We start from the raw sequence: 72089 nt of genomic DNA on the forward strand, positions 1-72089 counted from the left end.
ATCTCAACGGGCTCATGCTCGCTAGTTATTTATATAAGCAAAATGAGCATCTGGGATCATCCTGACATTCAGCTGCTTCACCGGTCTTTCATTACTCCACCCCCATCAATCCCAGGATGCATTTGGGGACCTGGCTGTGTTTTTCTGTGACCCCTACGGAGGAACGGTGATCGCTGTGCTCTGGAAACCCAAAGCGTTCCACCCTGTGCCGTTCAAGGTACTGACAGCGGACGACGCAGCACGTGATTCTTGTTCTCTAAATGGCTCGTTTCATTTCTGTGTTTTCCGTCTGGTCAAATGTGTCCTTCTGTCCCAGACCTCCCAGATGGTGGCTCGGCGTGTGGAGGTGACCGGAGAGGAGGCTCACACCGTCCCCAATGTTGAAGCAATCTTGGAAGACTTTAGGATAATGGGCCAGGGTCTGGTCAAATCAGTGGATCTTAGAACGGAGAGATGGGTCGTGTAGACTGAACACACACACACACACACACACAGTTATATTTTACTACCCAATCACAACTCATTGACAGTTTTGTAATGCAAAAGTAATGTTGTAATAGGCCATATACAGTTGTGATAAACACAAGTGGTACAGATCGACTGGATGTGTGTTGTAAGGAACTGTGAGCTGTGTGCTTTTATGTTGTCTTATAAAAAGTTATTTTCGATCACCTGTTTGTCTATTACTATTCTGTCTAGGAGTTGCACACGCTGTGTGCATGTTGCAGTATCATCATTCTGTTTCGGTTTTACCAGTGTGAAAGGGTTGTGGTATTATCCTGTCCCCATAGTGTAAAAGCAATCTGGTTGTAATGAGTCAACCTGACCAACAGATGACTCTGAAAGTGGTAGTATTGAGATGCAGACCTAATGCAACTAGCTGTTTCTCAATTTCTAGTTCTCACCTTCTCAAACCTCATTGGATTAAGAAACCAAAGATTACAGCCCCGTGTCTTTCTCCTCCAATGATATTTCGGACGACGGAGCGAGGAGAATGCATGAGAGGAAATGGCAGTGAGTAGGGTCTGGTTTCAATGACGGACTATTCAAATAAAGGAGCTAGGTCTCCGGTGGGTTTCCTTCAGACTGGCAACACGGCCAAAAAACTATTAGGAAGATGTGAAAACGGCACAAATCAAAGCCACAGTTTAAAGATGATACCTTTCGCAGTTATTGTGTTGCATTTTCACTACTTGGGACTGCACTCGGACTCGGAAGTATCAATTTAACGACAAAACAAGAGGCTGCAGCGCATGTCAGGATCAAGTGTGCGTATTTATGTGCTCTCCCCAAACCTTTATTACAAATAGCAAACACTACTATAATTGCCCTTTCCCTGAAATTAACAAACCCTGTGGCGATGATGGAACGATAAGTTGTACAACGAACCTGTCTCTACCTGGTCTACAGTAGCCTGGGCTGTGGTGAACATGAGCACATAGCGAACAGGCCGTCTGTTTCGGCAGTGTCAGACCCATGCAAGTTACAAAGCATGCACCACATCCTGTAGTGTTAGTTTCGTTTTCGCATAATTTCAGATAATTTGCAGGGCAGAGAAGTGGACAGTGCGACTATGTGACAATGATAATCGCAAGTAAATAAAAACTTAAGGGAGCCTCAACAGCAGGCAACTGAGAAAGGTTAAGGCTTGAAGAGACTAAACCAAGAAAATAATATAGGGAGTTAAATACATGCACAGAATGTGATCCGCACATGTACAGAAGCTTCTGGTTCTTCAGCGAGAGATGCATATTTTCAAAAGGTCAAATATGATGGATCTCCAGCCAAGTACTTAAAATAACCTCTGTTATCTGTGTCTTGCTTGCTATTTTGTATTTAATTCAAGTTGATGTGAGGAGCGCAGTCATGCAGTTTCTGACAAAATGTTCCCTTGGATGCTTGTTGAGCAGCATTAATCTAGAGTCACTTTGAAATTGACCTTGAAGTTATGCTTCCAGACAAGGTATAGCGTGTAGACTGTTAGGTAGGTGCTGCACATGGAATTTATTTAGTCTGTAACATCTGAAGTCTTGGCGGAATGACAGCCTTTCCTAGTATTACTTTCCCACTAGTGTTGTCTCACTCGCATGGGTTTCAGATACAATGCATGCTGTCCATTAACTTACAGTAGAAACATGAGCATGACGATATATACTCTGATTACAGGTGAGATTTGATTACAGGTGAGATTTGGTTAGAAGACATATAAAATGCCAAAGTATTAACCAAAGCTCCCAGAGCTTGAATATTCTTTTTGTTCAGGTTTGGTACATTATGGGCCAGTTTCGCAGACAGATTAATCCTAGTCTAGGTCTAAATCAACAAGCTCAATGGATTTTGTACTGATTTTTTTTTGTCCTAGACCAGGCTTAATGTATGTGTCTCTGAAATCGCCCCTACATGTTCAGGATCTGGTTGAAAATCACCAACCCACTGGCAGGTAATTTACTTGAGTGGTCCATAACTTGTTGACTGTTAGTATGATTAATTAAGCTGGATGTACTGTGCCCTCAGGATGTATTCAGACCCTTTCACTCTCTCATACTGTATTATAGACTTAATTTATGACTGATAAAATGTATGATCTGCCATCAGTCACACAATACCCCGAAACTTGTGATTTCTTTAAAGGAAAAGGTCTTGTTTGTTCAGACCCTTTATTCAGAACTGTCAAAGCGCCTTTGGCAGTGATCAGAGTCCCCTTGGGTATGCCTCTACCAGATTTGAGTCCCCTTGGGTGTGCCTATACCAGATTTGAGTCCCCTTGGGTGTGCCTCTACCAGATTTGAGTCCCCTTGGGTATGCCTCTACCAGATTTGAGTCCTCTTGGGTATGCCTCTACCAGATTTGAGTCCCCTTGGGTATGCCTCTACCAGATTTGAGTCTCCTTGGGTGTGCCTTTACAGCTTTGAGTCTTTTACTCACTTTTTGCTATGTCATTATGAGGTGTTGTGTGTTGATTGAGAAATACACATTTCATTCATTATAGAATAAGGATATAAAACAAATAGTCGACAACGTGGTTTGGGTCTGAATATTTCCTGATACCGCCTGGCTCTCTATACCACTGTAATATAATCTAGGACTGGCAAAGTTTCATTTTATGCTTTGTAGACAGACTTGTTTCCTTAAAGGGAACTAATCATTTACTTCTTCACCAACTCAGTGTGTTTTGAAAGAGTGATTTTCATCTAATCAAACCCAAGGTATTTGTAGGAGGGAACATGATGTATAACACATTCATCAAGGGTAGTTATGTCATGATAAATGTAATAATACAAATCTAAATGTTCCCTCCTACAAATGTAAGTATATATATATGTATAACAGTATATCTTTTATTTTACTTGCACTTCTTTTGGAAATCAGTCTAACTATGCTATTAGGGTTTTCATCCAGTGTTTTGGTACTATCATTTACAACCAGCAATGTAGCAGCAATAGTAATACATTCATGGGAATGCATGAGGGGGGATCTGAAGCTACTGACGCACGCACCCGTTCATTTTCCGGTCTGATTTATGTGAACAAATCACTGGTTACTGACACTTAGAGCTTATGACAGTGAACATTATGAATCTGTGGACTCTAACGTACACTAAAGCCAATCCACTGAATGGAATGTAACATCCCAAGCCTTCTGTTAACAAGGAAGTACTGACTGTTCCAGCCACACTGAACCTCTAGGTGCCCACTTCTGAAGGACATGGATGTAAATCTCATTGTTGAATGGTTGCTTGTTGGTCAAGCTGTGAAGACCAAAGAGCATTCTGCTGAATTTAAAGGTAGTTAGAATAGATAATACAAATGCATGGATTAAGGAAAGGGTAAAAAAATAAGATAAGTCCTTAGGAAGAAAAGTACCCGCAAATCACACTACCACCAGTGTCCTTGACCTTTGATATGGGTTCAGTAATGTGGACCGGAGTGTTAGGATTTCCCCAGAAATAAGACCCATGCTGTTTAAAAATAGAAACCCAAGTTTGTAAAACTGCACCTGGAAGCACCTGCCCAGACCTGTCAAGACTCCCAGAAGAATGTTCTGTAAACAAAAGTTGTGCTTTTTGGATGAGATAGGTCCATCCTATTTTCTGGTCAAAAAATTAAACTTCTTTCTGAGATTCTGTTTTTGCACTGGAAGGTTTATTTCGCGTCAGTGAGTGTATGACCTACAACCAGGGGTTAAATTGGGCTTTGGGAGCTGATGGCGCCCAGCATTTGTCCTGCTGCTTGTGCAAATGTATCAGTAACAAAGATTGTTCTTAAATGCTGCCAGCAGCCTGGGCCCTAGAGTCTAAGCCAAAGAGGAGACAGTATGAATAAACATTAGTGGAATCGTTTTGACCCCTGATGAAGATAGAGAAATTATGTTTGGCAGGCAGGGGCTAACTGGCCCCACTGCTCTAAATAGGGATTTCCCCTTTGGAGGGGCAAGTAGTGACCAGCACTGATGATTGTGATAAACCTGTCCTACAGCACCACTATTTACACAGTTCTATAGAATTTAAACTGCCCATCTGATCAGAATTCAGTGTACTAACTAGTTACTTCACGGGAAACTGGTTGTTGTCATATGAGTCAAACCAGACAAACGTGTCAAAGGTGTAACTCAAAAATGGAAATGAAACAGGCAATTACCTTTACATTTAATACACCTTGTGTCCTCTCCCCTTAAAACCCATTGGATCTGAAAGCCAGAGGTCCCCGAAGATCTTCCAAAGAGTTTAGAGGGATTAAATTGAGCAGAGGTAATGGAGTCAGTTTTAAAAACAGGTTTGCCTGAAAAACATTTAGAAGACTGAATATATGGGCAGTGTAGTCTGCCATGTTGTAAGTAACTCTAGCGGCCTACACGTCTACATTGTCATAAGGCGCATAGATGAATAGATCAGGGGCAATTTTTTATTTACTTATTTACTGGGTCTATACCCCAGTACGCCCAGGCCTAATGACACCACTGACTAAAGTGCATTCGACGGACATTGGCTCCACATTCACTATGTCGTTTTTCGCTATCTACTGTTTGTATATTTCTGAAGTACTGCGAAGATTTCGCATGCCATGTCACAAGAATTTCATTGGTCAGATGTTATTTGGTGCAGCTGACAAACGAAAGACTTTGAGGTATTCAGCCCTCTTCTCACAGTCCCCAAGCCTTTCCATGTATTTCATCTATTCCGGGGCTAATAGGGTTGGACCCAATTGGCTAGATTAATGAATCTTCTGCTCCCTGGTATTCAACCATCTACCAGGGAGTAGGGATGGGAAACCGAGGCTTTCTGGAACATTGATGCTTGTATCGAAAAAAACGCTTTATTGCTCGAAGCTTTCCAACACAGTGCACAGCATGGACATCTGCTGGACAAAATGTAATATGACATATTTTTGTGAGGTTCCTCAGTTGTTACCAGTGCATTCAAATTAATGGTAAGGATGATTTAATAACAAAGACCATTGAAAAGGCTAAGCTCAATAAAAGAGGAATTTGTTTACAAATTCTGGTTTGAAAAGAACTTGGTCAGATGAAGCTTCGGAAGTCATTAATCACATGATCATGTCCCTTTGAAGCTGTAAAGTTGTGTCAACGTCTTCATTCAATCCCACACCTCCTTCCCTCGTCTCGTTTCCTGTCTCCCGGTATTCTTTCCCTCTGTAGTGTGTTTTTGTGCTGTAGGGGTGGGACGATATGAGAATTTCATGCCACAATTATCCCGGCCAAAATTATCCCGATTTACGATTTTATCCCAATTAATAACAATCCCAATTACAAATCTGGTTTTTAGCTCAAAACGGCTAATGACATAATCTTTCATTACATAAATAATGTTCTTGTGCATTTAAAAAGTCATTACAATAAAATATCAAAGAAGGTTTTTAATTATTAACTAATACTATAATAACATGTAAATATCTAAATGTACAGTGGAGAGAACAAGTATTTGATACAATGCCAATCTTGCAGGTTTTCCTACTTACAAAGCATGTAGAGGTCTGTAATTTATATCATAGATACACTTCAACTGTGAGAGAATCTAAAACAAAAATCCAGAAATTAAATAATTAATTAGCATTTTATTGCATGACATAAGTATTTGATCACCTACCAACCAGTAAGAATTCCGGCTCTCACAGACCTGTTAGTTTTTCTTTAAGAAGCCCTCCTGTTCTCCACTCATTACCTATATTAACTGCACCTGTTTGAACTTGTTGACTGTATAAAAGACACCTGTCCACACACTCAATCAAACAAACAGACTCCAACCTCTCCACAATGGCCAAGACCAGAGAGCTGTGCAAGGACATCAGGGATAAAATTGTAGACCTGCACAAGGCTGGGATGGGCTACAGGACAATAGGCAAGCAGCTTGGTGAGTAGGCAACAACTGTTGGCGCAATTATTAGAAAATGGAAGAAGTTCAAGATGACGGTCAATCTCCCTCGGTCTGGGGCTCCATGCAACATCTCACCTCGTGGGGCATCAATGATCATGAGGAAGGTGAGGGATCAGCCCAGAACTACACGGCAGGACCTGGTCAATGAAGTGAAGACAGCTGGGACCACAGTCTCAAAGAAAACTATTAGTAACACACTACGCCGCCATGGATTAAAATCCTGCAGTGCACACAAGGTCCCCCTGCTCAAGCCAGTGCATGTCGAGCCCATCTGAAGTTTGCCAATGACCATCTGGATGATCCAGAGGAGGAATGGGTGGTCTGATGAGACAAAATTAAAGCTTTTTGGTCTAAACTCCACTCGCCGTGTTTGGGGGAAGAAAAAGGATGAGTACAACCCCAAGAACACCATCCCAACCGTGAAGCATGGAGGTGGAAACATCATTCTTTGGGGATGCTTTTCTGCAAAGGGTACAGGACGACTGCACCGTATTGAGGGGAGGATGGATGGGGCCATGTATCGCGAGATCTTGGCCAACAACCTCCTTCCCTCAGTAAGAGCATTGAAGATGGGTTGTGGCAGGGTATTCCAGCATGACAACGACCCGAAACACACCGCCAGGGCAACTAAGGAGTGGCTTCGTAAGAAGCATCTCAAGGTCCTGGAGTGGCCTAGCCAGTCTCCAGACCTGAACCCAATAGAAAATCTATGGAGGCAGATGAAAGTCAGTATTGCCCAGTGACAGCCCTGAAACCTGAAGGATCTGAAGAAGGTCTGTATGGAGGAGTGGGACAAAATCCCTGCTGCAGTGTGTGCAAACCTGGTCAAGAACTACAGGAAACATATGATCTCTAAAATTGCAAGCAAAGGTTTCTGAACCAAATATTAAGTTCTGCTTTTCTGATGTATCAAATACTTTTATGTCATGCAATAAAATGCTAAATAATTTTAATTTTAATAAATAATTTTCTGTATTTTTGTTTTAGATTCCGTCACTGACAGTTGAAGAGTACCTATGATAAAAATTACAGACTTTTACATGCTTTGTAAGTGGGAAAACCTGCAAAATCGGCAATGTATCAAATTCTTGTTCTCCCCACTGTAATACAGGTAATGAGTGGAGAACAGGAGGGCTTCTTAAAGAAAAACTAACAGGTCTGTGAGATTCGGAATTCTTACTGGTTGGTAGGTGATCAAATACTTATGTCATGCAATAAAATACAAATTGATTATTTAAAAATCATACAATGTGATTTTCTGGATTTTTGTTTTAGATTCTGTCTCTCACAGTTGAAGAGTACCTATGATCAAAATTACAGACTTCTTCATGCTTTGTAAGTAGGAAAACCTGCAAGATCGGCAGTGTATCAAATACTTGTTCTCCCCACTGTAAATGGTGACCAGCTTCATTGACACGGCAGAGGGTGTTTGCCATTAGTACTGCATTTGCCTTCACATCTATACATTGCATATCTGTATATGTCGCATCTGTAACATACATTATACTTGATGCAAATACATTTTCTACCCTCTTCTATTTGCATATCTGGTTAAAAGCTATCTGCATTTCGTTGTACTGTACTTGTAGTTGTTCAATGACTATAAAGTTGAATCTAATCTAATCTAAAAAAAAACAAGTTAGATATGCGCTCCACCAGTTAAATAAAACAAGTAGTCAGGAACCCTTCGGTGACTGGCAAGAGATTTTTCAAGGCACTTATCTGGGAATCAGGGGTGAACATATATGTCATTTCTTACCGGTACTGACCTGTGGGTGCATACACTTTCATGTGCATTTTATGTGACTTATTAGCTAACCATCGGCATAGCTGTGGTAGTTAATGTTGTTGTTCTGTAGAATTTGGCCCAGAGGGAGCATATAGAGATTGAACAGAAGCGGTCCGAGTACTGATCCCTGTGGAACTCCTCATGTCATAGCCACCCTATCAGATTCATGATAACCAATGGTGACAAAGTAACTCCGGCCATCTAGATAAGATCTGAACCAATCAAGGACTGTCCCGGAGAGTCCTACCCAATTTTCCAGTGGGAGAGTCTGTGTGTGTGTGTGTGTGTGTATTTATATATATATATAGAAATGTTGGCCCATATTGATAAGATAGCATCTTGCAGTTGATGGAGATTTGTGGGAAGCACATCCAGGGCATGAAGCTCCCGTTCCACCATATCCCAAAGATGCTCTAATGGGTTGAGATCTGGTGACTGCGGGGGCCATTTCAGTACAGTGAACTCATTGTCATGTTCAAGAAACCAATTTGAAATGATTCGAGCTTTGTGACATGGTGCATTATCCTGCTGGAAGTAGCCATCAGAGGATGGGTACATGGTGGTCATAAAGGGATGGACATGGTCAGAAACAATGCTCAGGTAGGCCGTGGCATTTAAACCATGCCCAATTGGCACTAAGGGGCCTAAAGTGTGCCAAGAAAACATCCCCCACACCATTACACCACCACCAGCACCAGCCTGCACAGTGTTAACAAGGCATGATGGATCCATGTTCTCATTCTGTTTACGCCAAATTCTGACTCTACCATCTGAATGTCTCAACAGAAATCGAGACTCATCAGACCAGGCAACATTCTTCCAGTCTTCAACTGTCCAATTTTGGTGAGCTCGTGCAAATTGTAGCCTCTTTTTCCTATTTGTAGTGGAGATGAGTGGTACCCGGTGGGGTCTTCTGCTGTTGTAGCCCATCCGCCTCAAGGTTGTGCGTGTTGTGGCTTCACAAATGCTTTGCTGCATACCTCGGTTGTAACGAGGGGTTATTTCAGTCAAAGTTGCTCTTCTATCAGCTTGAATCAGTCGGCCCATTCTCCTCTGACCTCTAGCATCAACAGTGTAGACAAGCCTGATGCATTGTGGAAATAAGTTCTGTGGACCGATGAGGTTAAAATAGAACTTTTTGGCCGGAATGAGCAAAGGTACGTTTGGAGAAGAAAGGGCCCAGAATTTAATGAAAAGAACCTCTGTCCAACCGTTAAGCATGGTGGTAGATCAATCATGCTTTGGGGTTGTATTGCAGCCAGTGGCACAGGGAACATTTCACGAGTAAAAGGAAAAATGTATTCAATAAAATTTCAGCAAATTTTGGACGATACCTTGATGCCATCTGTGAAAAAGCTGAAGTTAAAGAGAGGATGGCTTCTACAAATGGATAATGATCCTAAACACATCTCAAAATCCACAGTGGATTACATCAAGAGGCGTAAACTGAAGGTTTTGCCATGGCCTTCACAATCTCCTGACCTCAACATAATTGAAAATCTATGGATAGACCGTAAAAGAGCAATGCGTGACAGACAGCCCAGGAATCTCAAAGAACTGGAAGACTTTTGTAAGGAAGAATGGGCGAAGATACCTCAAACAAGAATTGAAAGACTATTGGCTGGCTGTGATACTTGCCAAAGGGGGCAGTACAAGATATTAACTCTGCAGGGTGCCCAAACTTTTGCAGACGCCATTTTTTTTGTTTTCTGTAATTTTGAAAGTGTAAATGATGGAAATAAAATCAAACTTTTTTTTGACATATTATAAGAATGTCTAATCTGTTTTTTGATGCCTTTTGGAGATTTTTCCCTCTTTTCTTGGCCTTTTTCCATTCAAATTAATACAAATTTTTATCTGGGGTGCCTAAACTTTCGAGCCCCACTGTACTTCATAGTGGGATTATGTTATTTTCTGCATGACCATGACCCATCTTTGGTGTTTGTTGCCCCAAAAATCCAACAATAGAACCTGGTTCCAATTAAACAATGACATTTAACAAACTCCAGCCACCTCAACCATCCTTCTCACTGTGCTTAGGGTCAAAGCGCATGTGTCCTCTTCCAGGCAACTTCATCACAGCTCCAGTGGTTTTACATTTCTTAATTATTCTTAATCGGCTACCCGCTATATCTTTTATAGCCATTCTCAGGTTTTTGAAGGTCTAAAATCTTAAAATCTTTAAATGTTGTGTGTTCTCTGGCCTTTTCTATATTGATGGATGAGACTTTCACCTGTGAGTCACTTACTTTTATACCCTAGTAAAACAGGATGTGATGGTTGACTACTCAAATGGGACTTAATATCTTAATATATATATATATGTGTAAAAAAAAAATTGTTTGTACAATTCATCTTTAGATTTTTCTTTGCACTTCTTACTCAATTAAAGATTCATGTAATTTTTTTCTCAAGATCAAACTAATAAAAAAACCAAAAAAATTGTTCATGGCCTGTTTTGTTAATATTGACCTAAGATGCCAATCACTGAGAAGGGCACTGTATGTAGAAATATACAAACCCGATTCCAAAAAAGTTGGGACACTGTACAAATTGTTAGAAAAAAGGAATGGAATAATTTACAAATCTCATAAACTTATATTTGATTCACAATTGAATATAGATAACATATTGAATGTTGAAAGTGAGACAATTTGTAATGTCATGCCAAATATTTCATTTCATGAGAGCTACACATTCCAAAAAAGTTGGGACAGGAAGCAATAAGAGGCCGGAAAAGTTAAATGTACAAATAAGGAACAGCTGGAGGACAAATTTGCAACTTATTATGTCAATTGGCAACATGATTGGTTATAAAAAGAGCCTCTCAGAGTGGCAGTGTCTCTCAGAAGTCAAGATGGGCAGAGGATCACCAATTCCCCCAATGCAGCGGCGAAAATAGTGGAGCAATATCAGAAAGGAGTTTCTCAGAGAAAAATTGCAGAGTTTGAAGTTATCATCATCTACAGTGCATAATATCATCCAAAGATTCAGAGAATCTGGAACAATCTCTGTGCGTAAGGGTCAAGGCCGGGAAAACCATACTGGATGACCGTGATCTTCAGGCCCTCAGACAGCACTGCATCACGTACAGAAATTATACTGTAATGGAAATCACAACATGGGCTCAGGAATACTTCCAGAAAACATTGTCGGTGAACACAATCCACCGTGCCATTCGCTGTTGCTGGCTAAAACTCTATAGGTCAAAAAAGAAGCCATATCTAAACAGGATCCAGAAGCGCAGGCGTTTTCTCTGGGCCAAGGATCATTTAAAATGGACTGTGGCAAAGTGGAAAAGTGTTCTGTGGTCAGACGATTCAAAATTTCAAGTTCATTACGGCATGTAATCCGGACTAAAGAGGACAAGGACAACCCAAGTTGTTATCAGCGCTCAGTTCAGAAGCCTGCATCTCTGATGGTATGGGGGTGCATGAGTGTGTGTGGCATGGGCAGCCTACACATCTGGAAAGGCACCATCAATGCTGACAGTTATATCCAAGTTCTAGAACAACATATGCTCCCATCCAGGCGTCGTCTCTTTCAGGGAAGACCTTGCATTTTCCAACATGACAATGCTAGACCACATACTGCATCAATTACAATGTCATGGCTGCATAGAAGAAGGATCCGGGTACTGAAATGGCCAGCCTGCAGTCCAGATCTTTCACCCATAGAAAACATTTGGCGCATCATAAAGAGGAAGGTGCGACAAAGAAGAACTAAGACAGTTGAACAACTAGAAGCCTGTATTAGACAAGAATGGGACAACATTCCTATTCATAAACTTGAGCAACTTGTCTCCTCAGTCCCCAGACGTTTTCAGTCTTTTATAAAAAGAAGAGGGGATGCCACACAGTGGTAAACATGGCCTTGTCCCAACTTTTTTGAGATGTGTTGATGCCATGAAATTTGAAATCAATTTATTTTTCCCTTAAAGTGATACATTTTCTCAGTTTAAACATTTGATATGTCATCTATGTTGTATGCTGAATAAAATATTGAAATAAGAAATGTCCACATCATTGCATTCTGTTTTTATTCACAATTGTACAGTGTCCCAACTTTTTTGGAATCGGGTTTATACACACATGCACGCATGCATGGTGGTAAAGAATGAAACGTTTCTTAAGAATGACAAGCTTTACACACAAGGTGGTAAAGCTTGTCATTCTTAAGAAACCAAGTTGTAAAGATTGTACATGTGAGCCTTGTTTCTTATCAACTGAAATATAAAGGCATTGTTGAAAACCTAAAACTTGCCAGTTACATACAAGCCAACTGAGCCTTATATTAAAATGACAGTGGTGTTGCTTTATGTCCTTTCAAGGTAGCTCTGTTTTGTTCTTATTCAAGAAGTACAGCATTTTTAATTAGAATAACCTGAAATAAAACCAAAATAAAATTGTCTATCTGACAGAAGATTATCTGCTTCACACGCCATCTATGATGTTAGGTTTACCTGCTATGGTGTTTCTCACGCTAATGAAATTTCAGCCAATAAGCAGCTTCCTCTTTCTAAAAAATAACCTGATTGGCACCAATGAGCCAGATGGATTTTATAGTAGTGAAGAAGAGCTTAGAGAGCTTTACCTTAGGGTGGCTGTAGGACGCTATTGACGATAATGTTGTCACATTTCTACAGAGCCTGACCCATTCCACTGGCCCGCTGGGCGCTTCCCAGGCCGAGGCAGGGATCTCTTTCGCCACCCCGCTGTGGAAGTGCTGCTAGGAAAAGCCTGCCGAATTGCCCTGAAAAGCTGTCAAGCAGGATAACATACCGTTTCAGTAGTGGTTGGCTAGCTCCCAGGCTGCTGCAATCAGATATACCTTACAGAACTTCCTCCAGCTGTAACGGAAGATGACCACAAGCTCTGCATTACTGCAATGTGCATTATTTATTAGTAATATTTTCTTGTGCAAATAAACCCATGTAAAGACAAACAAAAACAAGGTTACAAGCCTACCATACAGTCACTGCACTACTACAATCTCACCTTGCATTCTTACATACTCAGCCATTGTGTTGCTTTTATCACTTAGTATACTTCAGCTGTTTTACATTCAGGCCATGGAGAAAACAAACTAGCCCCTTCTGCTTTGGTTATCCTGTCCTGTAGGTCAATTTGGGGTATATATTGCATATACACTATCCCTATGTGTTGTCAACCACTGATAGCAGTATTACACCAAGTCTTTCACTATCATTTAGTAGAAGTCTGAATGTGTAAATGTGCTTAACAAATATAAATGACTACATAATATTATTTGGTTTTGAATATTTATTTTGGTCAGGACAACAAGCAACGAGTGGGTTCACTCGCCCACACCCATCCCATCCACCAGCAGGGCGCATGGCCCCCGTCCCTGGGGACATTTTCATTGATGTTGGAAAGAACTGGCTCTGCCGAATGTCCAGCCGGGCATGGAAGTGGGCGTACCCACATCCCCTGGGATCGGTCCAATGAATGAAAAGTTATCATGAGGGCACACCCACACACCCGATTGGACAACGACAAAGAAAATTCAATACAATGGTAATCTTACTTTCTACAAAAAGTTATCACCCATTCATAAACATTAATAAAACATGCTTTCTTAAAAGAAGAGTAGCCTACAAGCCTACATTGGCAGCCGATTCCCTATTAATGGAAAACACCTTTGATCCAATCAGCTGTAAGTTTGGTATTTGAAGGTGTGTTTTCAGGAAAGACGAAAACGCTAATAAACGTCAAGAGGAGTGTATATTTAAACATTTTATGTGTTTCAGTCTCTGAAAAAGAGAGGACAAGTGGCAGACTCATAGAGATGAAACAGAGCTTTGGCGGGCCAATAGGAAGCAATTGGGCAGCAATATCAGGAACAGGAAACCCTGCCCTCCTTGGCAACCGGCTACAACACAAACCCCACCCCTACCCTACTGTGCCCTGTCCTGGAAACTGTGGGAGCCTGATCCCATTCAGTGCCCTACCCTGAGTCTGAGAGGAAGCTGAAACACAGGGCACACCAATCAACTGCCAGCGTACTGGTGTAGGCCAGGGTTGGGCGACACTGAGGCGGGGTCCGTGATAAATCGAAACTCGTCATAAGGGGAGCTCCAGAGGCTTTGTTGAGCCTCCACAACCACGTCCATACCCACACAGGCAGTCAGAGCTTAGACTTAATTTCCGACAATTCTACTAATTTCATGTCCAACCATGAGGCGTAGAGGAAATGGGGCAGTGTTATAGGAAGTTTGCTGCGAGTCTCCACATTTTTCCATAGGGTGGAGAGGAATGTTTGCAATATCTGTTGTGAATAAACAAAATCAATTGGGGCCCCCAATCCTTAATCATGTTTACTGCTAAACAAGATAGCTGGCCTCTTGTCTAACATACCAATCATAGCTTGAATCTTAAATATTTACTAACATGTGCTTACTGACTGGATGTCTGTGACTGATATAAAATGAGAAAGAAAATGCGGTTGCAATAGCGCATGCAAAATTTGGGCTGATTTAGGAAACTGAACCGTTACCACTATGTTAACATCTGGCTAATTTAGCAACTTAATGGATTTCTCTTTGACGAGGCCCATAAATCCTATCCTTTGTTTAAAAAGCCCTCTGTCAAAGTGCTTATCAACAGAAATACAATCTCAACACAACACAGTGAACAGGAAGAAAGCCAACAATGCACAATTTCCTCAAGAAACAGACAGGCAGTGAAGATGAGCCTACATTTCTATTAAACTTTATTAATATAACTTTTTCAGAATATAACATATATATATATACAGTGGGGAGAACAAGTATTTGATACACTGCGGATTTTGCAGGTTTTCTCTCTTACAAAGCATGTAGAAGTCTGTCATTGTTATCATAGGTACTCTTCAACTGTGAGTGACGGAATCTAAAACAAAAGTCCAGAAAATCACTTTGTATGATTTTTAAGTAATTAAACTGCATTTTATTGCATGACATAAATATTTGAAGTATCAGAAAAGCAGAACTTAATATTTGGTACAGAAACCTTTGTTTGCAATTACAGAGATCATACATTTCCTGTAGTTCTTGACCAGGTTTGCACACACTGCAGCAGAGATTTTGTCCCACTCCTCCATACAGACCTTCTCCAGATCCTTCAGGATCAGGAGAGTATATATAGCCCTGGAAAAAATTAAGAGGCCACTGATTTCCTCAACATATTTTTCTTTCCTTTCATTTCTACAACATATTTTTGCTGGATTGCGTAAGCGGAGCCGGCCAAGAAGAGTAAATGTCTCATACTGACTGACTGACTGACTGACTGCACCTTGTTAAATAACCATTGCTAAATGGTGTTTAGAGACACGGACTACGGAACAACAGGTCCCCCATTTTTTAATGATTGATAATAAGGACTTCTAAAAGGTTTTAGAGAGATGGCTAGACTCTCAATATGACATCATATGAGTCGTTTCTGTTTTTGTGTTTTGTCAGTTGAGACCAATCAGATACAAAATTACTTGAAAAACAGGAACAAATGCTTGCAGGTGAGACAGGTATATATGGGATTCTGTCTTGCGCAATTCAAATGCTTGTCAAAGAAGATACTGGCATGCCCCAAATGAGTAAGTGTATGTGACGTGCACCTGCTTCAGTTGTTCTCTGACCAACCAAAGTTACTAACATCAGGTGTTATGGTGCTCTTCCCAAATGCACCTGCCCAGCTAATCATTTCTTTGCAGCCTGTTTCTTTGCAGGCTTTTGGTTTGTGTGACATAATCTTGACTTCTGTCTTGGGTTTATTTTGCTCCTTTCAAAGTGTCTGACGAAACTCCAAATGACATCAGCTCTACAGTTCCGGGTGTTGTTCACGCACTGCTTGAACAACATATCTTGGATGATATTGATTCTGGCCAATTCAGAATATCCAAAAGGGCAGCCTTTCTAATTCTACCGGTTAAAAGCCTTCTTATGAAACGTGAGTTTTACAGTTGTGCCAAAATATCCAAAACATCCATATAGATAGGAATAGTTTAGAAAAAGGTTAGGATTATTTTCCCAATGCAAAAACAATGTTATACAGGAAAGTATAATACTATACATACAGTATGTTTGTCTGTATGTATATATGCGTATTATGTAATGTTGACATTTGCTTTGTTGTACAGCCTGAGTGTCGTTAAAGGATTTAAAGGATTTGTTGAAGCTTGAAAAGGAGTGTCTTGGTTCTATCCTCAAATCAGCCTCGGGCATGCAGTTCTTGTATAACTGAGATAATGATCTAAAACGCATATGACCAATTAAAATGAAACTGTTATTGATAATATACGGTGGCCTCCAGTACAAAGGTCTATAACAGGGTAGTAAAAAGGTTACAAGTTATTCTTGTTTAAACCGTGTCTTCAAAAGGTTCTAATATCAATGGGGTGGACATTGTGGCAAAAATAAAAGGTGTAAAAAATATTTTGAAATCATTTATTTAGAAAGGACTGGGTGGGGGACGTTTGATAAATGTCTGGGTTTGTTGAATCGCTGACTTAAGGATGGACTAGCGCCCCAGACATCCAACCTTTCTTCTGCTGTCATCAGCCCTGATTGTGTACAAACTGAATTGCTGGGACTTGATTTTTGTCAGTTTGTTGACGCACTGAGATGGTGTGGCATTTCCAAAGAGCTGCCGGATGTATTCCCGGTAACCTTTTGTTCTGCAGAATGGCCTCTCGTGGTTTAGATGCTTCCTGTCCTCCTGCACTGTTTTTCCTGTATGTTTGGGTATTATGACCTTGCTTTCCATCCCATTTAGTCGGTATATTCTTTGACAGAATGTTTCTGAATTGAATTCTGTGTTGCAATCTGAGTGAACACTGTCCAATATCTTCTATATCTCTCTCTGCTTGCTGCTTTCTGTTTTGCTCTCTTTTTCTGTATGTAATTCTGTCCTATCTTTTTTGCTTTCAGATTGCTTGATTTGTGTTAAGATTAGGCTGCTTAGATTCAGCGGACATATAAGTTTAAGATCATAATTATTACAGATATTGACAGTAGAATGGGAAACCATGTTTTTCGCCGGACCGCGTAAGTAAAACCGGCCAAGAAGAGCGAATGTCACTGACTGACTAACTGACTGGCAGCCCCTTGTTAAATAGTGTAGTGTTTAGAGACATGGACCTGCAATCAACAGGTCCTGTGTTCAACTCGCGTCACAGTCAAAGCAAATTTTGCATTAGGATTTGTTGCCAGATAAACAAAAACTTTGCTGGCTACAACCGTCAGTAGCTGCGTTATAGTAAGCCTAAACTAAAACTGTTAATGCTTATATTGCGACTATTTCTGGTGGATTTTCGAAATACGCATCCGTGCATGCTTTTTGGGTGAGGGTAGACAAACATTTTGCTGGCTACATCCTTCAGTAGCTACGTTATAGTAAGCCTAACATAAAACTGTTTATATTGCGACTATTTCTGGTGGATTTTCGAAGTACGCATCCGTGCATGCTTTTTGGGTGAGGGTAGACAAACATTTTGCTGGCTACATCCTTCAGTAGCTACGTTATAGTAAGCCTAACATAAAACTGTTTATATTGCAACTATTTCTGGTGGATTTTCGAAGTACGCATCCGTGCATGATATTTGGGGTAATAATTAGCTAGATCAAAACCCCTTGTGCAGTAAAAGAGTAGGGTTTTCCACGATTCTTTTATCTTTTCACTTGACGAAAAAGTCAGTTATCGTCACCTATATTGATAGTTATTGTATCAATGTCATTCATGAATGAAAGAAAAACTAACAGTGTTGTCTCTTGAAATGAAATAGCTTTAGCATTGTAAAGTTCATCTTCAGTCTCGCTAGCAATTGCTCAATTCTTATGACTTTTCCAAGTAGTAAGTTAGTAGATACTAGTAAGCCTATTGCTGGCTAATAAGCTGTTAAAATGACCACTGGCAAAAGCCAAAAATGTCATAGATGGTTTTTTTGGTTGAGGTAAACTTAATAAGAAATGTAAGTCAGTTTAACACAATGCCTAATGCAAAATTTTCAAACTTGGCATGATGTTAATGACAAAATGATCTAATGTCGAGATGCTGTACCAACACCTTCCCACATGTAGCTTGGTGATGTAGTGGTTAAAGACACAGTTTCCCGTGAGAGACCTGTGTTCGAATCCAGCGAGGGTAACAACATTTATCAGTTTTAATTGTGGCCCGGCTGAACTAGGCTTGCCTGTTTCTTTTCCTGGTTTTTACAAATAAGTTATTTCCCCTGTGCATCCATTCTCACCCTTTCTTTCTCCCAATTCATGCAATACGTTTTTTGCAGTATATCATTTCGTTTTATATGTAATGTGAGTTTCGGTATAGTCTGTTTTGTTATTAGCTGGGCAGGGCCCCTGTTGTGAGTAGGATAGGCAGCAGGGGGAAGCCTCTCAAGAAATGACATGTCCTCCTAAAGCTGGTTGTAGAACCAGTTTTGTTCATGTAACTGAGACTACATTTCCACAGGCAGTCTTAAGGCTTTTACCAAAATTGGAATCAGCTCAGAAAATGATCTGATGTGATTGGTCAAAACACAAGTTGGTGAATAAAAAGGGTCAGAATTTTTATGATGGTCCAACATCCAGTTGAGACACTGCAACCAGCATTTAGAAAAAACTCTTTAGGGAAGAGGTCTCTCGTCCACCCTGAGAGATGTTGACATGTGATCGTCCAGTAGGGAGTTTGAACTAATGATAAAATTTAAGCTACAGAATTGCATGTGGAACAACAGCAATTTTTGTTAAAGAACAGGCAAGTGCAAGAAGAAAATATAGCAGGACATGAGCACGGGGTTCGATTTAGAGGCACACTCAACAGGGTTTCAGTGTTAATCAGAGCACCTGGCTTTTACTGAAAAGGAGGTAGGCATTGGCCCATGCCCTAGAATGGTTTGTGCACTGCCTTCTTGGTAGTGACACGGTCACTGATTTATTATCAATTCAAGGCACACTCAAACAGCATGGCCGCCAATAACATTCTGACGGATACTCCATCCCATCTGGTTTGTGTTAACTGGGACTATCATTTGGTTTTCAACAGGATAAGGACACAAAACACAACTCTAGCCTGTGTACGGGCTATTTGACCAAGAAGGAGTGTGATGGTGCTGCATCAGATGACCTGGTCTCCGCCATTTGAGATGGTTTGGGATTAGTTGGACCGCAGAGTGACGGAAAAGCAGCCAACAAGTGCTCAATAAGTGGGGAATCCCTCAAGACTGTTGGAAAAGCATTCCAGGTGACTACTTTAAGAAGCTGGTTGAGAGAATGCCAAGAGTGTGTAAAGCTGTCATCAAGGCAAAGGGGGGCCACTTTGAATAATCTAAAAATATCTATATCATATGACCATGGTGTACGTTGCTTATCATTGCTCTGGTGTCTCAAAACACTGTTGCCAGCAATATTTCTCAGCAATATCTTTTCTTTCTAATACATCATCAGTTTAAGTTCTGCAAAAGCTGTAACCTGAACAGTAAATACACCCCATTTAGCTACTGTTTAATTTAGTACTTCAAAATAAAACACTTACCATATTTGTTGTATCTTATTGTGAGAGATGAGCAGCCTATGTTAAATCTGACAGGCAGGCTGATTTGTTGTTGTTAGCTCATGTGGACTTAATAACATTACTGAACATGTTGAAATGCTTTTTGTTATTTGTACCTATATGTAGTTAGTTTTCCTACAATAGTCAAACCTCCACCAAGAAGGTTTGAACACTGAAGAACAAAGAAGCATTAACAGTACTTGAGTCTATGTGTGTTTGTTTGCAAGTTCTGAACTTCACCTTCTTAATAAGAGGAAGAAGACCAGTTAAAGTTGTAATCAATTTGAATAGCAGAATGTTACAGTGACCTTTTTGTAACGTTGAAGAATGATGAGGCAGGACACCAGCGCAGGATGAACGAAGGACATTTAATATTGAAACTAAAACAAGACAAAACAATGTTACACATGGTAAAAACAATACATAAACCAACAAGAAATATTGGGGAAGCTGGAACTTAAATAGGGTCCATGACGAGGGAGAACAGGTGTGGGCAATAATCAACCAAAAAAAGGCTTCTGTGATGAAGTGAGGGAGTTGGATTCATTGGCACGTGACACCTTTTTGCTGCTTATGGTAATTGCAATTCAAAGCATTCTGATATAGAATGTTTTGTGTAATTTCAGATTCATCCCTTAAAGAAACATACAGTATTGTCTGAATCAGAATGCAGTGTATTTTAAATGGATTCATTCTACAGAAATTCTTGCAATTAATACTGATACCTTATTTTCATTGTTTGAGCTAAAATGATTACAAACTCAGTATTATGTACAGTAGACATACAGTGATGACAAACTCTACAGAAGGGGCCAAGGCCATAACTAGCCCTTGAGAAATACAGAGGCCATGAGTCAAGAACTGTGTATTATAATCTGTTTGAAAGTATGTACGTTTAATACATGACCTCATGACGAAACATTATATGTAATGCTTCACGTCCAAAATGATTTAAATGTTCAATTTAAACCAGGAAAATAACCCACCTCTTTGCTCATTTGAAGTTATACAAATAACTCCCAAGATAAACATGGTAAAGTTCATCACAATAGAAAATAATGTTGTTTCAGACAGAAAACCTCATATAAGTTTAACCACTGAATCGAATCAAACAGGCGAAGGCGGGGGTTGGTGGGTGGAAGTTTGCTCGTATGCTAGTACAAGGATCAACATCCGCACCAGTAAACCTGTGTCATAGAGTTGAGTCAGATTCAGGTAAACCTGTGTCATAAATTTCTATCAGATTCAGTTTACTTTCATTCCCAGACACACACACATTTCCGGAAAGTCTGTTGGGCGCTTGAATTTTAACCATTGGTTAAAATTTTAATTTTAATTAAGTTCGTATTGAGAGTTACATGAACAACAACACAACAACAACACACCCCAAATATCATGCACGGATGCGTACTTCGAACACTACTGGACATACACTCTAACCAACCTAACCAGTACTGGAACCACTATTACAGTATGTTGTGGCGTGCATCATGAGTAATTCTGGGACAAAGAGGGCATGCCCACATGGAAATAACCTATATAAACATATATGTTTAAATATAGGTTTTGATATATGTTTTTAATATATGTGACATATATAAAATTGGCCGTTTTCCTATATTATATGTACATATATACACATATATGTACATATATACACATATATGTACATATATGGGTACATATATGTACCTATATAGGTACATATATGCACGTATATATGTGTGCATATATGTACACATATATGCACATATGTGTACATATATACGGGCTTATATGTACCTATATAGGTACATATATGCATGTATATATGTACCCATATATGTACACATATATGCACATATGTGTACATATATGGGTACATATATACGTGCATACATGTACCTATATAGGTACATATATGCAAGTATATATGGGTGCATATATGCATGTATATATGCACCTATATGTTTACCTATATATTAGTAAAATTATTAAAATCCATAGCTACTATGCAACATAAATAAAAGCCCAAAATGTAGAAATGTACATTTATTTATTTACTTAAGAACAATCAAATAGAACAAGAACAAAAACAAGACAAAAAACTGAATAGAAAAAAAAAACTATTTATCTTGTTGATCTTCTCAGCTCCGTGAGCTTTGAATTGATAGATGTGCCTATCTGCCCTCGGCTGGCTGCCGGCCACTTCTTCAATGTAGCATCTAGAGAAGACAAAAATAATTAGACAGTATAATAATAATATAGTGCTTCATCAGGAACCCAAAGTGCTTACAGTACAGCTGCGACTGGAGACATATTTTGGATAAAGGGCTGACCATAATAAAAAATGTGTCATGTAAACACGTCAGTTGGAAGATTCTGATTGGATTCTGCTAAATCTGAAAGAAATTCTGATTGGAAACATCACCCCCCCTTTTTGGGGGGGGGGGGGCATCGTTCTTTCATATGCACATGTCCGTCATGGGAATTGCATTGTTAACAGTCACACGGTCAATCATGTGCATCCAAAGCAGAGAAAATTCATGGATAGGAAAAATGTTGCCACTCCCGAGTTTTTTGTTTAGCTTAAAACACAGGTGAAGTACAACTTCTGCAGTTGTTTTAGGGAAATTAAGACCGCTCTGCGGATGTCAAAATGCTATTATTCTGAATAAGGCTTGGTGCATGTTTATGCACGTCATGATTAGATTATTTGTTTCCATGTAAACAGATTCAGATATTCTAATCCCTCAAATTTTTTATCTGATGTAAGAAACTTTGCACATGTAAACATATCTAGTTGTCAATGGGCTGCACTTTTATAGCATTTTCCTGCACCCCCAAAATACATTACAATGTCCTCCCATTGACCCATTCACACACACATTCCACCCGCGAGCTGCCATGCCAGGTTTACTCGAAGAGCAATAAGATCAAGCAATAAAATCAAGCAAATCAATTACCGGTATAGACAAAATAAGGCACAAACACAGGACAGAGGGGATTAAGGTGAAGGAGGGGTGAATATGATTATTTAAGAACACTTCAGACGACAACAATATGCCATGAGGTTATTTGCAACACTATATGTTCTACAAAATAGAGGACTACACACCTTACAGCGCAATACCCCAGCAATGTGGCTTTAGAAGAGGAAAGGTAGGATCAAGAAGTCAGAAAGCGATGAATTAGTATTAAAGGTGCCAAGCAGATACAGTAACAATAATTGGTGCCCTACTTTATGCAGTCTCCATTGATGCCTAATAAATATTGATACAAGTAGGCTATGGTTAAAGTGGTGAACTTATAAAGTCTTAAAAGTTTGGTTTTCCCTTCTCAATGCATTATGCATTTACTCACCAATAATGGCTGCCTTTTTAATTTGGTCAAGTGCGACCAGCTGCTCCCCATCCCCTCTGGTTGGCTTCCCACCTTAATGTAATATTTCAAAATTATTATGAAAGGGGTGTAAAATGAAGGTGGAGAAAGCAAGAGTTTTTTTTATATACACATCATGTTTTCTTGAGGTGCAAGGAAATACAAAAATGCCAAGTAAAAAAGCGATGGTATGCCCGCACACACATAATTTATTCCACAGAATATGACTAGGAACATGTTGAAGAGATTAGGAACATGTTGTTTTGTACCATTCAGGTTGCTTTTCAGCAAAGTCTCCAAATCAAAGGTGCCCAGCAGCAGATTCCGCACCATGGCAGTAGCAGAGGGGGCAAGGCGGGCTGCTTTCCACGCTTCTGCCTGGCAAAACACCCCAGAGCCCTTTATAACTTCCATCTGAAAAATAATTTCACATCACAATATACATTTATTGGCAACTTTTAGAAACTTTTTCATGTTTCATATTGATTCTTATGCTTAGCTTCCCAATAGTTAATAGGTTTTTATGTATAAATGCAGATTAATGATATGTATAAATGCAGATGAATGATAAAGAAATGAAACAAATTAATCACTGCCCAAAACGTTATTAAAGGAGAGAAGGAGGAGGACAGGGTGGGGGGAAAGGAGGAGGTTGGATGGAGAGTAGGGAAGGAGAAAAGACAGTGGGTGGAGAGTGAAGGGGGGCAGGAGGAGAGGATGATTGTCACTTATAACACTAATTGGCTCCTACAAAGCACACAGTTTATACCCATCCTTACTACATAATATGTTATTCACCTGTGTTTTCGCTGAGGTCTCAGCTGTTGCTGCAGTCTTGTTAGAGAAGAAAAACATTGTTAAACTCTTCAACAATTTTATAAATATGGGGCAAGTAAATTACATATTACCACTAACTATCCCAACATAAAAATCCCTATAGCTCAGTTGGAGCCTTAAGTAAAATCTGAGGTATAAAAGGGTTACACACACCTGTGGTGTCTCTCGAAAGCGCTCAGTCACCATGGGACTCTCTTTAAAGGGCTCGGTGTCCTCTGGGCTCTGTCTCCTCTCTGGAGTCTTAGAGAAGAAAGAAACATAGTAAAACTCAACAATTTCTATTCATCCAAGCAAGCCACTATAGATTCTTATTTACAGGGGGGGCTTGGAAAACATTAAACATGCCAATAAATTAAAGTTACATGCAAAAGTAATCAGCCAAACATCATAAAAATCCATATAGCTCTGTTTGAGTAACAAGTAAAATAAATAAATAAATAAAAATGCAAGGGGGTTACTCACCGGTTGCATTTCTCCAAAGGTCGAGAAGGAGGAATCTAGATCCTCCACAGGAGTCCTTCCAGTCTTCTTCATAGAAGAAAAATATAGTTATTCTCTTAAATAAATTAAAGTGTAAATACATAAAAAATTAACACTATCAATCAGCCCAACATCACAAGTCTCTCCAGTTCTGCTTGAGAAACAATTTTAAAAAGCAATGAAAATCAGAGGAACTTACCTTTTGAGCAATAATGGCGATGTCACTTTTCATTTGAGGGATTTCTAGAAAGAGGTTATATAAAGAAAAAACTATAATTACAATCACTAGATCAAAATAGCACCCAGCAACTCAGTGCCCTTACTCTTCGAAAGACATTTCCTTCAGCTGTGAACTCAAGCTAAAAACCCTCCAAAGCCCATTGATAAGGCTCTGCAGAGGAAACCTGGTTGTGAACGCAATTTTCTTTCTCCAATTTCTCCCAAATTCTAATTCCCCAGGGTTTTTTTCTGGAGCCGATTGCCTTCTTGAGCCGTTGAAGGCAGAAAAGCATCATTTATTCTCATGAACTGTATGTTCTCTAGGCCATGACTTTTGTTAACCCTCTACAAATTCCTCCAGAAAGAGACAAATAAATATAAATCTAATTTGAATCTTATCAACGGCTATATGAGCACACACACTACCTCACCAGCTAACAACATATTTTGCCAAACACGTGTTTCAGCCCATAACATTTCTAAGTTTACACTTCTCTGCCACCGCAATATCCATCTCCAGAAAAAACCTTGCTAATAAATATTAAAATTAGGAATACTTACGATTGATGATAATGTCTTTCAGACGTGCATTTTCATTTTTAAGAGAATGGACTTCATTTCTCAACTCCTGCAAATTTCTTTGCATTTGGTCAAGTTTCCTTCTCTCCCACATCTGTTCATCCAGGTGTTTTCTAAATTCAGCAGCTGTCTACGAGAAAGAGACAGAGAGAAGAACAACAGCTAATTGTTATATAACTTATCTTGTAAATGGTTGATTCTGATTGGCTGGGAGGATGTCACAAGAGGTGTAAGAGGAAGGTGGCAAGAAGTCTAGGGCAGAAGTCCCTCCACTTGGCTATATGTAACTGGTTGTCCGGCCTCCTGGTGGTTATTCCTTACTTAAAACATGAAACTTCCTCATCTTGTATGTCATGTAATGTATGTATGTAATACACAACACAATGGATGTCATCATTTAGGCTACCTTTTTCTTAGAGGGTGGTACTATGTCCTCTTCATCCCCAATACGCTCCTCCTCTTCGCTGGCCCGCTGGGAGGGAGAGAGAAAGAGAGAGGACAAAGTTGCCTACTGTGCCGGTGTCATACCTTGTTACAGCTACTGGTAATGCACTTTATTATAAAAGTCTTACTTATCTTTACTGTATTGCAATGTAACAACACACACTGGATGCAGACTGGTAGTGTACCTTGTTCTTTGAAGGCCTGTCATGACGCGCCTCATCCTCCTCCTCCTCCTCCTCCTCCTCGTGGTTGTATTTAGAAGGACTTCTCTTTTTATTGTCAACCTTGACAGAGAGAAACAGACTGACTTTTAGCCCAACTCTTATTAACTTACGTTACACCACCTTGCACATACATCTTGTCAACAAAGCACATGAAATCATCATAGATGACACAATTACAAACCTACACACATGCCTACACATTAAGAAACAAGAGAGAGAGGGGGAGATCATTTAAGTAAAGCACCAATTGGTGCAGTCAGTTACCCTTTTCTTTGAAGCCTTCTCAGTCTGCCCCTGATCACGGTACTTTGAGTTTGGGATGTGAGGACGTTTTGTTTGCTGTGTGACTTCTTTCTCCATCTCGATCCCACGCAGTTTAATTTGGAGAGTTTTTTCAAATTCTGGTGCAATAAAATTAAAATGTTATCATGAACTGCAAACGTTTGTCTAATCATGCTTAACGTTACCAAATCTAACATTAGTCCCAATTGGACTTCGCTTACATTAGCAAATTATGTAGCTAACATGAGCCAGAAAGCGAAGCTATTGCTAACCAGGTACCTAGCAAGATCCATTTTAGACTTCTTTAAGAGCGAGAAAAAACATTAAATGTTGTATGTAACTACATAACGTCAGATAAAGTTAGCGTGTAACATACTTGCCACGTCAATAATTCTTGCTAGGTGCACCTGCCAGGGTTGGCGGCCTTTTCGCCATTCCACCAGCTTCTCGGTTTTTTCAGTCCTTTCAAGAAATTTTTTTACTGAAAAATTCCGGACACAGTCGAGAGCCAAAATACTATGGGCCCCTCTATCCTCACCCTCAGTCCATTCAAGTAGGACATAGCGGATCTCCAACGCTGATATCGCCATTTTTACGCCCAGCCGTTATCTTTCGGCGCGAAAGATAGTGTGCTGGGCCGCATGCGGATGACGTAATCAACTACGCGACGCTGTAGCGGCTGATCGGTGGCAGCAGAGTGGAGAAATGCAATTTAGACGCAATTAAAGAAAAGCAATAGATATGGATCCAGTACGTTACAAAAGGTACCTCGTTGACGACGAAGCACCCGTTCCAGAAAGAACAAAGAGAAGACGTAAACGAAAGTAAGTCTTGTAACAAAACGTACTAGAAGCTAGCTTGCTAAATTAGCCAGCTAACAAAGCTACCAGCTACAGATAATTTCCTATACCATGTAAACGCATGTGGCATAATTCCCCTTAATGTATGTTAAGTATGTTTGTATAAAGGTAAAATGTATCTTTCCATGTCCACTGTACCTTTCCATGTCCAAAGTAAATAAATAAAGAAAACGGTTCAAGTTGGAACTCTAGCCAGGAAAATATTTCACTTTGTGTGTTTTGAATCTACAGTCTTAAAGGTTTCACCTCATGAATGGAATTTACCTGCTTGGACTTAATCAATCAGTCATATCAATCCTATTATATTGAGTGATGCATGAAGTGTTTTAACATTACCACAACATTTTTGTTAGGGACATTTCTGAAGATATGGGTGATGATGAAGAAGCTGTGGCCTCTTCTTCTACAACTCAGTAAGTAGAAAACACGCACACACGCATTAGGCCTACATATTTCTTGCTGAATGATTTTTATTTTTATTTTAGGTATCTCACCCAAGAGGACAATCAAGATGACCCGGTGTCTACTGCTTCTGATGACACAGTAAGTTGCTAAAAATGGCTAAAATATTAAAGTTAGGTGTTTTTTGTTTTGTTGGTGCATGTGCATGCACACTAGTTAATGTAAATCATCATAGATAATTCCACAACCCAATTCCTCCTGATGTTGCTTAAAGTGTCAGAAAAATATACATGTGGACAAAAGGGGGCATAAAATTAATTTATGATGACAAAAAAAATCTATGGAGAAGACTGTTAAAAAAATAAACAAAGACACTTGAGCCTTCAAATGCAAGTGGTTACCAACCACATGAAATGGTACATTTGTATGAGTCTGTGCAAATTTGGGATTGCTAATCCAATGTTTTAAATTCACAGATGAACCAACCCATACCTGGCCCTAGCTCTTCACCTGGGGAGCCAGTAGAGGAACATCTAGAAGACCCCACAAGTCCAACTTTAGACCAGAAACCAACAAAAGAACAGGTGGAACTCCTGCTGCTGGCATTAAAACTCAAACATGGATTAACAAATAGAGCCTTGGAGGACATCATGCATCTTATCAACTTTATTGCTGGTCCTGGTGGGGAATTGGTTAGTGGCTCAAAGTACCTTTTCTACAAAGCATTTGATTCAGTGAAAGACATATTAGAAGTACATTATGTGTGCAAGAGTTGCAAGGTAAGCATGCAGGAAGGTCCCTTTAATGTCAAGTGCCCAGTCTGTGACCAGGACACATCAAAAGCGCATGCACAAAAAGACCAGTGTTTTTTGTACTTGCCACTAAAATACCAAATTAAAAAACTGCTTGAGGACCACCAATTAGGGAAACACCTGAAACACCGCTTTGAGAAGAAGGATGCCTCCATCAAAGATATATATGATGGACATTTATACAAAAAACTATCACCCCTTGCATCACCAGACAGCATATCACTGACTTTCAACTGTGATGGAGTGCCAGTGCACAAATCAAACACAAAAAGTTTGTGGCCAATTTTGTGTACTATTAATGAACTGCCAATACAGCTACGTGCAAAACATGTTATGCTTTGTGGCCTGTGGTTTGGTCAAAACAAACCAAATATGAACACTTACATGAAACCATTTGTCGATGAATGCATAGAGTTGTACTCTAATGGTCTTATATGGGAAAGTGAAAGTGGGGAAATTGTCACAAGTAAAGTACTGCTTACTACCATGGTGGCAGATTCAGTTGCTCGGCCACTGATTCAGAACTTTAAACAGTTTAATGGTGAGTTTGGGTGTTCTTTTTGTATGCAGAAAGGAACAAGTGTGCTAAAACGCAGGGGGCGTGTAAGGGCTTATCCCTATGAAAAAGCAGAGTTGAGGAATCCCTCCCAGACTGATGATCTGGTGGAAGAGGCTCTTGCTGGAAACCCCACTAAGGGAGTGAAAGGGCCTAGTATTTTGTCTTGTCTACCTGATTTTAATATCATTGATGGCTGTGTTCCAGATTATATGCACAGTGTGCTGCTGGGTGTAGCAAGAAGCATCACCACGCTGTGGTTTCATTCTGAAAACAACCAATCGCCATGGTATATCGGACACTCAACAGAACAGATTGATGACATTTTAACTTCTATTAAACCCCCCTGTAATGTTTCCCGTGTCCCCCGCTCAGTGAAAGAGAAAAAGTTCTGGAAGGCACACGAGTGGAACATGTGGTTGTTTTATTACAGCATACCAACATTGAAAGGGGTCTTACCTGAAAAATATCTGAAGCACTGGTTTAAGTTGGTAAAGGGGGTTTCTCTTCTACTCGGTGAGAATATATCACCACTGCACATATCAGAATCTGAGGGGTTGCTAACAGAGTTTGTTCAGGAAATGGAGACCCTTTATGGGATCAATAATGTCACTTTCAATGTACATTTGTGCCTTCATCTGCCCAATACTGTGAGGAACTGGGGTCCCCTCTGGGCACAGTCTGCATTTGTGTTTGAGTCATACAATGGGATCATTTTAGATATGATAAAGAGCAGCCAGGGAGTTTCTCTGCAGATAATGAAAACAGTTTGGCTACAGGTTGCATTTCCATCATTTTCCCAAAAAACCGTGGTGGCAGCTTCTGATGATTACTTAGCTCTCTTAGAGTCTTTTTCAGTTGAGAAAAAAATGGTGCAGGAAGTAAGTCGCTGTCATGGTGTTACATCTCTGGGTAGGCCTAAAATTTGTATGATCAGAAATGATGATTTTCTGGCCTTGAACAGCATCAGCAACCTTGAAAATAGAGTCACTGTGAAGTATTTTTGCAGAGTAGTGGTTAATCTTGAAATAGTTCATTCACAAAACTACTCGCGTACTTTTCGGAGAAACTCGTACACTGTCATTCTTTCTGATCGAGAGGAAAGTATTTTCTCTGTGAAGACATTCATTGTCTGTGATCTGGGGCAGGGGGAGACATGTTATGCAGTGGGGAAGTACTACCAAAAAGTGAAACAGGACATCTGCGGTCAATTTAAGAATCCTTGTTATTTCATCCCTGTAGGGAAATGTCTGGGGCCTTTAGTTGCTATACAAGCATCTCAGATAAAAGAAAAGTGTCTGTTTGTTAAAACTGTGAACAGAAATGTTGACATTGTCTTCAAATTCATTAACCACAGTGAAATGCTCAGATAGATGTGGGATGATGATGATTACCTGAATGTATGTTCTATGTACTTTTCTTTTGTTAGTTTTTTTGCTACATTCAGACTGTAATGACCTTTCAGCCATATTCTGGAAAATGCATTAAGACAATACAGAAAACATTGCATTTGGTGGATGTAACGGTGAATGTGTGGATGTGTATGAGCTGTAATGTGAATCTGGAAGTGACTTGAAATTGGAAAAAAGGCTTGATTGACAAAAATAAAAAAAACACAAACCATTTTGTTATACATTTCCTTCTTTTCCACTATTTTCATACAAGAAAGAATTGACCTTGTAAATGTTTCAGGAAAACGTGTAGACATCATAGCTTTCCATCTCCTCTCACTTAAGTGCCATAGTTAAATTCCATAACATGCCAATTAGATGTGATACCCATTTCACGTGTTCGCACATACATAAGTTCTTGCATAATTTTTTTTAGTTATTTCTTAGTTATTGCCTTGATAATAGAAAATATGAGCTAGGCATCATGTATGACAGTTTCCAAAGTGAGATATGAGCTACAAAATGACCAGATCTTGCCATGAGCTAGGAGACGTATCTTGTATGTACATATAGGGCTTATATGTGGATATAAAGAAGCAATACAGGAGACCTATATGGCCTGTATATGCACATATATGCACCTCAGTTTTGCCTATATGTGGCATATACACGCATATATGCAGCATATATATTATCATATATGTGCATATATGCTGTATATATGCAGCATATATGTGCATATAGACTGCATATAGGTTACATATATGCGCATATATCCTCATATAGGTTCTTTCCATGTGGGTGTCTTCAAACTGTATGAGCTAGGAACAGGTTTTTTCATGTGACATTTTCACTTTGTCACACTCAGATAATTCTCAGGAAGAAAAAAAGTGTTACTTGGTGACGCAAACTCTCATCCAAGGAACTGTTTAAAGTTGGCATGTCCGTTTGTTTGTAATTTGTATATTTACATTGTCCTACAGAATTATTAGCACGCTTGGTAAAAAATGAACCCTTATGTTGAGGTAAATTTGTTAAAACTAAAACAAACTCTTGATCAAGGGAATAATCATGTTGGAGTCAGACAATTTCTGCAATTCTCCAAATTTGATCCAGGGAGAATATTTTTACCTCAGGAAACATCTGTTCCCAGCAATGGGGCAAACACATGTACCTTACCAGGCATTAGCACTTCAGTTGATCCAAACTTTTTAAAGATTATTTTTATTTATTTTTTACAACCATTTCCTTATTTATGAAATTCAACAATGTTTGTCTCATTCTGAGTTGATAGAAGAAAAGCAACATAAATATTTTGGGTTGTTTGTTTCACAACTTTAAAATTCCTTTAAACCATTCAAACTGATGCTGTTTCATAATATCCATTAACTGGGAATGTTGCCACTTCTTTTCTTTAGTTTTATTGAAACATAATAGCCAATAGTGATATAGCTGGATTTTATTTATATATATAGCTGGATGCGGAACTTATTTTTGTCTCTTCATATTTTCTCTGTGTTGTCTTCTTGCCAGAACTCTGGATACAGGCTCCTTTCTGAGACTGAACTATCGGCCCGGAGGAGTTTTCTGAATGCCTGGAAAATAGTTTGTATTTTGGAGATGCCAGTCATTTTCAAAATCAGTTACACTAAATCCTCCACGTTCTGCACATAGGTTCATGACGCTGGCTGACAGGGATCAAAGATTTCTTCAGAATGACTGAAATGACTGACTCATGACAGTGGTTGGGGGTAGTGATATTGGAGTTCTGTTGTTTACCAGTGTCTACACAAGGGAATTCCCAACGCTATCTGTTATTTGAAAATCTGTTTCCCATTTATTTTGAGTTATTGCACTTACCCCCTGGATCCTAAATGGCTTTGAGATGAAAGAAAACTGAAATAAAACTGTACTGATGTCAACTAGATGTCAAAAAAAAAAAAAAGTATCATATCGATTTATGGCTTTATTCTGGAGAGTCAGGAATAATTTTCTTCCACATTATCCATGTCAGTGTGAAAGTGAATATAATTGCTTCAGCTTGTGCAGAGTTGGTGGTCTAGTAGCTACAGTCCCATCCATCCACGTGTGCTGTAACCCCAGTCCTCAGCACAGGGTTTCAATTCGCCTGTTCATCCTTCAGACTTTCCCCTCTTCTGCTTGTCGCTCTCTTTTTCCTGCTTCTGAATAAAATGTCCCAAAAAAATACAGTGAAACTCAGTTATTTCTGGGCATCTTCCTTATTTCTGGACTACATAAAAAACAGTGTACTTCGCTTCAAGCAAGCCTTGTTAGGCAGATGTAATTAACCATATCCATGTCAACCATATAACAATGTCAACCATATCTACCAGGTCAACCACATCAACAATGTCAACCATAACTACCATGTCAGCCACATCAACAATGTCAACCATAACTACCATGTCAGCCACATCAACAATATCAACCATAACTACCATGTCAACCATAACTACCATCTCTAACATATCCACCATATCTTTCATATCTGCCAGATAAACCAAATCTTCCATTTCAATGATATATTGCATGGCAAACATAGGTGGGACCTCTATCTTTTGAGAGAAGTAACTCATTCCCTAAATATATTTTCTGCCAAAACATAGTTCAGTGTTTTATCTCAGTAATTTTTCTGTTCTGCCTAAAAGAAATAGGTATAAAGTAAGAACATATAGTTCCCACAATGCTTTTTGGTATTAGAAGTATACCTGGTGATCAGTTATGTGTATTACTGAGTCACACCTCTATTTAAACCAGTCAAAGCAGAACAATACACAGTGATTCAGGCACCGAACAAAAAACAGGACGTACTAAAAGGAGAGTAGAGAGTGAGAACCACAAGAGGAACAGGCAAACAGAGTGTGTGTGTGTGTGTTTGAGAGAATTTATGAGCGCAAAGAGTGTAAGTGTTATGAGGGAACGAATCGGAGGGCGGGGGAGAGAGGGAGTGAAAGAGAGAAAGGAGGTTTTCAGTAGGCAGGGTTTGGCAATAGCCACAGGAGGTCCAGGTCTTATAAGAGAAGGCCAGTGCATCAGCTATCACACACACACTCAGGAGAACCTACCTACCTACTGTCATCGGTCATCACAAGTACCTAGGCACACCAGCAGCACTAAACCATGGGGAAACAGAAGATATGGATAGACAAGCTGATGCGGACCTTCCAGATCCGTAACCTGCTGTTGCGTCAGGCTTTGGCTGAATGCCTGGGCACCCTCATCCTGGTGGTAAGAACCTTCTGTCCGGCAACTCCTCACTTACCATACCATGTGTCATTTACAGCCGGGAACAAGTTATCTGGACTTGGTATTACCTGGGAGAGCAGTGTGGACTACACTTTTGTGTAGAGTGGTGTGGACTATATTAACTAGAGCCCTACTGGCACCTGCATCTCCCAGGATGTGTTATAATGACAGGGCGTGATGTGAAGTATATTAGTTACTTCAGCGTAGGATAACAGGTGGTGCTGGTCGATGCATTTGGCCTGGCAATGTGTGACTAATAGAGGCAGCTGTAAATTATACTGCTTGAGTGTGGATAAAACAGTTTGCATGGACATGGGCACATGTTATTTGAATTTAATGGCCCAGAATACGGGGCTCACAAAACCACTGACACCTTTCATTTTGTGTGTGTGTGTGTGTGTGAGAGAGCATGTTACAGAGAACATGTGCGTTTAAAACAAGTGTGTTTCTGATTCATATCCATGAACAGTAATGACATACACAGGCTTGCACGTCTTCAGTGTTGTCACATTTCGTGTCAGTGTGTGTGAGCAACTGTCTTTCATTAGATCAATAATTCTGATCTCAGCCACATGCTCATGGTCAGCCCCAGGGCAAGTTTTGGCAAAACATTTTAGTGGCCCCACTCTGGATGGCAGAGATGAACATTTAAGCTTTGACACTTGTTTCTCTGTTGTTTTTAAGATTAAAGTCCCCATATTGGGTGTTTTCTGTTCATATTTATGTGCAGTAGGAAAATGGCAGTATTTTTTTTAACTAATACAGAAGCTGGTGCAGAAGCTGTAGAATCGTTGAAAGCCTCTTCACTCACTTAATACACAGCATAACAATGTCTTAGAACTGCATTCCTCCTGGACGTGACCATCCTCTAGGCCACGCCCCTCCACCCAAATCTGCTTTAATAAAGCTGAAAAGATTCCACATTCACTCTGTCTCATTGACAGAACTAAATTCAGAGCCAAAAGGCATGTTAAATAAACACACAAGACCAACCCCTGCAATTTGTGTCGTTATCTTGCTCAGGCTCTTGAAGTAAATTACCACTGATCAAATCGATCTGCGTTTATGTTGTCTCATGCACAGGATGACATAGATAAACAGCAAAGGGAAATGACTGTTTGCACGCCGTCCTCAACAACATGGTTACATTGGTGATACTACATGTATAAAAAAGATTTCAAAAGTACTCAATATTTAAATAAGTACACATGAGTATATATGTTTATATATGTATTTATGTATGTATATATGTATACACTTTAGGATAGTGAGTGGGGTGATTGTGTGTTTTTTATAAGAATGTATGTGTAATGGGGACAAAATGTTCCCCCAACTGTGGTTAACCCCGGTAGATCCGGTTAATGTGTGTGTGTGTGTGTGTGTGTGTGTGCGTGTGTGTGTGTGTGCGCGTGTGCGTGTGTGCGTGCATTCTCACAGTCTGTGTTCTAGTTTGTATTTGTGAGTGTGTATGGGTAGATTCTGCAGGTGTGTATTTGGCCAGTGCAGTTGAACCGTGCACATGGGTGTTGTCGGCTCCAGAGCAGCTGTACAAGAACAGTTTTGCTTGGGGGTGGAAGCTGTCACATAACTGTGGACTACCAGACAATTCAACCTGTCGCGACCTGCAGGATGTCTAGGCTGTTAGATGCTTCTGTTTGGCTTAGAGAGTTGTTGAGTTGTTGTCTGCAGGGTTATTCGGGAAGGAAAGAGAGGAAGGCTTCACATGACTCTGACTATGTTACCTAGCTTTCATTTCAGCGCTTTTGTAACTCTGTCAACTGTGAGCCACCTCGTAGAAGATCAAGACTTACTTACTTTAAGCGATTTGACTCCCCAACCACTGTTATATAAAGGTATTTCTTATTGCATTTTTCATGCAGGTCTTTCATTTCAATGTCATGGAACCTGGCACTCATCAGTACCTCTCTCTACGCTAACGTCTCTCACCAAAAGAGTTTCAGAAAGGGTCCTTTGACAGTTCCGGTGGGGGAGCACTTTGAATGGTTAATCAAAGGTTTGCTTTTGGTTATTAACCCAAATATTCCTTCTGCATTGCAGCCTACCTATGTTCACCGTAAAAACAACGTCGCCTAGTTGCGTGCATCTGGAGGAGTCTGTTTTCTTAGGCTTAGTTGTAAAATCTGTCTGGCTCTTCACGCCTTCAGTGTGACAATAGCTCTCTCAAGTCCCTAGCCTGGCATTATCAGAGGCCGTTTCGGGAGTGACTGCAGGAAGAGAATAGGTGCAGACGTAATATGTCTTAGAGTATGAATGACTAAGTAACGTAATGATTAATAAATGAAGTTACTGAGTGAACAGGTGTAGCTGACCCTTCTCAGGTAGGGAGGTGTAGGAACAAAGGGCGGGGTGTGTTAGCGTGGGTGTGCGCACCCAATCATTTAAGTGAGAGATGCCATTGTGCATGTATGTGTACACTATGTGTTTCTGTGTGATTTATTCATCTCTTAGCCATGTCTTTATCTGTAATATTTGCCTGTAATTCTGAGGAGGCTGCCCATAAGCCCTCCTGTGGCAGTGTTCAACAGGCTGTCTTTGTACCTGAATGTCAGTAGGGGGACAGGTCTTACGTGAGGCCCAACAGGACCAGAGAACACACCGTTCAGTCCAAATGGATAGTGTTCCTTTACTGTCCACCGCCCGGAATACAAGGCATTCCTTACATAAACCCAGGAGCTTGGAGAGAAGGATGATAAGCTTTCTCCTTATATTACGGCTCTATCTGCAAAACAGTCATTGAGTATTTGGCCGTACTGTAACACAACCCCCCAGCTTACCGGCCCAAATCACCACCTCTTCCTCATGTTCCAAGAAGGCTGGTTTGCCTTTTAAGTTGGACAGGTTTGGTCCTGATCGGCTTCTGGATGAAAAAACAGATGCTTCTGGTAGGGGTGATGGAGGGCCAGTAGGGTCACATTTTCCTCTTGTCTGAAGGTCAAACCTTAATATCCCAGGGCTGTAAATGGGACGTTGCCCACTGTTGAGGGCTGTCCTTTGGATGTGACGCTGAAAATACCATTGTACCTAACGTAGGAGTAGTCTCATTAGTCCTATTTTACTGGCTACATTTCCCTTATAACATAACAGACAAAAAAATCCTACCCTGCTTCCAACTGGCATATTCATCTCCGCTCCTCCGCGATATGAAACAAAATGTGTGAAGAACTAAACGTCTGCCACTGATAATTTACGTAAGCCTTTGTAGATAAGAGTGTCAGCAAAATTGCTGAAATCTGTATGTGAGTGTTATTGGCGCAACTTGCATAGTATGACAAGGCATCACACTTCATCTGACTTTTGGTCCATAAACCGTTTGGTAAAGACTGTCTTGATCTAATGCTGGCCTGTTTTTTCCCTCCAGTGCCGTTGGTTAAACGGGAATGCGTGATTGACCAAAGCCCGTTGGTTGACTCATTGCTGCAATGCACTGAGAACCAAGGACACACCACAAACTGCCTGACAGTTAGGGTGGTGAGTGTGTGAGGTATTCATGGCGTGTAATGTAATGACTTGGCGTTATTGTGTCGTGACATGTTGTGGCCGTCCCCACCAGGTCCACTTAAAGAGCAGTCGCTGAGGTGATTTATCTGTTAGACTGCTTTGGGTTGTTAGATCGCTGCGTCAGGAGATGCTTACGACTCCAGTACAATAATTTTAGTGGAATTTCATCTGGCAAATGTAGTCTGTTTGGACCGGAATGTTATCAGACACTCCTGACATTAAGATGCTTCTGATGTTTGACTTCACATCTAACAATAGGCCACATTTAAAGATGTGTTTTTTCCGCTGAGTCTGAAGCTCACTGGAGTTTGAACTGAGACCAGCGATGCTGAACGTCCACTAGACGCCAGTCCGACTGTACAGAACAAGGCTTCAGCTTTAGGGGGTCTTGCGACTGATAGTCTCAGCCGAGACCACACACACTACTGGTAATCCCCATGTGAAAAGACACACACATACGCAGCACACACCAATGCATTTACACATGCTGCTTCCACACAATAGCTTATAGAGGAAGGCCAGAAATCCTGCCAGAAAGCTCCTACCTGGGCAGAAGCATGTTCAGGTTTTATCAAATATCTTTGTCAGCGAATAAGTCTAATTCATTCTTAATGTGACAATAACCACCTAACTTTTTCTCAGTGTTCTTCCCCTGAAGTTTTTTTTTAATATAAAAGGTTTTGGTTTTTCCTGTAGGAGAACCCTTTGCAGAACCTCTTTGGATCCAGTTAATAATTTTTTATTTACTGGATCCAGGAGTGGATCCATTTAATTTCGGAGTGGGAATCATTTTCAGCCGAAAGCTGCATTGTGCACCAAACGATTTGGTGGGGGTGTGGGTTGTACCAATGAAAACAACACACTTTTTATATTATATTATATTGCAAAATTAAATACAGATATGTAGATCTGAATAGAAGGTTGCTGGTCCCATACCGTAGTTTTACCATCTTATAATGTTTCTTGTTAGGCTGTTGTTTAAAGCACATAGCTCTTCTTATCTGCGAGCTACAGAGTGGGCAGGCATTTGATCACACGTAAGATTTTGAAGATAGGGATGTTTATCCACAAACATTAATTAGATTAGATTCAACTTAATTGTCATTCAACAGTACAAATACAGTACAATGAAATGCAGTTAGCATCTAAACAGAAATGCCAATAGAAGAGTATTAAGTATAATGTATGTTACAAGTGGGATGTATTGATGTGCAACAAAGGCAAATGCAAGTACTGTACATATGACAATTCTAAATGGGCAATGAAGGCAAATTGAAAGTGAGTGTGCAACTGAAATGCAGGGGAGATCTGTAATTTATGCAAGTTTGTTTGTTAATTCCACAATTTGAATATGCTTAGGTGGAAACACGACTGGTGACGACATTAGGCTAATGCTGCTTAGCTTAGATGTGGTTGCGTCTTGCTTCAGTGTCTTTTCCGCTTCTCTTTTTTCTCCATCTCTCAACATGTTATCAGTCACATCTGCCAGCCTGTCTCTCTCTCATGTAAACGTATAGCCTTCTTACATTAGTTCGAGTGATTGTCTGAGGGTAGCTCGTTTGGTGTGGGCCGCGCTGGCATGCCAGCCCAGTTGGCAGCACTTGTGTGTTTGTGTAATAAAAGAGAGAGATAATGTGAGGTATGAAGGGTGCTTGGAGAGGGGGCCGCTCTACCGCACATCGACAGGCCGGTGGCCCGCTCCCCGCTGCAGCAAGTACAGCAATGATAAACTTGCTTTTCCCGAACCTCGTCTCCGGCCCAACAACCTGCGGCCCAGCGGGAATGGTCATGATTCTCCCGATTACTCACGCTGCCATTGCTTTCACGACAGTACTTTAAATCCAAACGATTTTTTTTCACAACAGGAAAATAACCCAGCATCTTGAGGAAATGTGAATATGTATGTGTTTTATAATTAATAACGCTGTTGTCTGAGATTTTTAAGTGCACAATGAGAACTTAAGAAGCCTCTTTAAAATGTGACTGAAGTACATTTGCACTTCTCCCAGTGCAAGAAGATCCCTGTAAAAAAATATTTATAACACTGCTAATAAGATCCCTTTTCTTAGTGGCTAAGGACAAACTGTAAAAAAAGTTCAGTATTTGTAGGTGCATTCATTTCTTTTGTAATTATTGACGTACGCCGTGCGTTTTGTTTGTGGTATCAATGTCATTATTGCTGTTATTATTATAACATAAACATCTGCCTTCTCTCCCTCCACAGATGTTCGGTTGTGGCGCGTTGGCTCAACTGGTGCTCAGCAGAGGGTCCCATGGCCGCTTTCTCACCGTCAACTTTGCTTTCGGTTTCGCTGCTACCCTGGGCATCCTGGTTTGTGGCCAGATATCAGGTACTCACATCATCAACAAAACAACAACAGTAAATATTTCGGCCCGGGTGTTTAGGCGTTCTTGAGCAGGTTTTATTTTCCAAGGAGTCACATGTCTAGGATGTGGGTTCCTTTTCCTGATGAAGGATAGTTATTAAGGCCAGTTATAGGGATGCCATCTGGCTTTAATGTTAAACATTTTGCCCACGTGTGTTTCTCAGGAGGCCATCTTAACCCTGCAGTGACCTTTGCCCTCTGCCTACTTGGAAGAGAACGCTGGAGAAAGTTTCCGGTGTACTTTGCGGCCCAGACATTGGGCGCTTTCCTGGGCTCTGCGGTCATCTTCGGCCTGTACTATGGTAAGTCCTCTTCAGACATGTCCAAGGATTGGAATCAAAAACGTCTTCTGACCATTCTTAACTTGGCCATAAGGATGAATCCAGGATGATTAGTGGAACACCTCCTTTTGGCTTATCTCATGACATTTGTCTCTCTGTTTGCGTTCTCCTTTCAGACGCCCTGTGGGACCATGCCGGGAAGCTCCTGGTTGAGGGTGAAAACGCCACCGCCGGCATCTTTGCCACCTACCCCGGCAGTCATCTCACGCTGGTCAACGGCTTCTTCGATCAGGTGAGCCTCTTTGTTCTGCATTCACCACCCTGACCTGTTTCGATCAGAAGACAGCACCAGCAATGCGTGGTGAATCATGCACCTCAATGGAAGTTCCTCTTGTCTTTAGTTGATTGGCACCGCAGCGTTGATTGTGTGCATCCTGGCCATTGTGGACCCCTACAACAACCCCATCCCCCAGGGTCTGGAGGCTTTCACGGTGGGCTTCGTGGTGCTGGTCATCGGCCTGTCCATGGGCTTCAACTCCGGCTACGCCGTCAATCCTGCCAGGGACTTTGGGCCCCGTCTCTTCACAGCCATTGCGGGCTGGGGCGGGGAAGTGTTCACGTGAGTCACCCCCGAATCCTTCAGACCTCTCCAAAGTATTTTAGTTCCCTCTTCACATGTCTTCAGACCCGTTCTACAACAACATTATGTTCCTGTTTAGATCTTTGCATGCTGTTACATGTGCTTGCTCAAACACTCAATTTATAACATTATTGTCTTTGTTTTGTTATTAGGTCAAATCTCTGTTCCTTGAAAAATTGAAGGTTTTACAACAAATGCATGTTGTAAATGTGTAGACAGCTCCAGATTAGATTCCTTAAAAACATATGGTTTAATAGCATTTATACTTTTTTAACTATAACAATATGGAAATTAGCTTTTAACTGATTTTTCTGGATAAAAATGGCAATTGACTTACATGGGGATAATTTGATGAATGCATCTCCTCTTGAGGATTACCTTTTTCTTTCCTTTCCAAAGAAAGTTGAAAAGGAAAGTTTTTAGTCAGGAACAGAAGCGTTCAGTTTGCAGTGGTCTTTTTTAACCCTTCTGTTCCTCACTCAAAACCTTCCTTTTCGACTTTTTTGGAAAGGCTAGACCCATGCAGGATTCTTCATCCAGTAAACATTTACCTGTAACAAACCATACAAAACACAGCATTGAAACCTATTGGAAAGTTAATCTCTTTATGGGGCACACATTTTTATCAACTGTAACTAGCAGAAAGAAGTCCTCACCACACTCTCCCACTCATCCTCTTTGTCCATCACTCATCCTTGCTCACACTCATCCACTGTCTTTTCCTCACAGTACTCGTCAGGGCTGGTTCCTCATACCCATCTTTGCCCCGTTCCTGGGTTCGTCCATTGGTGTGATGGTCTACCAGCTGATGGTAGGCTACCATCAGGAGGGCGAGGTTCGTGACAGGAAAAGCAAAGAGTTGGAGGAGAGGGATGAGGGCAGAGTCAAACTCACCAATGTCACTACAAAGGACCCCTTAAAGGAAGACATGGTATGAGCCAGGGAATTCACCATCGTCCAATGTCCTTCAGCCTCCACTGACACCAGGACCAGCACTCCTGCATCACTCCATTTTTTCTCCTGGAGGGCGGGTGGACCTCTCCTCATACTTGACTCTGACAGCTGTGTGCGTTGGGAGAGAAATACAGCACACATAGCATACCTACAGGACTACATTATTTTCTATAGCTTTAGCATTAACATCGCTGCAGTATATCTCTATGCATGTGTATTACATTCTAGCTTCATAGTGTCCTTGAGTAAAAGGGATAATGAATTTGAATTAACAAACATGACAAAGAATTATATTAATTCCAAAAGTTTGAAGACAACGTTTGAAATCCAGAGTCTTTGTCTCTGTTTTATACTGATGTAGTTTTACTAATTCATGTAAATACTGCATACAGATAGCTTATATGTGTCCTGACCAGAGACAATTTGTACATTTCAGTGAGTCCAACAATTTCTATGTCAACATTCCTCACACAAGGAATTTCTTTGTTTTCACGGAAATTGAAAGATTACACTCAACAAGTGAATTCTAGGTTGAATGTAACCAGATGTTATCCAAGTCAGATAAAAAAGAAACCCCTTTCAATTGGATAAGTGATATGCGCGTGTTACAATGATTCTTGTTATTTCCTTGTACTTGCCTAATGTGTTGTACAAACTTTATCAAGTTTCGATCTGCTGTCAGGGCAACGACATACCAACCAGAAGACTGCCAGACCTGTCTATCTCATAGTTCAGCATCTTTTGATTGTTTCATTGGTCAGAGATAGTTGACAACCAAGGTGCACTATTCTTCTTCAGCCAGATTTGATTGCTTTTCCTGCATATGAAAAACATGGAGCATTGATTTCATTCATTGGGTTTGTGGAGTTTTGGTTGCCAGCTCTTCTTGCTTGTAAATATTTGCAGTATTTAATCCTGTCAATAGTATCAATGCCATTTCTCAACTGTACATATGCTTTAAAAAAAATATTTTTTAAGAAAAATTATAACAGTGATCAACTTGATGATTTCTGTCCCTTCAGAACACATGTGACCTACAACTCTTGGTTTGTCTATTGGTTTTCAACTGGAGAATACATCTGTGATATTTGTATGTAACTCTGCTTAAGTGCTAATGTCTGTTTTTACTCTCATTATAATAAATCAATATTTTCTGTTTGTGTAAACACGGGTCATGGAAATAGGTTTTGTGTGGTCTTCTACAGTCTTTCCACCCATGTCAGTTACTCACAGGGGCTTAGTGAAGGGCAAACCTCAGTCCACACTGTTCTCCCACGCCTTGCAAAAATCATTAACAGTATAGAGAGGTTTTCCAATTAATTCATTGACCTCTGACCTTACCTGCCAAACGATAGGTTGGGGTATGCCTTTTACCTGGAAGTTGACATCTTAACCCATTAAATGCACTATAACCAGCCCTCATACCATAACATTTACATGTAGGTCATTCAAACCCTGTCTTTCAGGACTACTTACAGTAGCAGGTGCATACACCTTCATTGATCCTATTCGCTCAGGAAACTTCATTGTCTGTCAAAAAGTAAGCTCAAAACAGATATTATACCTGTAACATTTCCCATAAAGCAACAGAAGATTTCCTAAAATTACCTTAATAGGTCAGGTTCAACACGGAAGTGCCAGAAAAAACAAATAATAGACCTTTCTACTGTAGTATTGGTCATTTGTTAGGGAAAGAAAAGTGGTAAATAATATATGAAAGCCTAAATACACATTTAATGGTGGTGACAAAAACAGGTGGGCACAGAACACACAGCAAACAACACTAAGGACAGGACTGAGTCAACACTAAGGACAGGACTGAGTCAACACTAAGGACAGGACTGAGTCAACACTAAGGACAGGACTGAGTCAACACTAAGGACAGGACTGAGTCACCACTAAGGACAGGACTGAGTCAACACTAAGGACAGGACTGAGTCAACACTAAGGACAGTGCTGAGTCAACACTAAGGACAGGACTGTGTCACCACTAAGGACAGGACTGAGTCAACACTAAGGACAGGACTGAGTCAACACTAAGGACAGGACTGAGTCACCACTAAGGACAGAGTCACCACTAAGGACAGGACTGAGTCAACACTAAGGACAGGACTGAGTCACCACTAAGGACAGGACTGAGTCAACACTAAGGACAGGACTGAGTCAACACTAAGGACAGGACTGAGTCAACACTAAGGACAGGACTGAGTCAACACTAAGGACAGTGCTGAGTCAACACTAAGGACAGGACTGTGTCACCACTAAGGACAGGACTGAGTCAACACTAAGGACAGGACTGAGTCAACACTAAGGACAGGACTGAGTCAACACTAAGGACAGGACTGAGTCAACACTAAGGACAGTGCTGAGTCAACACTAAGGACAGGACTGTGTCACCACTAAGGACAGGACTGAGTCAACACTAAGGACAGGACTGAGTCAACACTAAGGACAGGACTGAGTCAACACTAAGGACAGGACTGAGTCAACACTAAGGACAGTGCTGAGTCAACACTAAGGACAGTGCTGAGTCAACACTAAGGACAGGACTGAGTCAACACTAAGGACAGGACTGAGTCAACACTAAGGACAGGACTGAGTCCGATTGCAGGTTATAGGTATTTCGGCTTGCGGTGAAAAATTAAGCATTTACTGTAAAATTGGATCTTTGCAAATGTTGGAGGATTGGCTTTAAAAGCTGCAGTACCTACAGCCTGTAATCAGGTTAAATCCTTGACTGTGCATGTAGTCAATATCAGTCATTTTCTGTAATAAACCTGAACAAGTTCCCACAAAATTGGCTCCAAACTGCCCTGTAAAAACACTTTTGTACTGGCACTGTACTTAATGGAGGGGGGGGGGTGCATTGCTTGCTGGACCTGTCATGGGCAAAGGTAGGCTGGACACGAGGCGCAGAGCAGGATTGGGAAATCATTCCTTTTAATCAGTTTTGTACACAAACAAAACCAACAAAAGGAGCAGCATAACCACAAACTTAAGGCACACGGAACAAACTACAAAACCAAAAGACAAAAAGAGGCAATGAAACGAGTAGCGCAGAGATGCCTAGAGGCACCTCTGCGGTAAGACCCTGGCTGTGGCCCCCAGGTACATAGAGATGCCTAGAGGCACCCCAGCCAGGACCTGAAAGGACACAGTGTTCACAGTGTGTTGGTTTGAGTAGACGAGGGCAGTACTTGGTATTATATATAGTCATTGCGTGTGGAGTTGAATTTCAGCTGGGCCACTACTCTTTGTTTCCGCTGGAGGTGTTCCAGCCACTCACCAGCTGGATTTAGCTTGACAGAAGGTCAGAGGAGAGACAGAGGAAACAAGACACTGCTGGTCTGAGTAGGAGTAGGTTTTGACTGGTCAGTTTGTGCTTGTGGGTGTGTTAGTCTGCGGTGGCGTGGTTGGGAAAGCCTCCCCGATACTTCTGTTAGAGCGCCCTATTACTACAATGAGAGTTGTTCCCAGAAGAGGGGAGGTGGTTTCGTGTTTTGTGCTCATTAACAGTCACCTACATACATGTACACACTCAAACACACAGGCATGCACACCAAACACACATACACAAAAATGGAAATCGCGTGGGACTTACCGCTTGTCAGAGAGAGATAAGACTGTTGCTGATTTGCTGTTGAATATGCTTGACTGCCCATTACTATTTTGTCTGAAGGAGGCTATCCAATAAGCATGCTTTCATTTTAACATCTTTTAAATAAAGCGAATATATTTTTGTTTCAAACTAAATAAAAGACTTCCCGGCAAACACAAAATGTTCCCACATTTGTAAAGATCGTTCCCGTCTAAGTCTTATTATGTCAGTGATATGTTTTAAATGGATTGTTGCTGAGATGTTTTTCTGTCAGACCTTTAATGTCAGCTTATACAGAATATGGTTACCAATTTCTCTAAATTCAAGATATTAATGTTGCAAAGATGGTAATCTTGCCAAAACCTTCACATTTTGTGTTCTGTGGGAACACAATGTTCTCAGAACATACAATATTATAGTCCAAAATGTGTAAGTGTGGCTAAACCTCCCTGACAGTGTGGGTCAGTCTGTGAAAGGAGCACCTAGGTCACTCACTGAGAGTATGGCAACAGTCACAAGTTAAGTCACAAGGTTATTCACGCCTGCCATTTACTACAGCAACGTGAAACGCTAAACACAGCAAAATACAACACAGTCTGCAGTTTGACATTTGTCACATAAGGGACAAATGTGACAAGTGTTTTTGTGTAATATGTGCAAGATATTTAACTGTATATAATGCTGTCAGGATTAGATTGCCATGGAAATGTCAGTGCCTAGTTCCTCCTCTCAATTTGCCTTAGATGTAGGATATATTTTGAATTTTCAAATGCAGGTCGATACAGCTCAAACAAGGCAAACAGTCCATCTTTGTGTAGAGCCCATGTTATGAATTCCTAGCTCTCCCCATCCCAAGGAATTGTAAGGTTAGAATGGACTAAGTAGGGATTCCTTGCTATCAGATGCAGGAATGACATCTGTCTATTGTTAAAATGGGCCTGAATTTGGGGAGAACAAGTATTTGATACACTGCCGATTCTGCAGGTTTTCCTACTTACAAAGCATGTAGAGGTCTACAATTTTTATCATAGGTACACTTCAACTTTGAGAGACGGAATCTAAACCCAAAATCCAGAAATTCGCATTGTATGATTTTTAAATAATGAATTTGCATTTTATTGCATGACGTAAGTATTTGATCACCTACCAACCAGTAAGAATTCCGGCTATCACAGACCTGTTAGTTTTTCTTTAAGAAGCCCTCCTGTTCTCCACTCATTACCTGTATTAACTGCACCTGTTTGAACTTGTTATAAAAGACACCTGTCCACACAATCAAACAGACTCCAACCTCTCCACAATGACCAGGACCAGAGAGCTGTGTGAGAACATGAGGGATAGAATTGTAGACCTGCACAAGGCTGGGATGGCCTACTGGACAATAGGCAAGCAGCCAATCTCTCTCGGTCTGGGGCTCCATGCAAGATCTCACCTCATGGGGCATCAATGATCATGAGGAAGGTGAGGGATCAGCCCAGAACTACACGGCAGGACCTGGTCAATGACCTAAAGACAGCTGGGACCACAGTCTCAAAGAAAACCATTAGTAACACACTACGCAGGGACAGGACGACTGCACCGTATTGAGGGGAGGATGGATGGGGCCATGTATCGCGAGATCTTGGCCAACAACCTCCTTCCCTCAGTAAGAGCATTGAAGATGGGTTGTGGCAGGGTATTCCAGCATGACAACGACCCGAAACACACTGCCAGGGCAACTAAGGAGTGGCTCCGTAAGAAGCATCTCAAGATCCTGGAGTGGCCTAGCCAGTCACCAGACCTAAACCCAATAGAAAATCTTTGGGGGGAGCTGAAAGCCCATATTGCCCAACTACAGCCCTGAAACCTGAAGGATCTGGAGAAGGTCTGTATGGAGGAGTGGGCCAAAATCCCTGCAGCAGTGTATGCAAACCTGTTCAAGAACTACAGTAAATGTATGATATCTTTAATTGCAAACAAAGGTTTCTGTACCAAATATTAAGTTCTGCTTTTCTAATGTATCAAATACTTATGTCATGCAAAAAAATGCTAATTAATTACTTAAAAATCATACAATGTGATTTCCTGGATTTTTGTTTTAGATTCCTATTATAAAAATGACAGACTTCAACATGCTTTATAAGTGGGAAAACCTGCAAAATCGGCAGTGTATCAAATACTTCTTCTCCCCACTGTACCAGCCTCATTTGAGGAATTGGATGTTCACTGTGGCACCATCTGAATAGAAAAATGTAATATTCCGATTCCATGGCACAGAGTGTATGAGATGATATATGAAATGACAGATTCTGCAGCAAGGAAATTGAATTTTGGTGGAATGAGAAGATGTTAGCATTTGTGTATGATGTGAAGAGGTGTTTCGTAACAGCTGCCTCCAACCTGTCCTGTGATGTTAATCAGTTGAATTGGAACATTTGTCTCTTTCAGTGGCTGTTTCTGTTGTTAGAGGTGTCAGAACAGGTATTAATATGTTTTAACCGGGAATTCAATAAAATGCAGTTTCTTGTGTAAATTGTGCCAGGACATTCTCAGTTTTCAACAAAGCGTAGGGTTTTCCAACTTGTTAACGATATTGTACATGTTCTATTGTCCTTTAAGGGAGAATGTTGGCTATTAATCAAAACCAATGAAAAGGGCAGTGAGACCATATGTTTGTCCCTAATTTAATGTTGACTGGACTCATGTAAAGGTTTAGGGGAATGTGTTTTTGTTTTCATTGTTTTGGCTCTATGGGAGCTTGTGAGATGTCTGCTGGTGACATGAATACCTTAGTTACATCTGTTTGCTTCTCTTTTGTTCTCTAGTCTCCTGATAGCTGTTACATGCCACATTTTAGTTATAGAAAGTAAGACTATTGTTGGTACATCAACTAACCATGTGATGAATTGTGACTTGATTGTTTAACTGGAAGACACTGATGGTCTATGGCACATAGACAATAACACATACATTATGTGAAGACACCAGACTTTGTCTCCCTAACTCTTAGGACGGACTCAGTTATCACCAAGTTATTTCTCCCAGACTAACCTCTACATGTCACCCTTAAGAGTCAGCTTGAACCCTTTCAAAAAAACCCATGAGGGAATAGAGGGGCCAATATAGATGGATGGGAGGGGCCGCAGGAAGCTGAAGGATGGAATGTGGGTCTGGAGATGAGTCAGGTTGCTGAGAGAAGGGTGACTTGAAGGTCAAATACACACAAATAGATTAAAAGGGGACGCAGATAATTTGCCCAAGGATGCCATGCCTACATGTGCATAAACACACAAATACACACACACACACATACACACTCACACACATACACAAGCGCACACACAAACATACAAGCACGCTTGCATGCACATCTGTGTTTCTCAGTTATTTTTTATTTTTTTAATGAATTAGAATAGATACATGTATTGGCAAATCAGGGGGTGTTTATTGGGCTCCGTTGGACACATAATGGGGGCTGGTAAGAGCTGGGGATTGGTTTCCTTTTACTCTAGGCAAAGAGTGGGAGGTAGGGAAGGCATGGGTCCGTGAATGGAGGTCATGGGTGACCCCCAGATGGATGGTTTGAAAATTGAGTCCAGTTGTTTGCAGTTGTGCTAAGACCCCTGCGGTGGACGACAAGTAGAGCCGGTTCGCTCCATCCGCTTCCAGCGGCCAGGGTGCGAAAGTCGAGAGTGTCCTCGGAAGCTGGGCGACAGCCTTGAGTGATGTCGCAGAGAAGGTCCCCCAACGGTCTACCAGACACTGAGTGGTCAAACACCCCCTTGAAGAGGGAGGTGAACCGGGTGGATGAGGCCAGTTCAGGGGTATTAGCTGACCAGGGGGAGGCAGCCCAGTCCAGGGCTCTGCCGGTGAGTAGTGAAATTCCACCTTGTCCTTGTCAGAATGGAAATGGGCAGGATGGTGGTCAAAATAGAGGCTGCACTGCATAAGGAAGTGCACACACCTTTACAGTGTCCTGGGGCTCCATCGTATTTGGAGGGCATGGAGGATGAGGAGTTGGTGCCGACAGGCGTAGGTGATGACGGATCTCCTCCATCCGTTCCTCTTGCTGCGTGAGGCGCACATGGAGTTGCGTTGGATCCATCTTTGCGGTGAGGTATTCTGTAACGATACCAGACGGAGGCAGGTCTTGTGGCTCCAGTTGCGGTGTGCGCCGCTCTGATTGGCAACCGGAAACAGTAGAAGCGTGGTCAGACGTACAGGCTGGGGTCATACACAGAAGGCACCGATACAAACTGAGATACAAGAGGGCTAAGCAGGTGTCCAGGTCACAGGCAGGCAGAAGGTCAAAGTACTGTAATCCAACAGACAGGCAAAAGTACAGATAGGGACTAGACTGGGAATCAGAGTCAAAAGGTAAATCGGGCAGGAGCAGGTCGGTACACAAAATCCAAAACTGTAGCAATCCGAAAGAGGGCTTAGTAAAGATGCAGCGAGCTAACAATCAATATTTCACAGTCAGAAGAGTGATGCGTTCATGTGGAGTGGAAGGTTGCGGTCTAGGAGGTGCGCCGGTTCCCGGTGAGGAATGAAGTGAACAGGGCACAGACCTTACAGAGAGGTTTGATGTCTCATTTACATAAAGAACCCCCCTAAATGACCATTCATGGTCACACACTTTCCCTTTAATGCTGCAAGAAATTTCACCAATTTCTGTCTGCCAACATGGAGAAATGAAAGACAAAGAAAAAAAAATTTGCATGCAGAAACAGAACTTTTGATCACTGAGGTGGAAGCAAAATAAGACATACTTTTTGGAGCCCTCAGCAATGGTTTTACAGATAAGAGAAAAGATATTGCTTGGAAGCAGGTTAGAGCTGTGGTGAATTCTGCCTAATCTGTGTGCAGAACAGTTAATTCAATTAAAAATAAATGGTTTGATTTTAATACATATGCAAAGAAATAAAACGATGATCCACAAAAAGGATATAAGTGTAACAGGAGGAGTGTCAGTTGGTGTCTGAAAGAAAACCAGACACACCAACTGATGGCGGGTCAAGCGTCATTTTCACAACCATATTCAGACCATATCTAAATATTTTTTATTGACAATAAATATAACAAATATACATAACAAATTAAATGGAAAATGAAATCTTCTACTAAGTGCGGTTCTCAGCATATAAGTCTGCACGCTCCTTGTGTAATACAGCTTGTGCCAGAACCTCCAGCAATGCAAGACTTGCCATTTGGGACAATTAAAAATTCCTGTGTTGGCTTTTATATTATTTAACTGGTTCAACTAAATTGCCTCAAACATTGCCTTACATTCCATTCTCTTTTTAAGTTACTTAATTATTCACTGAGGCTTTAACTGTTTCATGTTTATGAATTCGATAGCACCCTGAGAAATCTATTATTCACTTAAGTGTCTATAAAAGCAATACTTGAATAAACTATTTAATGTATTATCTTTTTTCTTCATAGTTTATGATTTGGTCCAGCATGTCAATCCTTTCTCTATTTGGTGGATGGTATTTCATTAGCAGTTTTACTTTTATACCACGAGGTGCTGTGCATGGTCAGAGGTGTGATTGAATTCACGCACATTCTCATGTATAAGTAAAAAACGGATAAATCCCACAATTGCTTAGAAATGATCGCACGCATGGTTATCGAACATTTCTGTTTGTACGCAACATTAGTAAATGAGGGTCCATTTAACCTCCTGGTAGCAATGGGCAGGGTGTTTGAGGTGGGTGTTGTGCTGCATGATTTGTCCTGTCTGATGGGTTTAAGGCCACTTCAGTTGTATCTGAGCAGACACAAAGTATCTACATACTTCAGAATTCCTACTAGTGTTTTTCTGCCAGTCACATCCTCAGTGAACCAGTTCCACTGAGAGCTCCATATAAGCCCAAGCCTTGACATTACATCCATCATGTTTCACAATCAAGGCGGTAAACATTGGATAATGGGCAGTATCTTTTTCTCCACACTTGACAATTTCTTCCATTCTAGTACAGGTTAGTCTTTGTGTCATCTGTCCATAAGACCTTTGCTCCAGAACTTAACAGGCTCTTTTAGGTCTTTTTTTTACTCTAAACTTTGTGTTTTGTCCTTGAGGCTTATTAGTGGTTTACACCTTGTGGTTTAACATCTGTAGTTTTGCTGATGCACACCCACAGGTGTGGTAGTATTTGACACATCAATGGAGATTTCCTGATCTGTTGGTTTCACGGCTTGTAGAGGCAGGACCCAGGCGCAGAGGTGAATAGCACAGGTTCTTTTATTGAAAGGCTAACTTGCTTTCAATGCTCTGAATGTAATAGACGTGAACCAAACAAAAGAGACGAATTGCAACGTCACAATAAAACAATGACCAGCACCAAACGCAGGGAACAGGGAAACTAAATAGACAGATAACAAGGGGTCAATGAGATGCAGTTAAACTCAATCAAAGAACATAGAAACAGAACAAACAGAACCAAAATATTTGAACATAGAAATGCAACAGCTGGCACGTTACAGGCCGGTTGTAACAGTTGGACTATTGTTAAGGTTTTGTTCTTCACTCGATTCTTTGGTCTTCCACTATAATGATCTTCCATGGTCTAACAGGTCATCTGCAGATGTTGAGATCACCAGGACTTTCTTTGTTTTTCATGTAACTAACAGCTAATTTTGACAGGCCTAATGTTTTGTATTTTATTATTCTGATTCATCTGTCTCACAAAGGCCAGCTTGACTTGCGTTTACACTTGGTCTTTATGTTGCACCAGCAAATTATTTAAAATACAGATGCAAAGCCTAGAGTCAAGACATTGACAGCACTCTTGTGCATACACTAATGATGCAAACAATTTTCCAGTGATATTAAAGTTGAATCTAATCTAATAATCAGAGTGAGATAAGATGACCTGATTCGCTGGAGATAGGCTCTCATCCCACCAATCATCTGCTTATATATGTCTCCCCCCCACCTAAAAGGATTTGACAGAACCTGGTGGAATAAGGATTGCCTGGGGGAGAAACAGATGAACACAACATTGGGGAACCTCAGTAAATGTTGATACAAACCTTATACATTTTATGCGATGAAAGTCAGTTGCAGGTTTTAAATTTGAACCTTTCAAACATCTCCACCCAAGACGACACGTTGGCTTGCGCAGCATAACCAGATGATACAGCATTCGCGCTAGCTCCACCCTGCTCTTCCTCAGTGAGATAGTAGATATTCGCATAGTGACACAGTAGATAGTAAATTGTTCATATTCGCCATTTTCCCCCATACATTTTTGGTTTTCTTGTGAAACGTGTCTTGTATGTCTACTATGTTCCGGGTTAGTTCTATATGAAGTCCTGGGAATGTTTCCTGTATACTGGGATCATTTTCCTGCAACATGACTACTTACCCATAAAATGCCTAAAAGCAAACAGACTGGTTATACACTCCCTTCTCCATTCACAAAGACCCCATCATTGCCTGTCATACATTGACATGAGTACAGAAGTAACGCCTTTCCTTTTTCCCAGCTTTTCCCAACTCCTTAGTTAATTCTTACATCTTCATTGTTCTATAGATGTACAAATGCATAGAACACACTCAATAAGCCTTCCTGTGGTATTACCTATGAGGAACAGCAAATATGAGCCCCAAGCATCATGGTGAGAGTTTTGGCTCAGTGAGAGGTCAGAGCGGAAGCAGACATGAAGGGGCTTGTCCATGGAGCTAGCGTGCGCAGGTGTGGGTCGAAAATCTGATTCTTAAAATACAATAACAGCAGCAAAATAGAATTTTTTCTCTCTGATAACACATGCTTTGAGCAGAAGCAACACACAGGCGTGCGGGAATAGCACACACACACCCTCACACATACACACCCACTCACCCATGCAAACACACGTCCACGCACCCTGGAGTTAAAGTCTGTAGTCTTTGTAGCCTGCGTTTCAACTGTCATGTAAGAAATGCGTAGGTGTTGGCGAAGCTGTTCATTACTGTTACAAGATATGTGTTGTAGTGTTATAGAAAATCCACACATGGCACGCAGATTGTACTTTATTGTAGGTTTGAGACAATAGAAGTTCGCTTGAGGAAGTCTGAAACAGGCCCATCAGCTACGCTGCTCATAGTAATAATATAATATAACAGTTACAACATGTTCTCCTTCTGATGAGTCTGTCCCCTTTCATTCTGAACTATGTTCTGCCTGAGCCCTGAATGCTTATTGTCTGAAAGCTGTGGTATATCTGACAGTGAAATGTTTTACTGTGGTAATTAACATTGGCAACCAGCCCATAATAAGAACATGGCACCTTTGGGGTTTAATGGTGAATGTCCATAATATGATTGCTAAGGGATGTATCTAGCTGCCCCCCCCGCACCCAACCCGCCTGTTAAATGCCAGGAGTCCTGTTTTTCATTTCACTCATCCATTTTTCTTGTGCCCCAGGGGATCAGCTTCAAGAGGCTGAAAACACCCACCAAACCTTGTTCATCCACTGCCTGCTACCTGATGGGGCTTGTGTTCTCTAGCAGCATCTCTCTGATGCATACCAGCGACCTCAGAGTAATGACAGTCTTATTAGGTTGTAAAAAACCCAGAGGATGTTTGGACAGATTGCCTGTGTTTTATTTGTCGTCTGAAGATCAGTGTTATTTTCTACCTACCGGGGTTTAGGTCAGATTCAGCTGGTTATATAATGGCAACACATCCCTGGAATTTTTATCATAGGATTTTGTTTTGGTGATCTAAAACAGATTAGTTTTAGAGCGGAGGCTCGTTGTTTAATGTTTGTTGTGGAAGCCAGACTTTGGGTCCACACCTGAATCACAATTGTATAATACTGGGATATTACATAGAATTATTGGCTTAAGATGGATTTAACATCTACAGGTATTGGCAAAAAGACTAGGAAACACAAGTAATTTAAGGTAAAGAAGCACAGTGCATTGAAAAAAAAAAAATTCCACTCAGGTGTCCCTGGAAAAACAAAATTTTTCCAGGGAGCAAAGTGATAAGCAGATAATTACAAATCAGCAAGTTTCATTTTGGAGAAAGGGGGAGAGATTAGTAACTGTTTCAAGTGTGATGTTTTATCTTAAACTTTAGACACAGTAAGCTGATAGATCTCAGTAACTTTGAAAGGCATGGTTGGCTGGCAGAGAACACTGCTCAGCCCTGTTTAACACTTGTGTTGCCCGACCATGTTTTCCACCACCATGAACAAAACAAGGGAATTTCCTCTTAGAAGAATCGTGTTGCAACACTCTGAAAGAATTCTACTCAACATTTTTGTAATATTCTGTCAGCTTGTAATGTGTATTTGCTTTATTTTATCAATTACTTGTCAATTATTTGGAACAGAGATTGTGTCAGAGGTTGTAAATCTATCTTAACTAAAATCATATCATATTTCACATCCATTGCAACACAACAAGCGTAACAAGATGGATAGTATTTACCCTAAGTCTTCTCGTGCCAACCAGGGAGGACTGTTCAAACAACAGAAGTATTTGTGCCTGGCCTGAGGTCTGTGTTGTATAACACTGAGAACACAAGCCAAAGCATTATACAACACTACACTACACCAGAAATATGTTCAAAACATGTTTCTTTCAATGATCTTCAAGGGGACTATATTGATATTAGGTCAGACAAAATACTAGGACAGAAGTTTCCCGTCTGAGAAGGATTTGTTCTTAAATCTTGAGGTGATACTTTCCGCTCAAAGCCTATTATTGCATTTGTAATCTCATTACATTAAAAACATTTTATTTAAATAATGAACAAGAAAAAATGAAAAACAGACGTATTTGAGGCAAGGAACAGTTCATTAATCAAAAAAGGCAAAGATGAATTAATTTTAGCTCAGTTTAATCCATTGAATCTATAGGTTACAGGTCATTGGCATTTCGTGTGTGTTCCTCAGAAGACAATCTCAGTTCGATTGGAGAAACATCAGTGATCTGGGGCAGCCTACCATCTAAGCACTTTATTTAAGATTCTGTGATAACGCATCAAATTATTTTAAAGTGGTTGTACTGTGGATCATTAGTCAATGCATTTTTTGTATTTTGAAAATGCGTCTTTGTATAGTTACATTTAAATTCATGTGAAACAAGCCTTTACTGCAATGGATCATAGGAGCGCTTTGAAAAACACTCTCATTTATGCCTATACAGATTTGTCCGATTCTTTTGGCTCCAAACTCCAAAAGCTGGGAATCGAAGACAATTACTATGGGGTAAAATATAGTCTGAATTTATTTGAGGGTAATTGTACACATATTATAGACCTGAAAGGGGTTCAATTGGCCTGAAAGGGGTTCATGGTTAGTCAGCTGTATTCTGTCACATCATTTGTAAAGGAATAAGAGAGCGGTCGATCTCTTGTCGTGATACTAGGCTTTGTGTTGGCAAGGCAGGACTTGCAGGACTTGATTGGTCTTGTCTGTGATTATGTTTGGACAGGACAACTGTATCCCCAGACCTCATTTTCTTAGTCCCACTTGTTCACATTGCACTCATTTGTGACAGGTGGTCAATCTAAATTAAATGCTGCATTGTTTTGGATCCGAAATCTAGTTGCTGCCTGATGATTCCTGCTGTCACTGCCAACAGCCCATCTGGTCGTCCCTGTCCTTTTGTTTACCTGGTTGATCTGGATTCTGTGGACCAAAAAGGTACTCGTACTCTTCATCCGATAGCCAGAAAATGATTGGCCATCTATCAGTCTGGCTCCTCTCTACATTTCTAGTTTTTCCCAGCCACTGTGCATCAATTTCTCGTTGCTTGCTCTTTAGGGTTTCATGCTGGGTGTCTCTATAAGCACTTTGTGACAATTGTTGATGTAAAAAGGGATTAATAAAAAACATTTGATTGATTCATTGGCTTCGCATTTGGAGTCAGCTATTGGTGCCCGCCAACAAATTGGTGTCAATGAAAGTGAAGGAACCCATTATGAGGCTGAAAAATCCTTAAAACCAAAACATCATTTGGAACGTCATTAAAAAGACGGAAAGACGTCTTGTCTGCTAAAAACAACAGCTGTCTGGCGGATCAAGAACCCTCTCTAGGAGTCAGGCTTATTGTGTTAATGGATGTAACTGTTGATGGTAGCAGCCAGCAGAATACATTCTGACATCTACATAAACACGATTGATTGGCTTTGCATTTGGAGTCAGCTATTGGTGCCCGCCACCAAAGAGGTGTCAGTGAAAGTCAAGGAAGCCATTATGAGGCTGAACAATCCTTATACCAAAACACAATTGGGAACGTCATTAAAAAGACGGAAAGACGTCTTGTCTGCTAAAGTACCAGCAAATCTCTGCGTACACATTGGAAGGCTTTTCATCATATAACCAAACAATGATCCCAAAGACACTGACATGAAAACTTCTGAGTTATGGCAAAAGTCAGGGCCACAGGGAAAAGTGCATCTCTACTTGCGATTGAGAGTATCTGCTGGCGTCGTATTGGATTGCCGCTTCTCTATATCTAGCCACCAAGTCTCTCACCAACCCACCTCTGACCCATATTGAATCCTGCCTGACTGCAATAAATGCATGGATGAAAGACAACTTCCTCAAACTAAACAGTGACATAACAGAACTCATACTCATTGGAACCAAATCCACCCTCACCAAAGCTGGCACCTTCAATCTCAGCATCCATGACACCGTTGTTTCTCCATCCCCCCACACACGTAACCTTGGCGTCATTCTGGACTCTACACTCTCCTTTGATCAGCACGTCAAACAGACTGTAAAATCTTAATTCTTCCATCTTCGCAACATGGCCAAACTCAGACAATCCCTCTCCCATCCTGCTGCTGAAACCCTAATACATGCATTCATAACCTCCCATCTTGACCACTGCAACTCCCAACTCACCGGCATCAAATCTACATCCCTCCATAAACTACAAATGGTTCGAAACTCTGCGGCCAGACTACTCACACATACCAAGTCCTGGCAGCATATCACCCCTATCCTCTGTGAGTTACACTGGCTTCCTATCGCCCAACGCATCAACTACAAGATCCTCCTACTGACATATAAAGCCCTAAACAATACTACCCCAGCCTGCCTCTACGAATTTCTTCTTCCCAATCAACCAACACACACGCTCTGTTCTAGTACTGCAGGCCACCTCATAATCCCCAAGCTCAAAGGCTTTGGTGACAGGGCATTCCCCAGGGGTTGCTCCTAGGCTCTGAAACTCTCTCTGAAACAATCCATGACTCCGAGACTATCCCCATCTTCCAGCAACGCCTCAAGACTCATCTGTACAAAATTGCCTACCCATAGCCATGCCAAATCTCTTTAAATCTAGGAAAATAGACTTTGGTGGATTGTCACCTACTGAAAGCACAGTGTCTCTGCACCTAGCAGGCCCTGAAACTCTGTTGGTTGAGGGCCCAGTGCTGTAGAGAGACAGACCCCTGGGGGGACAGACCTTGCCATGTGTCGGCCATGTGTGCTGACCTAAAAGCTTTCTGTACCAGCACTCTGTCTGGGTCTACAACGTCAAAACTCTGTCCAAGAACTGGTGGAAAGAACACAGGGTAAGATAATTCAAAAGCAGCCATCTCATCTGTGCACAGAATGGTTTGGGCTCTGTCATGCAAACACAAACAGTAACACACTGGAAATCAACAGGGAAATACTTTGAGCGGAACGATGTGTTTTTTTGGTTTGTTTGGGAATTCTTGGCAATTCTTTTAGTCCACAAGAGCAGTCCAATTTCCCCTTATTACCGCGTGAAGAACTCTACTCCCTGGGGGAACTTTCTCTCGGTGGTGGACTCCGAAGTTAAAGAAAGGGGCACAGAAAACCTGAAGTTTCCTTAACAAGAAAAGTGATGGTTGTTGACAACAAAACCTGAATTCTCTTCAACACTGCATCAAATACAAAATGCTTTCCACTCTTATAGAGACTACTTCTCCTTCCCCGTAGCCTGGGGAAAAGCCACAAGGATCAATTGGAGGTAAACCCTCAAATACCAAGGAAAACTTTTAATCCTCTCAGAAAGATCTTGTTTACATTGAGGAGTAAAGACACCCCTGCATACGGACACAAGTCTTAACTTAACATGAAACTACTTCATTCAAATATTTAAGGAGAAACATCACAAAGACAACTATTATTGTACATCCATTCCAACCAAATTGTTTACAGAAGCTGCCCTTGTGCAACAGATAGCAGCAGTGCCAGACCTGGGTTTAAATACTAATCAAAATATTACAATTACTTTTACATTAATTTCAAAGTAGGTTTTTAGCTATTTTTACTGGGAAGACAAGATTTATATATATTTTTTTAAAGTATTGGAATACATTTGGAAGCAAACTTGGAAAGTGTCTGGGTAATAGCCTAATTTGAAAACTGAAAGATCGCTGGTGTAAATCCCAGAGCCAACAAGGTCAAAATAACAAACATGAATTGAGCCGTAATGACTTTGGATTAGAGTGTTGACTAAAATGTAAATGTTTATTTTAATGAAATATTATCCCATTTATTTAACATTGTACATATCTTTAATTGAAATAAGACATACACATTTTTACTTTAATTGAAAACTATATGAAATAACTTATTTCTAGAGGAAGTAGTTGATTCAGGTCACAATGTACAGTGGGGCAAAAAAGTATTTAGTCAGCCACCAATTGTGCAAGTTCTCCCACTTAAAAAGGTGAGAGAGACAGGTAATTGTATTTTACTATGAGAGACAAAATGAGAAAAAAAATCCAGAAAATCACATTGTAGGATTTATAATGAATTTATTGGTAAATGATGGTGGAAAACAATTATTTGGTCAATAACAAAAGTTCATCTCAATTCTTTGTTATATACCCATTTGTTGGCAATGACAGAGGTCAAACGTTTTCTGTAAGTCTTCACAAGGTTTTCACACAATGTTGCTGGTCTCCTCTAGAGCAGTGATGTTTTGGGGCTGTCGCTGGGCAACACAGACTTTCAACTCCCTCCAAAGATTTTCTATGTGAGATCTGGTGACTGGCGAGGCCACTCCAGGACCTTGAAATGCTTTTTATGAAGCCACTCCTTCGTTGCCTGGGCGGTGTGTTTGGGATCATTGTCATGCTGAAAGACCCAGCCACGTTTCGTCTTCAATGTCCTTGCTGATGGAAGGAGGTTTTCACTCAAAATCTCACAATACATGGCCCCATTCATTATTTCCTTTACATTCTTTCTCCTCCAAACACGACAAGTTGAGTTTTTACCAAAAAGTTATATTTTTGTTTCATCTGACCATATGACATTCTCCCAATCCTCTTCTGAATTATCCAAATGCTCTCTAGCAAACCTCAGATGGGCCTGGACATGTACTGGCTTAAGCAGGGGGACACTTCTGGCACTACAGGATTGGAGTCCCTGGTGGCGTAGTGTGTTACTGATAGTAGCCTTTGTTACATTGGTCCCAGCTCTCTGCAGGTCATTCACTAGGTCCCCCTGTGTGGTTCTGGGATTTTTGCTCAACGTTCTTGTGATCATTTTGACCCCACGGGGTGAGATCTTGCGTGGAGCCCCGGAACGGGTGAGATTATTAGTGGTCTTGTATGTCTTCCATTTTCTTATAGTTGCTCCCACAGTTGATTTCTTCACACCAAGCTGCTTACCTATTGCAGATTCAGTTTTCCCAGCCTGGTGCAGGTCTACAGTTTTGTTTCTGGTGTCCTTTGAACGCTCTTTGGTCTTGGCCATAGTGGAGTTTGGAGTGTGACTGTTTGAGGTTGTGGACAGGTGTCTTTTATATTGATAACCAGTTCAAACAGGTGCCATTAATACAGGTAACAAGTGGAGGACAGAGGAGCCTCTTAAAGAAGAAGTTACAGGTCTGTGAGAGCCAGAAATCTTGATCGTTTGTAGGTGACCAAATACTTATTTTCCACCATAATTTACCAATAAATTCATTAAAAATCCTACAATGTGATTTTCTGGATTTCTTTTCCTCATTTTGTCTCTCATAGTTGAAGTGTACCTATGATGAAAATTACAGGCCTCTCTCATCTTTTTAAGGGGGAGAACCTGCACAATTGGTGGCTGACTAAATACTTTTTGGCCCCACAGTATATGAAAATACTGACACAGAAAAACTAATGTGGTGTGTTTGCTAATCTTGGTAAAAAAAAAAAAGAAAACAGTAGATTCATTCGCCAGAAGTCAAAGTGCTTTCAAAGTCCCATCATTTACAGCCTTGTTCTAAAATGGATTACATTTTTTTCCACCTCATCAATCTACACACAATACACCACAATCACCAAGCAAAAAACGGTTTTTACTAACTTTTATTACAAACATTTGTATACTTACAGAATACTGTTTTTGCTTGTCCATTATGAGGTACTGTGTGTAGACCGAAAAAAATCTTTTGAAATCATTTTAGAATAAGTAATGTAACAAAACGTAACAAAATACGAAAAAGTGAAGAGGTCTGAATACTTTCCAAATGCACCGTACCCCCCCCCCCCAATTTGTCAACACACATCTGTAGCCTCTTTCCCCCAGCTGTTCTCATGCTCACTATTCAATCCTCTCAGCCTACTCTTCTTCACATAAACTCCCAGCAACAGATACAAAAGCAACATAACACAGAAGAGCGAAACCATGCCATGTCTGCTATGGATAGATTTTATAAATGGAGCTGTGATAGTGTAGGTGTAATTTTAACAATTTATTAAACCTTTTCTTAGGGTTCTCGTTGATGCATGGCTGTTAACCTCTTATCAACATCTCTGTGCATTAATACAGAAGTGGTGGTATATGCTAAACATACAGACAGAATAGTCCTGAACAAGTCTCAAACTGTCGGGCATCAAGGTTTAAAAAACGCTGGTATTACAAATTATGCTGCTACTGTAGTCCCCAGTCATGTCACTTACTTAGGATGGCATGAAATACCTTTTTGTGACCTTTTTCTGACAATAACACAACTTCAAACCTCCTGATCCCTTACTGAACAAGACAGGAATAGTATTAACTAGTCTAGGATGGTTTTAGATGGGGAGGGATAGTACTGTGAGAGTCTAAAGCAAATATAAGTCAATGTGAACTAATACAGTTCAATGTGATGTTTAAAGTGGGAATGTCTCAAGGATTCAGAATTTTCTTTGTAGAAAATAAATATCTGTAACATTTAAAACATTAACTACAGATTTATTCTTGTCATTTATGCTTGTATTCAGGCTACAATTAACAATATTACACATGGCCCCTTTAAGCTAAGCAGTCTCACTTTGGATTCAAGTTAGGGCACTGAGGCCGTCCTCAACTGAACAATATTCAGCTGCTGAACCTCAATGTTAAAACCGTTAAGCAGCTCTGACCACAGTGTTGTTTGGAAGCATGTTTTAAGTTCCACTTTAATACACTAAATACTAAAATGTGTGATTAACATCCCCAGACTTCCCCCACAGAAACATGAATAACAGGAGAAGCAGAAATTTTATATATTTTTTAAGATTGATTATGTGTTATAGGCAAGCGTGTGGGTGTAGTTAATTGGAAGTTAATTTCTTCCTACATTTAATTCAGATGTATATTTGTCTATAATGTATAATAATAACTAATTTAGTTTAAAAAAGTAGTTAAAAAAAGAAACAAATTTTAGTTCAAAAAATTGTGTAAGAACTATTCTAGTAATAAACTATTTGACTTGCTGGTCAGTGGAAATCCAAGTGTTTCTTTGAGTTTTTGAGGAAGAAGTAGTAAGCCTGATGGGACATTATGAATGAATTTACTAATAAATAAACTCAACAACCATAACCCATCTTGTGCTGCTCTAACCAGAGTTGGAAACACAATTATTTAGTCACAAAATGTTCTATTTGAATCAACAGTGGTGTTCTCACCAGTCTGTTTACTTTTGGAGTAACCTGTAGACAGCCAGACTGCATATAGTGCTGTGTTTTGTTGTTGGTATAGTTACCTCTCCAAGAGCAGCACTGTCTCCAAATACCTCCCATTTAATCAATTGAGCATTTAAAATAGTTATAGAGAAGGTACCCGTTCAAGACCAAGAGCTACGTTGTGAATATGAGTGACATTTCAAACTTACTGCAATTATGGTTTTTCCAGCAACCTGCAGATGGTAGATCTACAAGTTTAACCTTTTTTTGGTCTTGCTAGCTTTTACACAATCTCACTGTGCTAAGTATTCAACATTAGTCCACATTGCCAAGTTGTTATTAAACTGATTTATCTTTTCAATCCACCAAGTTGTTAGAGTAAATTGTTTTAGATTAGGGTTGGAGAGACAACCTACAGTACAGTAGCTCTCTAGGGTGAATCCTGCTTTATAGAGGTAGGCATTTCCACTTTTTCTGGAGGGCGTTGGTACTTCAGTGCCAGCCTGCTGTTCACAGGACTGAAACGGCCTACTCATTAACCTGTGTTTAAACAGCGGGAGAGAAAAGAGACATACTGGCATTCCCAAAGTGTTGTTGTGCATTCTCCAGATTCAGGCCTGAATCATCCAGGGAGGAAAATGTGACACGTGGGAAAGATCGGAGCACACAGGTCCGGAACATATGGTTCAGACCCGGCCAGAGTGCTGTAGACCCGGACCGAGTGCTGTAGACCCGGCCAGAGTGCTGTAGACCCGGACCGAGTGCTGTAGACCCGGCCAGAGTGCTGTAGACCCGGACCGAGTGCTGTAGACCCGGACCGAGTGCTGGTACAGAAAGGACCACCAATTCGGACGGCCCCCAGAACATCCAGAAACAAAGTCCAGGAGCGTCACATGAGCTTCACAACAGTCAGGGCTTTGAATACCAGGGGCTGAAAATGAGGCCTTTTCTATAGTCATGCCTGGTCTTGGATCAGTGTAAGATATTTGTGTTGTCAATTTACCATACAAATCACAGAATAAGCTGACACTTCCATACTGAGATTCACTAAACAAACATCCTGATTTAATTGCAAATACAGTATATGCCACGAGCGACAATAAATTAAAGTCAGCTATTGCATAGGCTCTGGGCAAATGATCAACTTGGTCAGGTTTTCTTTTGTTTTCTTTTGTTTTGGTACACTGGCATTAAGAACCAGTTTGACCTGATGAGAGGTATTTTCTTTTTTGAAGACCTTGAGTTCTGAATAATTTGAATCCACTGAAATTTGTATATATAATTATTTTGTAGGCTACATTAATCACGATCATCTCCAATGCACCATGAAAATAAATCCACCAGTTACTCTATCTACCAGTTGACCCCAATCGTTTTCTGACTCGATAAGAACCAGTTTTGCCAGTTTTTTAAATACAGAGTTCTGAGTAGTCTGAAATCAATTGTATTGTGGGACACATACAGCTCTGGAAGAAATTAAGGGACCACTGCACCTTTTTCTTTCTTTCCAAAAAAGTTTAAACGGAAAGTTTTGAGTGAAGAACAGAAGGGTTCAATTTGCAGTAGTCTCTTAATTTTAACCCTTCTGCACTACACTCAAAACCTTCCTTTTTGACTTTTTTGCAAAGGAAAGAAAAAGGTGCAGTGGTCTCTTAAATTCTTTCCTGGGCTGTATATGAAAATAATCATCACTGTTGCGTAAATTAATGATTCCACCATGTCCTTGCTACATGGAGTCTATTTGACAGTGTTTGACCTGCTATAGCGAAGTCTTCTAATCAATCTAACAAATAAGCAAATTACCATATTTATCATAATAGCACTCACCTTAACCATAGATTCCCAGGCTTATTGTATACAAATGGATATATCTCACAAATCTTTTAAATTGTATCAAATCAATGGGTTAAAGCTGTCCCCTCTACACAGTGCAGTAACTCTCATCAAGTTAACCGGATATGGCAATTGTTGTATATTTACGGTTTGATATGTTGTGAGATTTCACATAGTGTGATGGTGCGAGTGTATACCGAGTGCGTAAAACAGAGGCAAAAAGGAAAAAGAAACAAAGCGAACGATTCAAATGTTCCTTCTTTTTTGAGAGTAAGAAAATAAGCGCACCATGGTTGGTTGAGGTTGCCAGTGTGTCAAAATACCCACAACCCAACCACCCACCCCCCCCAAAAAAAGAAAGAAAGTTAAATACCTTCTCCTGAAACAACAAAGACCCTGGACATTATTTATTAACTGATCACACTCCTCAGAGTCCACTGGGATAATGCATTAGCTGATAGCAAACAACGGTCCAGTGAATCACGGCGAGAAGTTCCAGTGAGATAATCAAATAAATATTTAGCAAAACCGTATAGTAAAGACCCTTGTACGTCATCTCATTTAAGGTCACTTAAGATTAAGCTGTATGCTTAATTGTGAACATCCTCGTGGAGGGCTTATCACTCAAATCCCGTAAGGGAATCTTCCTTAAATGGACACTTAAGTTGTAGATAAGTAGCCAGAATCAAATTTCAAATGTGCCGGCCTGAAGAGGCTTGAATTGTTTGTCTTAGTGCGATAAGCAGGAAGAAATAGGTCATTTCAAGCAGATATGTGTAGTAACTACAAAGCGGGCATCTGGTAATTCGGGACTATTTATGGGTATTATATGGTTTCTTTATCAGTGGACAAATAGTGGGGACACTTGAGAATGTTTGGAATATTCAGTTCAAACTCATTCTTCAGCAGCTTAGACAGCTACACCCCCCCAGGTCACTTCTAAGGGAAGACTCTACAGTGTTCAGTAGATGCCCAACATGGGCACTAAACCCATGCTGTGTTGCACTCACTGACAGACCAAAAGAGAAAGCCATTTCCTAAAACTGTTGCTAAGGGTTATAAGCCACTCTCTCATTTGTATGTTTTCTTGGCTACGTCAAAGCTCTTTCTGTCCGGGCCACCCAATCGTGGAACCAGCTTCCTCTTGAAGCTAGGACAGCAGAATCCTTGGCCATTTTCTGAAAACTTCTGAAACCCTACCATTTTAAAAAGTATAGAAAGTAACCGACATTGTGACTTAATGCTTGGATTTTGTCTTTCTTCCTTGTAGCACTGACTTTGCTGACAGCAAACTGATTGAGGTGTAAGGTGAACTTGTTGCTAGTGTGCTAGTGCCACCCAGCTAAGATGAATGCAGGAACTGTTCAGTAATTTGTTCTGGGTGAGGTTTTTGGTCAAGTTACTAAAATCTGAACAGGTTTTGATTTTATAAACCTAAAACCTCCAGACCAGGATCTACCAGAACAACAGCATGACTCCTTGTTCTCCTTGGTAGCTGAATTTTCAATCTCACAAGGACACACCAGGGTTGAATAACAAACCATGATCTCACAAATGTAATTACATTCTTATGAAAAGAGTAACCAAGGCAGGGAAATAGAGCAGGTTTCAAATCATCTAAACACTATAAAATCAAACCCTCTGACTTTGTATTCAGGCCAAATTGCCATGATAATACAAAAGTCAAAAAGTCAATAGATGTACTATGCATTACTACACAAATTCCTCATACCCCTCCTCAACGTCCTCAGGTTACACGCTGCAATATTATTGTGCAGGGGGAGTAAGGGAGTAGGGTGTCTAACTTTCCTCGTTTCCTGTTCCGCTGAAACTTAGCAGGGCATGAGCCCTTGGAACATACCCGTGACAACTGCTGAAAGAGCTTCATAAAATACATTATTGATTGATTGATTTGGCCGGAAAATATTGGGTTATCACGCCCCAGTTCTCATCGAAGGCACTGAGGTGGAGCACGTGTCCAGCTTCAAATTCCTGGGTGTCCACATCTCCAAGGACGTCTCCTGGACCCACAACAACTCAACCCGGTCATTTTTGAGGAGGCTGAAGAAGGCCCGTCTGTCTTCCAAGTTCCTTGGGAACTTTTACCGCTGCATAGTCAAGAGTATTCTGACTAACAGCGCCAGTGTGGTTTTGGGGGATGCTCCATGGCTGACCATGAAGGCCCTGCAATGGGTGGCACATCACTGGTGCCCACCTCTTAGCCATCGTAGACCTCCAGCACAAACAGTGTCTGCATAGGGTGCACAGCATCCTTGCCACTAACTCTTTGTCCTCCTACCATCAGGCAGGCAGTATAGGTCTCTTCGTTCCCTCACCAGCAGGTTCGGGAACAGCTTTTTTCCATCTACTGTAACCCTGCTGAACACTGTGACCCATCACTAACCATACCCACCTGCCCACCTCTTAGTACTGCCTCTCAGGGACATTGTTGCACTACTCCCTTGTACTACTGGACTCTGACATTGCTTTGCAAAGTCTGATAAGGACGTTTTCAGTTGTTACATGTACATGTCTACTTGAGAACCTCATTGTTCCTATCCCTGCATTTCAGTTGCACATGCTACCCTGCCCCTTCAATTTGCCTTCATTGCACATTTAGAATTGCCATTTGTACTATCTGCCCTCATATATTGTTCTTAATTGTTTCACTTGTACATTTTCGGCCCTTGTCTATTTGCACTTCTGGTTTGATGCTAACTGCATGTACTTGTATTTGTACAAAAACAATACAGTTTAATCTAATCTAATCTAAATCTGCATGAACATGTCCCTGTTTCCACTTTGTGATCCTCTGGCAACAGCTGCATGCTTTGTTACTGTGATACCATGTTGAAAGACAGGACATTAAAGTAAAAGACGACAACCTGTAGGAGGAAACAATATTTCCAGTTCACTATTGTGTCATCACTACATTAGTTTCTAAACTAATTACAGTCTCTCAATTAAAGTTCATGAATAGAGCGTGATCAATATATCATTCCACCAGTTTTGATGGAAAAAGGCTAACATTTTAGTTGTCAAAAGGCTAAACATAAGGTTACCAGAGGAGTGCCAAAAGACTGTTTTTTTTTTAAGGGAAACCTCTCAGACTTTGCCTGGAGTGTATTTCCCGGTAGACCCAGGAGTTTTTGAATAACTGTTTGGGTGCCTGGGTGTGTTCATGCCTGTTCAGTCATGTAGCGTTCCTTGATTGATCGCTACATTACCTCAGATGTTTTTCTCTCATTTAATTGTTGGAACCTGCTTTGCCGCTTTTTAAAAAAACAGGAAAGCACTTCATAATATTTTGAATGTCTTGTTTTAAAATTATGAAATAATTCCTGGTTGTTGTTAACAAAGAAATTGCATGTCTTCCCTGTCGTCTTGGAGCAACAGGATGTGTGAATTGTTATGTGGACTATAACCAATATACATTCTTAGGGCTGATATATTTTTCATCAAGTAAAAATTTCTTCAATCCTTGAATATACAATTCAGCATTTCCTGCTGAGCAGGAAGATTCCTGCAACAACAGGCTGGTTAAATGAAGACAGCATCTGTAGGTAATCATGCGTTTTGGCGTCTCAATGACTCTGAGACAAGTTTGACTGAAAGTCCCAGCTGAATCAAATTCACAACAGCCCTGTTGTTCTGATTTTGGAACTAGATGTTCGTGCACCTGTTTGAGGACTGCATACCAACCTCCCCATAACATGTTACGGCATGCCAGCACATAGCCACCAGTTTAGAGAGCCACTGTGAAACAGAAGGAATATATTAGATGCACAGCCTGCTCATTATGTGTGCCTGTTGGTTTTAGGTGGTTTGAACCAGATTTACTATAGAGCCATATGTATAGCCTATACATATGGATTCACATGTAGTAATGGACACTATTTATTTGAAATAAAAAATGCTCTAATTTCAACACAGAAACAGTATATCAGCAGAGGGTTTGATTTAAACCCATATAAGTCAGCTCTATATATATTAACAAGGTTTTAGAACAACTTTCAACATATTCAATTTTAGTGCATGTGCAAAATACCTTAACATTTACATTTTCCTCACATTTGACCAATTCACATGTTTTTTCCCATCGCACTTCCACACAGGCTGTTATTATATTATAGGTGAAAAGATTAGTTATCATTTATCATTGCAAAAATATGATTCTGTTCTACTTCCATTCAACTGTACTCAATTGCCATCATTAGACTGATTCATAATACAGCAGCAAGACATTGGTGTGATAGCAATGGAACAAATACATGAGGAATTACCTAGAACATCCTTCACTAGTCTAATGTTATGACAAGAGGTTGTGCTGTATGTTTCAGTAACTTGCACCTGCTGGAGGCACCTGGTCAGGTCTCACTAAGTTAGAGTGAAAGCATATTTGTCCAGTTCATCTGGTGCTTGGATCATACCGTAGCCATACTTTAACCAGGCCCAGCTATATATTCTGGCAGGTCTCCTTCGCTACCTTTCATCTGAGTTTGGCCAGATGTCGAGATCTAAGAGAAGTGCTTTCCAGACATTCCATAAGTGTGTGTAACCTGCCGTCTATGCAGACCCAAGTCAATACACTTCCCGTGTTACGGAATATTAAAATGCATCGCATAGAAAAGTCTCAGGCCCTAAAGCAGTTTCTCAGATCCCTTTCTGCCTCTCCCTGTCTCTCACACAGACACAGAAATACATACACTAACGTTCACATGTTTGGGCTCACTTAGAAACGTCCTTGTTTTTCAAGATAATTCACATTTTCTTGCCCATTAAATTAACATCAAAATCGATCAGAAATACTGTGTAGACATTGTTAATGTTAAAAAGGACTGTCGTAGCTGGGAATGTTAAACATCTGGGGAATATCTACATAGGCGTACAGAGGCCCATTATCAGCAAACATCCGTCCTGTGTTCCAATGGCACGTTGTGTTTGCTAATCCAAGTTAATCATTTCAAAAGGCTAATTGATCATTAGAAAACCCTTTTGCCATTATGTAAACGAAACTGAAAACTTGTGCTGATTAAAGAAGCAATAAAGCTGTCTTTCTTTAGAATAGTTGAGTATCTTCAAGAGCATCAGCAATCGTAGGTTCGATTACAGGCTCAAAATGTCCAGAAATAAAAGATCCCTGTGAATGCCACTTGATTGGAGCCAGTTTCCTCCTAAAACAAGACAATGGCCCCAAGAACAGCTCCAAACTATGCAAGAACTATTTAGGGAGGAAGTCAGCTGGTATTCTCTGTATAATGGAGTGGCCAGCACACTCACTGGATCTCAACCCTATTGAGCTATTGTGGGAGCATCTTGACCGTATGGGATGTAACAAGTGCCCATCAAGCCAATCCAACTTGTGGGAGCTACTTCAGGAAGCATGAGGTAAAATCTCTTCAGATTAGGTCTTCAGCACACACACCGGCTTCCTCTTCTTCCTGAGAGGGAAGGCATTCTTATTCCAGCGCTGCAGCTTTGTGGGCGGTTGTGGGCACTGCAGTTCCACTTTAGGTCCGGCTTGTCTGAGACACTTTTCTAACCACAAAAAATCAGCTACCTTTGAACTATCTATTTGTGGCATTCACAGGTCATGTTAATGGAGGAGGACACTCCCAGAACATGTCACTGGCAGTCCATACTAACACGTTTAGGTTCACGCTCATATTTAGCAGAATGTGTCAGAATTGTTCATTATTTTCAAATAGAACATGAAAAATGTATTTTGTTTTGAGGAGTTGTGGGGGTACTGACCTTCAACACTACATTTTAAAGTGCCAACTATTTAGAATGACAGACACTTGCTATAATTGTCAAAAATCCCTGAATCAGTAGCTGAATGGTTTGGTGTGTGTGGCTGTTGTAATTCCCACAAAATCCCACTAATTAACTTTAAAATCTGTGGTTAACCAACAGATAAGCAGTGTGTGTGGCAGACGTTCTCCCAACAAAATCTGACAAATTGACTTAAAAATACAATGTTTACCCAGGATCAAACGTATTTAGCGTTGGTAAACATTGGTATTTAACTGTATACAGGTTTAAACGCAAAACCCAAGACTAAAACTGGTATGGCAACAGCAGAGTGGTGAAAACAAACTAAATGTTTTGATGAGTTGTGAACACAGATTTCTTCCTATTGCATGCTTCTTCAAAATAATTTTTAATCTAACAGGTTCGCTTATTGAACAACAGTTCAATTAGGTTTTATACTGTGGTTACAGCAAATTAAATGATCAATTATATAGCACCAACACCCTGTGAGCTGTTGACCAATTTGAATGCATTCTAGAGCACTGAGTATAAAAAAATCAGTCAGTTTAATTTGCATATACACTGGTAAGCCAAAACATTATGACCCCTCACAGGTGAAGTGAATAACGTTGATCATCTCCTAACAAGGGCACATGTCAAGGTCTGGGTAGATCAAATGGTAAACGAACAATCAGTTCTCGTAGTCAAAGTGTTGGATGCAGGAAAAATGGGCAGGAGTAAAGACCTGAGCGTCTCTGACAAGGGCCAGATTGTTATGGCTATAGGACTGGGTCAGAGCATCTCTGAAACGGTTTTTGTGGGGGGCTCTCGGTCAGCTGTGGTCAGTACCAACCGACAGTGGTCTGAGGAGGAAACAACCACAAACCGGCAACAGGGTTTTGGACACTCAAGGCTCATTGAGCGTGAGGGTAATGAAGCCTATCCCATCTGATCCGAACTGACAGGTCTACTGTGGCCCAAGTCACAGAAAATGTGAATGATGTTACGGAGGAATGTGTCACGCATCCTGTGTGAATGTGTCGCACCCTGTGTGAATGTGTCGCACCCTGTGTGAATGTGCAACGCACGCTGTGTGAATGTGTCACGCACCCCATGTGAATGTCACGCATCCTGTGTGAATGTGTAACGCACCACGTGTGAATGTGCAACACAACCTGTGTGAATGTGTCACGCACCCCGTGTGAATGTGTAACGCACCACGTGTGAATGTGCAACACAACCTGTGTGAATGTGTCGGGCACCCCGTGTGAATGTGCAACGCACCACGTGTGAATGTGCAACACAACCTGTGTGAATGTGCGGCGCACCCTGCTGCGTAGACCGGTCAGTGTCGCCCACTGTCAAAAGCTCCTACAACGGGCACACTAGCACCAGAACTGGACCTTGAAGCAGTGGAGGAAGGTCGCCTGGTTCGATGAGTCCCATTTCCTTTCACAGAACGTGGACAGCGGTATACATGTGGGCCGTTTACCTGGGGAAATGATGGAACCAGGATGTACTGTGCGAGGACGACAAGCCAGTGGAGGGAGTGTGATGCTCTGGGCAATGTTCTGCACATACTGTTCAGGAAAGGTTTGAGGAACAAGATGCAGAGTTCAATGTGTTGTCCTGGCCTCCAAATTCTCAGATCTCAATCCGATCGGGCATCTTTGGGATGGGCTGGACGGACCAACAAGTCTGATCAACGGCAGTTCCACCTCGAAATGTACAGGTCTTGAAAGATCTGCTGCTAATGTATTGGTGCCAGATACCACAGGACACCTTCAGGGGTCTTGTAGAGTCCATGCCTCAACAGATCGGCGCTATTTTGCATTAAAAAAAATCCAGACTATTCTGCTAATTTCCCTCAGGCCCTTTGTCAGTAGACCAGAAGGCCACTAGGACTGCCTTTTGTGTGTTCTTACCTGCTGTGGTAAATGTTGAGGGTTAGTATAACAGTCCCCAATACCAAGGCCATAGAACTCAACACCAGCATGACCACTTCCCAGCCAAACCCTGTACCAAACACACAAAGACAGATTGGCAAGATCTCAAAAACCCTTCTGGAGTGTTGGTTGGCCATCAACACAGCCACACTACCAATTCCAACATTAAATTCCCTGTCCTCTAGCGCCTCTCGGTGGTGGTTAAATTACACCGTAGGAGGCAGACTTCTAAGCATTTTGTTTCTTGGATTTCCCTCGAACCCATAAACAGGACAGCGATAGTGTTCTTTCAACAACCCAATGCCAAAAAGTTTCCCAATTCCCCATACTCTGTGGTAAAGAATGCCAAGGAGGGGATGACAGAATGCTTGGCACAACCTGGACAGTGTCAACACATTTTTAATCTTTCTGGGAAAATGTACTGGATCACAATGTATGTATCTACTGCATTTAACCAACTCATCTTTTATAAACTTCACAGAGAGTTTTGGAATATTTGGTATATTTGAAATATAGAGCTTTTAATCACCTCTAGATGTCTGCTGGCAAGGGGTACCCTGGGTCAGGAGTTATGAATGTTCTTGCATCCAGAACAAATGAAGGCTATCCCTGTTGAATAATTAGGAACCACTGTTACATGACCAGACACATGGCTTTCTGACCACCCACCACCTATTCCCATACAACCATGATATTGTAGGGAATTCACTGGGTGACCCTTATCAGCATTCAAACACAGGTCCCACAACTGTTGAACAAACACAGGTCCAACAACTGTTGAACAAACACAGGTCCAACAACTGTTGAACAAACACAGGTCCCACAACTGTTGAACAAACACAGGTCCCACAACTGTTGAACAAACACAGGTCCAACAACTGTTGAACAAACACAGGTCCAACAACTGTTGAACAAACACAGGTCCAA

At 40.8% G+C, this 72089-nt stretch overlaps 4 protein-coding genes across 6 annotated transcripts in view; 3 read left to right on the forward strand and 1 right to left on the reverse strand.

The window, feature by feature from the left end:
- The window catches only part of nol6 (nucleolar protein 6 (RNA-associated)), a 9026-nt gene extending 8355 nt beyond the window's left edge, over positions 1–671 (forward strand). The window contains exons 25-26 of the mRNA XM_010905449.5: positions 116–217; positions 317–671. Coding sequence (XP_010903751.2) covers positions 116–217; positions 317–466 — 252 coding nt within the window. The 3' untranslated portion in view covers positions 467–671. The remainder of the gene's footprint in view (positions 1–115; positions 218–316) is intronic.
- A 20985-nt stretch (positions 672–21656) lies between these two features.
- On the reverse strand, positions 21657–26830 carry LOC117595402 (myosin heavy chain, clone 203-like). 3 transcript variants are annotated; one of them, XM_034296199.1, is made up of 13 exons: positions 26525–26830; positions 26131–26267; positions 25828–25926; positions 25605–25670; positions 25181–25328; positions 24600–24643; positions 24383–24445; positions 24074–24160; positions 23882–23917; positions 23353–23497; positions 23066–23137; positions 22821–22848; positions 21657–21927 (listed from the first exon to the last, which is right to left on the reverse strand). In XM_034296199.1, the coding sequence occupies exons 1-13, from the start codon at positions 26736–26738 to the stop codon at positions 21777–21779; spliced, it is 1290 nt and encodes a 429-aa protein (XP_034152090.1). In that variant the 5' UTR covers positions 26739–26830; the 3' UTR covers positions 21657–21776. The 3 variants fall into 3 exon arrangements, with proteins under 3 accessions (XP_034152090.1, XP_034152089.1, XP_034152091.1); XM_034296198.1 differs by having other exon boundaries at positions 21658–21927; positions 24383–24448; XM_034296200.1 differs by lacking the exon at positions 22821–22848 and having other exon boundaries at positions 21660–21927; positions 24383–24448.
- Positions 26831–26871: 41 nt separating this feature from the next.
- Positions 26872–32655, forward strand: LOC117595455. Its single transcript, XM_034296718.1, has 5 exons — positions 26872–26972; positions 27362–27421; positions 27494–27551; positions 27887–29659; positions 32524–32655. Exons 1-5 carry the CDS (start codon positions 26890–26892, stop codon positions 32653–32655), a joined length of 2106 nt encoding a protein of 701 aa, XP_034152609.1. The 5' UTR covers positions 26872–26889.
- A 473-nt stretch (positions 32656–33128) lies between these two features.
- On the forward strand, positions 33129–42383 carry LOC105031174 (aquaporin-3). The gene is made up of 6 exons (XM_010905448.5): positions 33129–33418; positions 39180–39306; positions 39507–39644; positions 39800–39915; positions 40025–40242; positions 40993–42383. Exons 1-6 carry the CDS (start codon positions 33311–33313, stop codon positions 41198–41200), a joined length of 915 nt encoding a protein of 304 aa, XP_010903750.2. The 5' UTR covers positions 33129–33310; the 3' UTR covers positions 41201–42383.
- Positions 42384–72089: the final 29706 nt, after the last annotated feature.

Source organism: Esox lucius, chromosome 13, assembly GCF_011004845.1.
Source record: "Esox lucius isolate fEsoLuc1 chromosome 13, fEsoLuc1.pri, whole genome shotgun sequence".
NCBI classification, from domain to species: domain Eukaryota; kingdom Metazoa; phylum Chordata; class Actinopteri; order Esociformes; family Esocidae; genus Esox; species Esox lucius.

What these genes read in the sequence shown, in the direction of transcription:
- LOC117595455 (XM_034296718.1), top strand. Translation starts at nt 26,890, where the DNA reads ATGGATCCAGTACGTTACAAAAGGTACCTCGTTGACGACGAAGCACCC. An exon ending in CTACTGCTTCTGATGACACA is followed by an intron (nt 27,552 to 27,886) that starts GTAAGTTGCTAA and finishes TTAAATTCACAG; the next exon opens with ATGAACCAACCCATACCTGG. An exon ending in AGAAAAAAATGGTGCAGGAA is followed by an intron (nt 29,660 to 32,523) that starts GTAAGTCGCTGT and finishes CATATCTACCAG; the next exon opens with GTCAACCACATCAACAATGT.
- LOC117595402 (XM_034296198.1), bottom strand. Translation starts at nt 26,738, where the DNA reads ATGGCGATATCAGCGTTGGAGATCCGCTATGTCCTACTTGAATGGACT. An exon ending in TCGCCATTATTGCTCAAAAG is followed by an intron (nt 24,449 to 24,599) that starts GTAAGTTCCTCT and finishes TCTTCTATGAAG; the next exon opens with AAGACTGGAAGGACTCCTGT. An exon ending in TAAAAAGGCAGCCATTATTG is followed by an intron (nt 22,849 to 23,065) that starts GTGAGTAAATGC and finishes CCTCTTCTAAAG; the next exon opens with CCACATTGCTGGGGTATTGC.
- LOC105031174 (XM_010905448.5), top strand. Translation starts at nt 33,311, where the DNA reads ATGGGGAAACAGAAGATATGGATAGACAAGCTGATGCGGACCTTCCAG. An exon ending in GGTTTGTGGCCAGATATCAG is followed by an intron (nt 39,307 to 39,506) that starts GTACTCACATCA and finishes TGTGTTTCTCAG; the next exon opens with GAGGCCATCTTAACCCTGCA. An exon ending in TCAACGGCTTCTTCGATCAG is followed by an intron (nt 39,916 to 40,024) that starts GTGAGCCTCTTT and finishes TCTTGTCTTTAG; the next exon opens with TTGATTGGCACCGCAGCGTT.